Raw genomic sequence first — 71,298 nt, forward strand, 5'->3', positions numbered from 1 at the left:
CTGTTCACAGAGCGGGTCTGTTCTTCGTTTCAGGTCCCCGAACATACCTAAGGGCCAGGCCAGCGCACCACACAGAAAGTTGCAACAGCACCCCCAGTGGAGGTGATGCCAGAGCTGGAACAACCTCCAGAGAAGCCTCTGCCTCCACAGAGACAAAGGTGCAGACAGTAGAGATGCCGACTAATGCACAGCCTCAACAACTGCCAACCAGAGTGCTAAAACCACAGCATCAGCAGCCTCACAAACACAACTACACAGATATGAGCTACCTCCCTACTCTTCCTCCATCCACAGGACTGCTCTCCATTAACCTCAGGGAGCTTCTAGATGCCGGAAAAGGAGAAAGAAACACCACTGACGACCTGATGAACACCACTTTCGTCCAGCCAGAAAGAATCAATCACCACTCACAACAAATCACTGCCAAATCAACCAGAATGACATGGTGCAGCATCCATCAATGGAAGAAGCACATGCAGCCATGCCTACATTCAGATACAACCTCCAAATCCCCGCCAAGATCAAGAACCTCTAGAACCTACCACTTTCCCAAGGTGGCAGTAGTGCAAGACCTCCAGACCGCCCGGATCTCCATTTTCAAGGACTTGAAGTGGGGAGATGGGGGAGTAAGAACATTGTTGATGCATGCTGTTAATGTTGTAATCTTAATCATGAAGTAGTTTAGAGTTAGAATTGTTTATTGTTGCAACACTAAAGTTAAGTGCACAAGACTTATAGCAATGTAAGACCTGAAGCAAACTGTAAGTAAACTAATGTCATTCAACATCCAGGGAATAAAGACTTGGGGGGAGGTGTAATAGAATATTCTGGTACCTAAAGGGTTAATATGGAACTGAGTACTGTACTGCCCACACAGTAATCTAAGAAGGCACATGACCTAGAGCTAAGGGCAGTAGCAATATGTAAGGATGTAGTATGGGGTCCTCTCCATACATTTACTCTCTACTGTAAATATGTACATTGTTCCATATATTAATAATGACCACTTTGTAACTTCAACAAGGCTGCTTAACGGTGTCCAAGCAGTGCACATCACAGATAGCAATAACAGAATGGATCACCTACCAACAATGTATAACAATCATGACTGATATATAACATTCATAACTTCACCTCATTCTCACATGAGCTTTGCTGCAGAGGACTCAGATGAGGACTTCAGAATGGGAAGGTGTGGTGAGCAGAGAATTAGAGTGGTGTTTTAGTGGTATCACACTCAAATGAGTTGATCATGGACAGTCTGGCCAGAGAAGAGACGGTGTTGGTTGCCTTCTCACATCCTCCTCCTTGGTTGGTCACCAAATAGGTGGTAGCAAGGGCTGTTCCCTCATGATGGCAAAGTTGTGTACCATGCAGCAGGCCACCAAGAGTCTTAGCATACACTATGCAGGGCACTGCAGTGCTCCTCCAGAATAGTCCAGTCAGCAGAAGTGTTGGTTAAAGCATGCTAATGGTCCATTTGATCACATTTCACGTGGCAGCATGGCTTTCATCCCCATATGTGCATGAGTTGTGCACTGTAAGCATAAGCCCTATGGTAGTAGTTACCTTTTGGTTTGTTGTGGTGTTTCAAATTCAAATGGTACACTGGAATGTGCAGAATGATTGCTGCCAGGATTATGGACCTTGACCCACATGATGTATTATGGTCACAAACCAGCTGGACATTGAAGAATTGGTGTCACAGTCTGCCTACTCTGCACGCTTTCCAGTGCCAACGCCCAATTGATGATGGTGTCTGGTGCAGTCCACAGCAGAAATGTACACATTAGCCATGGATACCATTTTGGAACCAAAAGCAACACCTGCAACATTCAATCAACAGGTGCAACAGAGCCAAATTTTGCTGCCAAGGAATTTAGTCTCATGAACCCATGAATCTGATTAACTCCAATCACTTAAAGAATGCTTAAGATATAACTGAAATATCAGCATTAGAGAAGAGCATTGGGTGTCAATATGTATGGTTTCATAGGCATAGCCACAAAAACAGAACTCCAAGTAAGATTTGGCACTGCATTTGCCACAACCCATGCAGTTGCATTGCTAGACTGATCAATTTTTCATGCCAAATACATCTGGTAAAGGATGTAATTAGGTTGCAAACATTGGGCGAAATTTTATGGTCCTGTCGCAGCGGGGGTGGGGCTGGAAAATGCGGTGAGTCATTCAAAAGTCCATTGACTTTGGCAGCACCGGAAGACCTCGCTGGCAGCATGAGCCGCAAAATTTCACCCATTGCGTATATTTTATGGACCTACATCAAATTTGGTGTGATGCTTTCCATTGTCAATTTATTGCCAACATTTGTCATCAGGGAACACAGAAGAGTAATGGCTAGTGTTCATGAAACCATACTAATCAAGAGGAAAGGCAGACTTAGTGTTATTTTGCTCAATAATTATGGGGTCCCCTTGTTGCTGCTGAATTCTGGAAGTTTATTTGTGAGTGAAAGTGCTAGAACAACAGTACACTGAGCGTTTACAAATTATTCTGAAAAGAGTTCCAATTTCTGCAACATTGGGGTGCATTTATTGAATTAAAATTATAATATTTTAATTGAAATAATTCATTTTGTTGATGCAATTAGCCAATTTTGTACATCCAAAATAAGTATTTTACATCAGCTTCCTCGGCTTGTGACAATTATAGCTTGTCCTAAAACTAATTTAACATATGTTTATAGTCTCATCAAAAATGAGAATGGGTAGGCGAATGGAATTCATCAGAAAACTGTTTCATTGGTGGGCATAATGTAAAGAATAACATACTGTTGTGCTGTAAAATTCTATCATTTGATACAATCAGTTGGAGTAGTGATCAGAAAATAAGTTAGAACTAGAAGTAAAATCCATTTATATTTCATATCTATCTCCACAGCGTTTCTATCCAACATCTGTATAACTCTGATATTAAGCACTTCAGTCTTCTCAGATCAATTGCTTTTATCCATAGGATTACAAAGCATATACAACGCAGAACCAGGTCATTCAGCTCAACCAGTCTATGCTGGTGTTTATGCTCCACTCGAGCCTCCTCCCATCTTTCTTTCATCTAAATCTGCCATTGTCACCTTATATTTTCTTCTCCCTCTCATGCTTGTCTAGTTTCCTCTTAAATGCATCTGTACTATTTGCTTCAATCACTATGGCCAGGATTTTTCCAATGGCGGGTGGGCTGGGCGGGAATGGGCGTGGGGCCGATTGCCGTCCACGATTGACTCTGCACCACCATTTTACATGGGCTGGCCAATTAAGGTCCGCCCAGCATTATACGTGGTCAGTAGCGCTGAGCGCTACCTGTGCGGGCAGGGGGAGGAGGGAGAGTCAGGGCCAACACTCTATCGGCGTGCACGCGAAAGAGTGCAGCAATTTCCCTGAGGCACGGAGCTGAATCAGGGAGATTGAATGGATATGAAAATCAATGAAGAATACGTTTAAAAATTTAGTCAAACATGTCCCCTCGTGTGACTATCACATGAGTGGGGACATGTTTTTATAATTATGAAAATTAATTAATTAATTTAATAAAAGGTTCAGGAAACCTCATCCTGCCCATGGACGAGGTTTCCTGAAAAACGTGAAGGCCACTTGGGCTTTTTTCCTGCCCGCCAACCTTAACTTTGGATGGGCAGCGTTCTTAAGCACTTTATTTTTTTAATGGCCTTAATAGGCCATTGACATTTCAGCAGGCATACAGCCGACTCCGGCGTGTGCCTGCCAGACGAAATATCGCGATGGCACACGATGACATCGGGACACACGCCTGACATCATCATGCATCATTTTACGCGTCAGCGTGTCGGGCCTGCCCCCACACACCGACCAGAAAATTCTGCCCTTTGTGTGGTAGCAAGTTCCATATTCTCAGCACTCTGGGTAAATAAATTTATTTTGAATTCCCTAACAGATTTCTTGACTATCTTATACTGATGGCCTTTAGATGCCTTCCAGACCTTTGTGTTTTTTTGAATCTATTGCCAGCTGAGAAGAGAAGGTTTTCCACTATCCACCACCTTAAACATTCACTCCCTCCACCTGGTGGACAGCGGGAGCATTGTTTACCATCTACAAGATGCACTGCAGCAACTTGCCAAGTCTCCTTTGACAACACCTTCCAAACCTGCAACCTCTACCAACTAGAAGCATATGGGCAGCAGACACCTGAGAACACCACCACCTGCAAGTTCCTCTTCAAGTCACACACTATCTTGACTTTGAATTATATCACCATTGACCCATGCTGGGTCAAAAGCATGGAACTCCCTGTGCATGTACCTACACCACAAGGACTGCAGCAAGATAAGAAGACAGCTCATTACCACCTTCTCAAGGGCAGTTAGGGCAATAAATGCTGGCCTGTCTCACATCCCAAGAACTAATAAAAAGACAACTTTTTCTAAGGTTTTACAATTGCTGCTAAACACAGGGCAAGTGAGATCCAGGTTCCTGAGCCTCCAATTTTTCCTCCAATTGTGATGGAAATTATAGTTCTGTTCTGAAGCAACAGGCAAATCAATCAATCCATTTTTGGAGCAGCTACTTGGTTACAAAATTTCAAAAGGGGCCAGTGAGGACTGTAGTACTGAATATTTATATAGGTCATTGATATGCAGTGACATTTGGAAGATACTGCACATTTACAGTGCAAGGTATTACATCTGATTATAGCTCTGTTTCAGAAAATCAGCAATAGCTCTGAGTATTTTCACTTAAAAACAGATGTTATAATCAATTTCTACATCCAGTGAGCCATCTGCCGGCTGTGAACTCAAAATATATCATCTTGGACAGAATTGCAAACATTTTTGTTAGATATTTTACAGAGAGAAGATGTCAAATAGGCTAAAACTGTTAGTCAGCAATTCTGAAAAACACTGATTATTTCCTAACATTTTCCCAATCTTGTCCCTTTCTCTCCTTCTCTTCTGAAGGCACTAACTCTTAATTTGGTTCCAAGTGTTAACAGAAAGAAAAAAATTTTAAAAAATTTGCATTTATTTAGTACAATTCATTACCTCAAGACAGCCCAAAGTATTTTTTTAGCCAATGAAGAACTTTTGAAGTGTTGTAAAAAAACTTGGCAGCCAATTTCCAGAGCAAGTTCCCACAAACAGTAATGGATAACCAGTTGGTGGATTTTTAGTAATGTTGATTTAGGAATAAATATTGGCCAAGACGCTGCAAAAGCTCTCTTTCTCTTCTTCGAAGAGTGCCATAAAATGTTTATATCCACCTGATAGGGCAGATGGGTCTCAGTTTAACATTGCATTCGATAGGGCAGCCCTCCTTCAGTACCGCACTGAAGTATCAGCCTGGAGTGTGCTCAGTTCTCTGGAGTGCAACTTCCTGACTCAGAAGCAAGAGGGCTACCAACTGAGCCATGGTTGACATGTCACGCATTGGCAGCTCTCCAATATATAATCTTAGTGGCCACTCTCCATGGGTGTGCCTAAATTGTGTTTGCAAACTGGCTGTTCAGTTGAGGTAGCATCAAAGCCACGAATGATTGTGTCCTTATTTGATATCTACACCTGTACACTTTCTAGCAGCAGTAACCCAGCTCAGCTATTTTCTCTTTAAGAATATGAGTGAAATCTTATAATTTAAAACTGGTGTATCCATCAATAGTCCTACAACCCTCTGAGATCTCTGCATCCCTCCAATTCTGGCCTCTTGTGCTTTCCCAATTTTAATCTCTCCACCATTGGCGGCCTTGCCTTCAGCTTCCTTATACCACACACTCTGGAATTTTCTTCCCCTGACCGCCGCCTCTCCTCCACTAAAATGCTCTGTAAAACCTATCGCATTCCTGTCCTAATTTCTTATGTGGTTTGGTGTCAAATTTTATTTGTTAAGTTTCCTTGTGAAGTGCCTTGGGGTCTTTTACTGTGTTGAAGACACCATATAAATCAATGCTGTTATAAAAATGTTATATCTGATCTGTGACTTTCGTGTTTATTGCCTGCCTTAATTCACTGTTTTGAGGTTCAAAAAGATCAAAGTAGATTCTTGACTTGTCAAAGTTTTTCCTGATATACAGCATATCTTCCACACTGTACGAATCTTTTCTTGCTGCCCACACAGTCAGACTGTATCTGTATTAAAACAAAATTGCTCAATTAGAACAGACTCACAATACGGGCAGAGTTAGGCTGTCAATAAAACACATCAAAATAAAAAGGTATAGAACAGACTTGATAATAAGTTGCTTAACAAAAAAATTATTCATATTGAATCAATGTTGCAAGGATGCAATTATCTTTAACACCATTTTATATAGTGTTCTGTCTCTACCACCCTCTATGGGTTAAAATCAATATTCTGTTCTTTGTTTCCTCCTTCCCATCATATTTTCGAACAGGTTTAGAAGTTAACTAAAACGAAAGAAAAAAGTAAAATACTTGAAATCTGCCTCAGAGACATTTAGAATTTAGTTGACCTGAAGAGGTCTTTTACCTTTCTGACTGCTCCAGCAACCAATGCAGCTGTGGCCAGGATGGCCGAACCAGTGCTGCTCTAACTGGGAATGTTACTGGCTGGTAGAGTGTCCGACAAATTTGCTCCATCTCCTTCACCATCTCCCAGGTGTAGCCTGTACGCAAAGGTAAGTCTATTTTTAAAGATTCTATTCTTTGGTTTTCAATTATGTTTACTTTCCACAAGATAATTTGGGAAATGCAGCACAATTACAGAGTTCTAAGAAAAACACAATATGGCAACAGAAGTAGAGTCACAGTGTTCCTTAGCAGAGAAAAATGTCACACTGTAATTATGGTCTCTTTCCAGTAGTTGTGCTACAATACATCCATTGAAGTGGGGGGTATAATTATAGCATGACAGGTTTACAAAGGCAGTTTCCATTATAAATGTAGACAAAGGAATTTATAAATGTAAAAACTAATCGTGAGTGTGCACAGATGCAACACATTTAATAGATAGGTCATTCATCAATTTTTTATGGTCTTGCTAATCATAGAAGTTAGAGGGCACCTGGATACTGAAAACAGATAGCAGGATTTGTGGGTGGATTTACACATTTATCTCTGAATATTATTTGTATAATCATGTAATAATAGGTAAAGCTTTTAAGTTACTCAAAACACAACAACAGGACAGTACTGAAGAGATTCTAAAGCCTTCCCTCCTGCACCATCTTTCCAGCCACGCATTCATCTGCCTTATCTTCCTATTTCTTTACTCACTTGCACTGGGAGTAATCCAGAGGTTCTGCTTACTAATTTTCTACCTAGCTCCCTAAGTTCTGTCTGCAGGATCACATTCCCCCTTCCTACCTAAGTCATTGGTACCAACGTGAACCATGACCTCTGGCTGTTCACTCTCACTCAGAATTCTAACTGTCCTGCAGCCGCTCAGTGGCATTCTTGACCCTGGCACCAGGGAGGCAACCTACCATCCTGGAATTGCATCTACGGCTGCAGAAACGCCTGTCTGTTCCCTTAACTAACGAATCCCCTATCACTATTGCACTTCCTTTCTTCTTCCTCCCCTCCTGTACAGTCTTACTGACTGTCATGGTCAGCTCACAAAGGCCAATCCTCTCTATATACCTGGGTTGATGCTCGATAACTACTTCTGAGGAGGCTTCAAACCAATCCACATCCAACAACCTGCTCTGAAAACTCTACTCACTGTTTGACAGCTGTGACAAACTGCAACATAGCAGTTGAGGCAATCCACAACATTCTCATACAACCCCAAAATTCTAAAAAAAGTCAATTTGTCCTTTCTCACAACGTTAACAGGTCCTTTAAAAAATTCCCAGATCCAGAGCTAATCAGTTCTTCTTTGAGCCGTACCCTGGGTTGAATTTTACATACCCCCAGCAGACGTGTTTCCTGTGGGGGAGAGCGCAAATAAAATGGGTTGGGCACCATCCCACCACCTTACCACCCATCCTTGAGCTCTCCCCAACAATAAAGGGGGTGGGGGGTAGGGTGAGGGGGGAGAGGTGGCGGCGGGAGGATGCCAAAATTGACAACCCATTTGCCATATTTAATTAAGGGTCAATTAAACTTGTTTTTAAGCCAACTGATCCTGATAATACACTGCCCATGCCATAAAACGTTTGGCATTGGCAGGAGGACAAGCGCAGGAAGCTCGGTTTTTTAATTTAAATGTTTAAAGAGCAAGAAGGGCTTGCGGGTGCAGGGGGGAGGATGAGGAGTGGGAGTTGCTCTTCGGGGATTATCCTTTGCCAATTGCAGGGTGACCCCCCCCTTATGTCCAACCTCACTTTCATTCCTACCTGCTCCCTCCCTTAAATCCACAGCCTCTCCTCTACGTGGTCTACCTTAACCACCCCTGGCCCAAGACCCGGACTTATCTGCTCTGGGGATCCATGGGCCTTCATCTTCTTTTCCTTCTGCAATCCTGACAATGGCCAATGACGCCTTCTTGGCACTGCCAGGACTGTCAGAGCTGCCAGCCAATCAGATCCAATGAGGAGCATAAATCCAATTTGGCCCTCATAAGTCCGCTTGCAGCACTTTATGGCTGCAGGTTGGTTGGCGTGAAGCATGTCAGCTTCTCCACCCCCCTTATATGTGTACCAAATTCCATTGAAATCGGTCCATTACTTTTTGAGGTATATTGTATACAGTCAAGTAGCTTGAATTGGGAAATTTCCCAGTTTGGCGCACCCGCCTCGGCAAAAAGTGCCCCAAATGGCACAATATTTGCTCCAATTGGGTGGGTGCCTTTAGAGTTGGAGCCACTGGCCCTGGATGCAGATCGGAGGCAGCCACATGGGCTGCCAAGTGGCAAGGCAGGCTGTTTAAAAGGCCCACCTTGGTTCTCTGGGAATTTTTCCCAGTTGTTTTATTAAATATTCATCCCTTTAGCCCTCATCCCTTACATCCTCCACACACCACCCATGCCAACCCATGTCCCCACCCACCCCAATGGTCCCTCCTACCCTCTGTGCCAGCCCATGCTGCCATCCATTCCCAATGGCCCTCATACCCTCCATGTCAACTCATAGCACTTCCATGCCCATTCACCTAGTATATGCTCTGTACAGAACCAATGTATCCTGTGCCAACAATAGCATGTGTGGAAATTGTCAGGAAGATATAATAATTCTAATAACGTTATTGGAATTTATTGTGAAATAGTGGTATTTGTGTGTGTGTGTGTGTGTGTGTGTTTTTGTGTGAGAGAGACTTAATTGGGTTAAAGGCAGCTGTTCTGAAGACTTTAATGTAAACATGGGGGAGAATTTTCTCCCCGTCGGGGGGGGTTGCACGGGAGCGGGTGTGGGCGTGTGCACAACCAATTGCCGCCTGTGATCAGCTGGGCACCGCCATTTTACATGGGCGGGCCAATTAACCCTCCTGGCCCAAGACCCGGACTTATCTGCTCTGGGGATCCATGGGCCTTGATCTTCTTTTCCTTCTGCAGTCCTGACAGTGGCCACTGATGCCTTCCTGGCATTGCCGGCTGAGCGCTACTTGTGCGGGCAGTGGGTTTGCTGGACTCAGGGCCTGCGCTCTTTCGCGCATGCGCATGAAAGAGTGCAGAAATCTCCCTGAGGCACAGAGCTGCCTCAGTGAGATTACTTTAAGTTTTAAAAATTTTTTAAATTTTAATAAAGGGAAAAAAAAATTTTTAGGACATGTCCCCTTATGTGAAACTGCCACATGAGCTGGGACAGGTCTATGAATTTTATTAAAAATTTTTCAAACCTTTAAGAACCTTCATGAAACTACATCCCACCCATGGATGAGGTTTCATGAAAAATGCGAAGGCCGCCTGGGCTCTTCTCCTGCCCACCAACCTTAAGGTTGGACGGGCAGCTCAGTTTATTGTTTTAATTGATAATTAACTGACCTTAATAGGCCTTTGACAGTTCGGCGGGTGTGCAGTTGACTCGGGTGTGCGCCCACCGAATTGAAAATCTGAATGACGCACAGTGACGTCAGGATGCGTCATTTTACATCTCGGTGAGCGGGCTCCGCCCCTGCTCATCGAACTGAAGATTCTGCCCATAGTAAACATGGGGGATGTTTAGAATGTAAGGTGCAAAAGGACATTTGCATTTTTAAATAAACCAGACTAGATTGTTTTCAAAGGAGGGGTGAAACGTCATCTAGCCAGGTGTGTTTCTTTTTCCCAAAGATTACTGGTAAAATGGGCAACATGATAAATTTTTATGATCATGAAGGTAAAGCCCAAAGACATAATGAAACAATGGGAATTTGCATTCAAGGGGGAAATATGTATAAAGGAGCAAAGGCTGTGTGTAAAGGTAGGCATTTTAAGAACTAACAAGTGTGAAAAGCCTTCAGCATCTGTGCCTCAAGCTGCTGTTTTCAAAGAGCTGAAATTAAGAAAACTCACTTTGAATTCAACTGGTTCAGGGTATCATATTTCTTTGCCTGAGTCTTTTAAAAATATGTGCCTTACTGTTGCCGTAACGAAAGTATAACTGGGAGTCAGTTTAAGTAGGAGATTTAGAAGTTATCAAAGTAGTAATTTGTAGAGCTATGTATGTGTTTAAAGTCATTTCTTCTATTAATAAATGTTTAATCTAGTTTTATAAAAACCTATAAGGCTTGGTGGTCTTATTACCACGGAATTCAAGGCACACATCTCAAAATTTATACAAATTGCAAGTTGTGGCAGTTGTTTTAAGTTTCCCTTTGGGTGGGTGGGGGCATGGGTAAGGCCTTTTCAAGTTAGATCTTTCAAAAGGATCCATCATCCAGACTCAATCATGCAATGGAAGCAATATGTGTAAAACGAAGTAGATTGTTCAGGAAGGGACAGAGGCCAGGATGTTCCGCTCCCGGTTGGGGCAGTTGTCATGGCAGGTGCGAGAGCTAAATCTTGCGAGAAGACCCAAAACCGATATTACGCTGACGTAAAATGAAGAAGTGATTGTGCACTTCAGCAGTCAATGGCAGGCCGCATTTCACTTTGCCGAATGTTGCGGACATCACTAGCATAAATCAGCATATCATTATGACACCTGCTCATCGGAATCATCCCTCTATGCTGGATTAAGAGCCCACATTGGTGTGCAATTAGTGTGTTTCACAACAGGGTTTAAAAGGTGTGCAGCTGGCAATCCGCACTTCGCTCCTGATCCCAAGGTGAGTTTGCATACCTTGCATTGCGCAGCAGTTACTGGGGTGGTCAGTGCCAGGCTCCACAGGCTGCACCACATCAGGGGGGTCTCAAAGCAAGTCTCTACAGGTACCACAGCAGGGTTAAGGTGGGGGTGATTTTACTGTGCTGCAGGGCAAGGGCTCAACTGGGGAAGGGGACAGGCAAGACTAAGGGAAGGTGTTGCAGGACAGGGGCTCCATTGGAGACAATGAGCAGGGAAGTTTGCATTGAAACACATGACTCGGGGGGGGGGGGGGGGGGGTGCGCACGGCAGGAGGGAGGGCACAAAAGGGCCACCCAACTGAACTGATCGTTCCAAAATGTTATCAAAGGCACAGCCGAGGCAGGTTAGCAGCTGTTCAACTGACAATGCAAGGAATCAGTAAAGTGAAGCAATAATGCCCATTCACGCAACACTGATCCCTCAAAGCGGCAATGATTGTTCCCTTAGTTTTAGCCCCTTGTTTGCGGCCTTCAAATTTACCAGAGTATTATGGAACTGCAGAACCACCGGGTGACTGGACAAGCTTGAGAACCCCTTGGAAATGTGGTCATTCACCACTCACAGAGGAGAAGCCTCCAGACCTCCTAAATTAATCTCAGGTATTCACTGAACATTAACCCTCATGTTTAGAACAAACAGCACAGTCTTGGAGAGCAGGTAATGATGATGCTGGTGCATGTGCTGAAAGCAGAACATCCAGTTGCTTGGCCGAAGCTGCCACCAGTCAGTCATGTGGGCTGGGGGTTGTTGTTGTGAACGTTCATGCACACCCCGCTCTGGGCATTATTTCAGGGGTCAGTACTCCCTGACATGCATGAAAAGGCCTTGAGCCCACAATCAGACAGAAATGAATCTTTGGCAACAAATGCTGATTCTTGCATGTTTCTCATTGACACTGCAGTGAGGAGACCACCAAGAAGATGAAGCCTGGTGTTATTGCTGCCTGCATTATTGCTTATTGGCAGGAGAGAAGAATGAGAAGGAGGCGTTAGAGGCGCCTGGCTTGCCAAAGGGAGGAGTCAAACTCTCAAGACCAAGGGGCAGCAGGTCCCCCTCCAGGTGCAGAGGATGATCCTCAGAGACCATAATTTGTAGGCGCCTCGCTAGCCCCAGGGTGCATGTGTTATCTGCAGATGAGTGAGAACCAGTGTTGCAGACACCCCACATGTCAAGGGACCTGGTGACTCACATTTGCCACATTCTGCAGGATTTGGCGACACAGCTTCGGCCAAGCAGCTGGATGTTCTGCTTTCTGGAGAGCATCCATTGCCAGTGGCTGTTAAAGTAACTGCTGCACTCAACTTCTATGCCAGTGGTTCCTTCCAGGGGACCTCTGCGGCATCTCCCAAGCATCTACCCACAAATGCACTAAGGTGTCACAGGCGCCCTTTTGGCAAAGACTTTGTCCACTTCGACAGAGATCAAGCAAGCCAGGATGCAAGAGCACTGGGATTTGCACAGCATTCCAGTTTCCCACATGTGCAGGGTTCCAACGACTGCACTCACATGGCTATAAAAGCTCCCTGGCAACAGGCGGTCCAGTACACCAACCGAAAAGGCTACTACTCTTTCAATGAGCAGTTGGTGTGTGACCATAACAAACTTATCATGCAGGTGTGCGCCAGATTCCCAGGTAGTGTCCACGACTCGTACATCCTGAGTAGATCTCAGATCCCTGACATCTTCGAGGGACCACATTTGATGCAGGGTTGGCTCCTTGGGGACAAGAGTTACGTGTAAAGGACATGGCTGACGACTCCTGTGCAGCGGCCTCAGACTCCTGCACAGAGAAGGTACAACAAGGCTCATGCCACAACATGGACTTTGGTGGAACATACCTTGGGATCCTGAAAATACCATTCCAAACCTGGACAGGTCTGGTGGAGCGCTCCAGTACACTCCCCAGGGGGTCTCACGCGTCATTGTGGCTTGCTGCGCGCCACACAACCTGGCGCTACAAAGGGGGGAGGACTTGGCAGTTGACGAGATGGAGGAGCTGTATGTTTCCTCTGATGAGGTGGATCTTGAAGAGGATGATGGTGATGAGGTCTTGGAGCTGAGGATGCAGGTGAAGAGGCCACTGCAAGGGTCAGATGAGGTAGGTGTGCTCATGAGGCACTCAGTGCCAGCAGATTTCAGGAGGAGCATGACAAGATGCACTGAGGATCCTCCTGGACAATTTCCTCCATCATGAGCCAGCATACCTACTCCTCTAATTTCACCTATGGACTTCCAGATGACAGTGCATCGTTGCACAGAATGCTCACATAGCCCTGATAGTGAAGGATGAGCAAGCCTCGAGGGCATGTGTTGAAATGAGCTGCTACTTGGAAGAGAGCATTCTGGCATCTGACATCATAAAGTGCTGCCTTAATGTCCATCCAGAATCCAAGTCGCAACAGCACCTACAAGACGCAGGGACACTTGCACGATCCTCAGTGGCCTGATGCCTGCATGCCTTCAATCTGGCAAGGCTCCTCATGGAGATCCATCAGAACCAATGCAGCCACACATATTGTGCTACATCAATGGTGACACAGAAACATAAGACTCACTATCCTGACCTGGAAATATACTGTTCAGATTCATTGAGTCAAAATCCTGGAACTCCCTCCCTACACTGTGGGTGTACCTACACCATGTGGACTGGAGCGGCTCAAGAAGGCAGCTCATCACCACCTTCTCAAGAGCAATTAAGGATGGGCTATAAATGCTGGCCCAGCCAGCAATACCCACATCCTGTAAATGAATTAAAAAAAGAACACCCAGTCTCAATCGTTCAGAGCCAAGAACGTATATGACGGGACCCTACGAGGCTTGGGAACAATGTTTGTTCCACAAGCATATTTAACTTGAAGGTGCAGGCATTACTGATATGCAGCATTATGTTGAAACAGGACACTCACTGTGGTAAGATGGCAGCACATTGCACGAAGGGAGGCCCAGGATAGAGACAATTGCAATAAGTGGGTGCAGGAACCAAGGTATCACACATGATTGACAGTAACACAGCTCATCATAAGGAGGCATAGACAAGATGAGATATGAAATGATTGCAAGTCTATTTACATGTGTGAACATTACATATAGGTGGTTAACACCCATGCCAACATTGTGCTACTACAGCTTCTTTACTTTCCTTATCCTGCTGCTATGTCTTGGTGTTCCCCCAACATCCACAGTGAAGTTGGAGGTAGCCTGCTGACCGCTACGCCCTGTTGTCTGTGGTGGCCTTAGCGGCTGTCCTCTGGAGGGCCGGGAAAGGCATGTTGCCCACAGATGAATAATTAATGAGCTCCGATGCAGACGATTTGCCTCAAAAAGCCGCCATTATGGCCAGCAGGCAGAACACTGTTTTTCCTGCCAGCTAATGGATTTTGCGCATTTCAGGGAAAATTCCAGCCAGAGTTTAATCAAGGTATTAGGGACATTAACAACTAAGGCCATGTCAGGGATAGAAGTTCAAATTAAAGGCTCTATAGCTGAAAGCATGAAGCATTTATAATAAGATGGATGAATTAATGACACAAATAGAGATAAATGTGTTTGATTAGTAGCCAAAATTAAGAAATGGTTGCAAGGCGACCAAGGTTGGAAACCAAACACTCCAGTGTAGCGAACTTTTAGAAATGATAGGCAAAATGGAAAAAAAGGTGGGGTAATCCTAATAACAAAGCATGAGATAAAGACAATACAGGGAAAGGACCTTAGCCCAGAAAATCAGAACATACAAAATAACAAAGGGCAGAAATACTGCTTGAAATAGTTTATAGGTCTCTAACAGTAATCATAGTGTTGGACAGAGTATAGATCAAGAATTAGAGGAGCATTTAACAAGAATAATGCAATAATTGTGGAGGACTTTAATCTTCTTATAGACTGAGCAAACCAGATTGGAAAAAAGTAGCTTAGAGGACAAGTGCATGGAATGCATTCAAGGCAGTCTGAACAATTATTGAATTTGAAGTGATGTGGCTAAATCAAAACAGGGAAGGAGTGCAAATGTGGAGGAAGGGGGAAATGAACAAAGTCCATTTGGAAAATCAAAAGACAGAAAATGATATACGCCAAGGTCCAGTGATGGTCCATACTGAGATAAGGAGGAAGCTGCTGAGGCACCACATATGGAAGCTGGCAAGGCCAACTGGCATAAGCATTTAAAGTACAATAGAACAGCTTGTACAACAGAGATGAAGGGTCACAAATTAGAAGCAAGATAAACACCTGAATAAGTGGCCTCAGCAAACATGCACTTACTCTCACTGTTGCGCATAGGTGCAGATCAAGGTAGTCAAATGGTATATAAGCAAAGAGCATATATCCTTTTAAAGCTAGAGCGCTCTCTGGGTTCAAACTGCACTGATTCCCCCTTACCACCTGTCCGTAAGCAGAAGGTGTTTTGAAAAGAATAGGCGGTGATGTTTTTTCCCAATCCCTCATTGATTTTTGTGATACAATTTTACTAATAATCCATAGCAAACTTAAGTTAAGATTAACTCAAAAGGATAGTTTATATTTACATGCTCAAAATCGAAAAAAAGTGTTCGCCACTTCTGACTCCACAATAAAAAGGGCATGGAGAAGAGGAGCTTTACTGTATAAAAACCACAAAAAAATGAATATTAGTTCATGTGAGTTCCAGAGTCCAAAGTCAGAGTCCAGAGGGTGTTTCCTTCATGGTGGGGTTCCGTTCCAACGTGTTTCTGGCTGGTTCAACAATACAAAAATCCTTGAAACGAATGATGCTGCTGCACGATGGGTTTTTCTGTGTTAAGACCACTTGGCAGGCGTTAATCAGAGAATCAAGCTGGCTTTGTGGAGTTGAGACTGCTTACCCAGCCTGGCTGCTGGAATTCTGTTCAGTGGATGTTAAAACAGCATTCTGGCTGTGAATTCAAGAGATGTAATATTATACTGTCCAAAAGGCTGAAGGCTTGGGTCATGTGACCTTCTTTCTCCACAATGCTTCAAAAGGGTTGTTTATCCAGCATCTGGAATTGGCTTTAGTTTCAGGACTGATAATGTCTTGGTCATTAGTTGTTGAAAGGGGTGCCATCTATGTTGAGGGTCTGGTGTTTGAGAAGCCATTGTCTCAGCGGACCCCACTGACTTGGCTTATCAAATGCAAATGACATTCCCGTTGTTCCCTTTGAAATTGATCTGAACAGTCTCAGACGTGATGTGAATCTGTTAGTAGCTCTCTAGGGATAACAAGGTGTGACATTCCAGAAACTGAGAGAATAATTACTTTGTCCTTGAATCACCTGGGCTAGCTCTCAGACAGAGGGCCAACCCAGGGATCAGGTTACTTATAGCGGCCATCTTAATTTTCTTTGTTCAGTAGAAAAAAGGCAAATTTTAAAAAGAAATAGCAATAAGTATAAAGTTTTTAAAATATATAGTGATGGGTTTCTTTCCATGTCATAGGAACCCAAGAGAAGCAAGATAAACACATCAATAAGTGGCCTCAGCAAACATGCACTTACACTTACCATTGTGCATGGATGCAGATCAAGATAGTTGAAAAGTATATAAGTACAGAGCATATATCCTTTTAAAGCAGGAGCGCTCTCTGGATATCTGGAAGTCTACTTGCCTTAACAGTGAAGATTATAAGTCAGACTGACTTGAACAAGACTTTGTAGAGGGAACAGGTTGTATTAATTGCTTGCCATTAAAAGCAATACTGTCAAATCCAATACTGTCATTAGTCAATGTATATTAAAGCTTGGGCTTAAACCCACTTGGCCTGAATCATCTGGAAATTGTTGTTGTCAAACTAACAATCCTTTTATTGCGAGTATAACCACAGAAAATCTGCTAACTGTAAGTCCACTGGGAACTGGAGTATTAAAGCCTTTTGGTTGGTGGGATGGATGGTTAACAGTGATCACAAAACTTACACATAAATAATTATGATAAAATAGATTACATTTCAAAGAAACCAAATATGGAAACTGAGATCTCTCTGTAACTGAAAAACTATGGAACTTCTTAACTCCCTGTATTTATAAAATTTAAGATCTATCTTGACATTACCTAACCACTATTTCTTGATTTATCAAGTCTTCGTTCCTATTCCTTTCATAGTCAATTGTATCCCATTCTGTATGACTAACACATCAATAAGGTTTTGCAATGTAATAAAAGTATGGCCATTTTAGACAATGACAACTATATCCAAATAACAATCTGAAGCTAAATAGTCTGATATTTGACCAACGTTATCGAAATGACAGAGATGAACAATAATGATATCATACTCACAGTAGCTTTCAGTGAACTAATTTCTCTGAAAACCTAGCTTCATATTACATTCATGGCAGACATGTCCATATATAAGCAGATAAATGAAGTACATATGCTTGACAAATAAGTTATTATGCAAATTATTTTATACCATGTAGTATCCTTACCATTAATTCTTTGGTCAACCAACTCACTGGTTGTCCATCCCAGAGACAGTGTTACATCTGATAAGCATGAGGTCACTGTGTGTAAAAATTCATTTGCAATTATTGCAGTACTGCTTTCATTTGGTCCAGGAAGAATATCTGCATTGATCCACACTGGTCGTGTGAGAAGATCCTTCACTGATACTAACATTTTCATTGCAGGTTCCACAGCCGATAAACTGCCAATGACAAAGAATTTAATTTTACTACAAGTAATTTCACCTCACAGTATTGAGGTGAACTCTCACACAACACACACAACTTATGACTCTTTCTAGGAGATAAAATGGAGGAGGATGCACCTTCTTGCCGTAACAAAAGGAATCAAGCAACAATAAATCTGGAGAAATGTAGAAAAATTCTCCAACTGACCTCAGGACCTAGTCATACTACATTTTTTTATTTGTTCATGGGAGGTTGATGTCACTGGTGAAGCCAACATTTATTGCTATCCCTAACTGCCTTTCAGAAGGTGTTAGTGAGCAGCTGCAGTCCACGAAGTGCAGATACAGTCAGAGTACTATTAGGAAGGATGTTCTAGGATTTTGACCCAGTGACAAGTAAAGGAATAGAGATATGTTTCCAAGTCAGGACAAAGTGTGACTTGGAGGGGAACTTGCAGGTGGTGGTGTTCCCATGTACCTGATGCTCTTGTTCTTCTAGCTAGCAGAGGTAAGAGGTTTGGAAGATGCTGTCGAAGGAGCCTTGGTGAGCTGCTGCAGTGCATCTTGTAAATGATGCCCAAATCATGGTGTGGTGTTGGTGGAGGGACAGGACATTTAAGGTGTTGGATGGAGTGCCAATTAAATGGGCTCCTTTATCCTGGATGGTGTAGAGTTTCGAGTGTTGTTGGAGCTGCACTAAAGCAGAGAGGCTTTGGGAGTCATGGAGTGAGTAACTTGCCACAGAATTCCCAGTCTCTAATCTTCTCTTGTACTCACTGTATTTATATGGCTGGTCAAGTTCTTTCCGGTCAACAGTGATCCCTAGGACTTTGATGGTGGTAATGCCATTAAATGTCAAGCGGAAATGGTTAGATTCTCTCTTGTTGGAGGTGATCATCACCTGGTACAAATGTCACTTGCTGCTTATCAGACCAAGCCTGAATATTTTCCAGGTCTTGCTGTGTGCGAGCGCAGACTGCTTTGATATCTTCTCAGAGGAAGCACCTTAGCAATGGACATATGGGAGATGACAGCCACACTAGTAAGCAATGCCACTGGAGATCAGTTTCTTTTAAAAAGTTCATTCAAAATTAATTTTAGAGAAACTCAATTACACCATAAAACAAGGTCATATTTTAGTAAAGAAGCTGGCTATCACTAACTACAATGGGCAAATGCAGAAACAGCTTGTGTCTGTATTGCCCCAAACTTAGCCCTCTGCATTGCATTGATTTTCCTTTTCATTTATTGGTAAGTTTACTATCCTTTATAGAAAATAGGATTTAAAAGTGCCCTTTTTGGAAATCAGGGGGTGAACTTTTAGGTTGACGAGTGGGAATGGGGCCCACCTGCTGACGCATAAAATGACGTTGGGCGGGCACCCTGATGTTATCCCACGTCATTTACATTTTCAGGTCGGCGGGCATGGAACCAAATTGGCTGCGCACCCGTCGACCTGTCAATGGCTACTTAAGGCCCTTAATGAAGTAATTGAAGTAATCAATGGACCTGCCAGTCCAACCTTAAGGTTGATGGGCAGGCCAGGAGCCCAGGCGGGCTTCCAAAAAAACATGATACCTTATCCACGGGCAGGATTAGGTTTCATGAGGGTTTTAAAAATGTTTATGAAATTTTTAAATAAAAATCATTGTCATGTCCCAGCTCATGTGAAAGTGTCACGAGGGGACATGTCAATCATTTTTTTTCTCTCTATTTAGCACAGTTTTTAAAGATGAAGCAATCTCCCTGAGGCAGCACTTTGCCTCAGGGAGATCTGTGGGCTCTTTCACACACATGCAAAAGAGCGCAGAGACCTGCTCAGGGAATTCCCCCCCCACCACCCGCACAGGGAACGCACTGCGCTTCAGGGCGGATGGCACACTGGGGGGCTTTAATTGGCCCACCCACGTAAAATGGCGGCCGCCCCCAACCGAGCGCACCAATCAGGAACCCATCTGCTCATGCCCGCTCCTGCACAACCCCCCCGACTGGGGGAAAATGCTGCCCCAGATTTCCACAAATTATATTTGTTTCCACAAATCACAAAACAAGTGTTTTCAATATATACTGTTCAACATCATCTTGAGTAAATAAGGCCTAAGGCTGCCTTCTACTAAATTGGATGAAAGAGGGTTTGTTGCCAAAATCAATTATCTCTGAAAATTATAAAACATTTTAGTGGCTGTACCTTTTAAAATCCAGCTTGATCCCCTTGTCTGATTTGAGCACCTCATTCAACCAATTATGCAATGTGATGTCACTATCATTTTCAGGAGGATGAGCCATGATTGGCTGTCTTTTATGTGACCCCTGGCTCCCAACAAGAACATCTGCTTCAATCATATGTGCATCACCTGCGTATGAATTTAAAAATAATGCATCTTTTAAGCGTGGATGCAAAGTGCAAATCTCATTTATACATTTAAGTAACAGTCAGCCGCAGAGACCACTACAGCAATCTAGGATTCTAGTGTTATAAGGAAACCTCTAGACATCTTCCATTATTCTGTTTGGAGCAGTGAACCCAAGAGGTTTACTTTTGATATCAGGTACCCCAGCAATGGTATGAGAATGCTCGAAAAACTTGTAAGGTGTTTAAACTGTGAGCATTTATAATTAAGATTGAAACCTCTAGATGAGATTCCCGTCTATATCTCCACTGTATTCATTTTTTAAAAATATAAACACATCAACTACAGTATAATAAAAGCAAGATATTGCAAATGCTGGAAGTCTGAAATAAAAACAGGAAATGATGGAAATATTTAGGACAGGCAGCATCAGTGAAGAGAAAAACAGAGCTAATATTTCAGGTCGATAGCATCTTGAAAAGGTCATCAACCTTAACTCTATTTCTTTCTTCGTACATACTCCCTGACCTGCTGAGTATTTCCAGCATTTTCTGGTTTTATTTTAATCTACAGTATTGGTGGATTGGTTCTGGAGTTCTTTTGCCAGCTCAAATACTGTGGTGGATATTAACAGCCAGGAGGATACTTTGTGATGACAGAATTAGTACACATTTGTGAAGCTGAAGCTGGTTAAGATATATCAATCTGAAAATTGCAGTGCAATCAATCATTCAGTTATATTTAGTTAAAAACAAGTTGTAAGATCATTTGTAGGTACAACAGCATAAGTTTCCATTTGAGAGTTTTTAAAATTATAGTCCTTAGGAGCATTCTAGGTATTCAGAAAATCTTGATTTGTGTTCCGATTTATAACCAACATATTCATGAATACTCCAAACAAATGCCATATACGTTGCTGAGCACTCAAAATATTTATGTTGCTTTCCACCAACAAGGCATTACAGAAGGACAATGACACATTAATGTTGTAATAAATATACCTGAGTGTAAATGAAGGAGTGCACGTTTCTCCAGTGTTACTAATTAGGAGGATACATGACCAAGTATTACAAAAGATCACATAAAGGCTTGGTCAAATCACTATGCTATTAAAACTAGTATCCAAATCAACTGTATGTATCTAAACAGCAAGTTAGCGCAGCTGTATTGCTATGTATCTTAGAAATATTTTAGTTGCATTTTAAAACGCTGACAGCAAGTGTTTCCCAATTACAACAGTCTGAAAATAGCCATCAAAATAAAATTCCTAAATATAAAAAATTAAATTAGGACAAAAATATTTCTTTGAACTTTTGCCACTGATATTACAAGAGATTCACCTCTGAAAGTTAACGGTATCCTAAAATTGTTCTGCTTGAACCTTTTGCTGTTTTATGAAAAGACAGGATGGCGGTTCAATGCTTAGGTTTGACCAAAACAATTGTTCTTTAAGTCAACATTCCAATTTAAGTTTTATTTTTATTAATTTATCTACTCTCTGGCTTTCACCCATTCATATGGGTTACCATAGCTGTTACCAAGCCCAATCGCCAAACCATTTAGAAGATGCTATCCCTTGCTCAAAGGGTGCTGGAACCAACGTTGTCTTGCTGAGACTGGTGCAGCAAAGAATTCACACAGAACAGTACCCTTTTTTTCTGAAGCAAAAGAACTACTGTACACAAAAAATAGTTTTTCCTCGGTGTCTCTGATATTATCTTACTCTTCAATGCTTCTTCCAGTTGTGCTTTTCTGTTGGCGGCATGATACCACATGATTTCCACTGCATCGTTTGAACGGATTCTTCTCTGTTTAAGGAAGTACTCCACTGCACTTTCACTTCCACCTAACCAACAAAAGAGCTTTACTTTACCATATGATAAGGCAATTAGGAAGAAAATAACATTTGTGTTTTCCTTTCACGTCCTTATCTCATGAATGCTGAACTACAAGACATTTATATTTTAAAATTTACCTTTCACTCAAAAGTAAAACAAATAGTTCTGAAAAGGGAGGTGGTGAGTTCCTGGTAAACACCTGAGTTTGGAGAAGTGCCCATGAGACTTCAGGTTGCCATGGGGATCAGAGCTGAGAAGGGAAAGTCAAATAAAAACCCATTGAGGTGTTGAGCTGTAGTTTTCTAACACCTTTCTCAGAAGGCCACACTCAGAACAAAAGCTGCTACTGCAGAGAAGCAGAAAGAATTGCTTGTGTTAAAGACCAAGCAGGATGCTTTTAAGAGTTCAGTTTCTGTTCAAAAGGAAGGGAACTGAACAGACAAGGCTCTTGAAGAATTAAGGAACAGAGGTTTGTTGAGGTGTGCTATACTGATGATAACTGCATCTGGAAGACATAGTGAGTGTGGAGCAGTTGGTGATGGACACTCAAAGATTTAATCCAGTGTGGCGAGAAGTATTCAGCTTGGCAGGAGAGCTGGGAGAAGATTTTGATCTGCCCTCTGAAACTAGATGCGCGCCCAAAGCATAGGTTAAAGTTAATGAAGTTTATCTTTTTCTTTAGTTTGTATCTGTTGCCTATTAATTGTTTGATCTTAGTAAAAGTTTTAAAAAGTGAAATCTTGTCCTTTGTTCGTTTCTATTGTGGGAATTCCTTTCTTTTAACTGGTCTCTACAGGATCGTAGTACTCAGGCCCCCCAAAAATGCTACACATTAAAGTAATAAGAAAGGAGGGTGGGTTGAGAAGTTTTTTTTCCACAAAGGACACTTAAGACATTAGAATACCTTATCACAAGTGGCTACTGAGGCACAGCCTATAAAGTAACTTTTAAATAAAATTGAATAGGGGCTTAAAATATAAAAAATGTTTGGAGGCTAGGGAAATAGGATTAAAGTAAATAACCACAGTCAGAAAGAACAAAGGGTTTGTAACTGTATTGCGCCTTTCATGATCACAGTACATCCTAAAATGTGTTACAACCAATGAAGTACTCCTTGAAGTGCAGTCACTACTGTGGCAGCCAATTTGTGCACAGCAAGATCTCACAAATGGCAATATGCTAAAGACCAGATAATCAGTTTTTATAACGCTGATTGAGGGATAAATATTGGTCAGGGCAGCAGACAGAACTCTCCTCGAAAGAGTGCTGTGGGAACTTTCATGTCCACCTGACTGTGCTTCAAATGAAAAGTCATGACCTGAAACATTAATACTGTTTTTCTCTCCACTGAGTCTGCCAGATCTGATGAGTATTTGCAGCATTTTTTGCATTTATTTTACTGTAGATGGGGCCTCAGTTTGACTTTTCATCTAAAATACGGCACCTCCAACAGTGCAGTACTTCCTTAGTACTCCACTGGAGATGTTAGTGCTGTGAGATGCTGGTTACAGAACGGTATGTCTTGAGGTCTCCACAGTCTTCCATAGGTTGACTATAAGCCTTTATTAACTCCTAGAACTATTTACACATGTACAGTAAAGGGTACAGGCTAGGAACTGTCTCCATGGTCAAGTCTACACACGTCTCTGCTCAACACCACACAGATCCCTGGCTCTGGATCATGTGCCTTCCTGCATCACTGTATGAGCAGTACTGTATTCAGTCTTACATTAACTTTATATGTGCCAGACCTTTACACTAGTTAGCCTTGATTTCTGTGCGCAAGCCCGAAAGTGGGACTTGAAGTCACAGCATTCTGACTCAGAGGCAAGACAATTGAGTTACAGCTGACTTACAAGTTGAAGAGTAGGCATTGGCACAAGTGTGCTGTGCCCCTTCTGTGCTAGAATGTCTAAGAAATACAGGGAAGATGAACAGTGCTTAAAAAGATCTGCATTAATTAATAGAAACATAGAAAATAGGAGTAAGCCATTCAACTCCTTGAGCCTGCTCAGCCGTTCAATATGATCACAAATGATCCTCCAACTCAAAGCCATACTCCCGCTCTCGGCCCATATCCCTTGAAGCCTTTAGTGTCTGGAAATCAATTTCCTTCTTAAATATATTCAGTGACTTGGCCTCCACAGCCTTCTGTGGTAGAGAATTACACAGGTTCACCACCCTCTGAGTGAAGAAATTTCTCATCTCAGCCCTAAATGGTCTACCCTGTAACCTGAGACTGTGATCCCTTGTTCTAGACTCCCAGCCAGAGAAAACAGCATCCCTGCATCCAGTCTGTGCAGCCCTGTCAGAATCTTAAATGTTTCAATGAGATTCCCTCTCATTCTTCTAAATGCCAGTGAATACAGGCTTAGTTGACCCAATCTCTCCTCATACGACAATCCTGCCACCCCAGGAATCAGTCTGGTGAGCCTTTGCTGCACTCCCTCTATGGCAAGTATATCCTTTCTTAGGAAAGGAGACCAAAACTACACAAAATACTCCAGGTGTGGTCTCATCAAAGCCTTGCACAGCTGCAGTAAAGCAACGACATTAATTAATTCAGTGATGTGCAACAATGGTGATGAGCTGCAAAAGATGGACCATCTGCTCCACTGCCAGGTCCTGTCTGACTCCAGTAATACAACTGATGTTGCTAAATACAAAGGTAATGTCAAAACCCCATAGGCCAAGAAAAGCAAAGCAAGAACACAATTTGAATTCATATAGCTCCTTTAATGCAGTGTTATCAAATAAAAATTTCTCATCTAGCCACAAAAGATGATGTTACTTTCTCTCACCCTGGCCATTCCTCTGGTATGGACCTCATCTCTGCTTCCTTAAGTCCAAGGAACATACTTAAATAGATTTGGCAGACAACTAGTTTGGCCATCCACTGCCAGATCTGGCTGGACCACTTAAAAACATTTGGTCCTGCTGCCTTCTGCTAATGCTGCTCACTACTATCATCCTGGAATGCAAAGATAGCCTCCGGCTTCTTTTTTCTACTGCAAACCATATTCTTAAACCCCTCTCCTCCAACATGGACTCCTTTGTCACTAAGATTGAGACTATCCGATCAGCTTGGTCCCCATGGCCCACTCCTATTTCACATCTACATGCTGCCCCTTGGTGGCATCATCCAAAAGCACAGCATTAATTTTCAAGTTAGTCAGCTATACTTCACCGCCACCTCTGTTGACTCGACTGTTGCTAAATTAACAGACTGCTTATCTGACATCCAGTACTGGATGAGCAGAAATTTCCTCCAATATTGGAAGGAGTGAAGCCATTGTTTGAGCGTGCTCCAAACTCCATTCCCTAGCTACTGACTCCATTCCTCTCCCTGGCATCAGTCTGAGATTAAGCCAGTCTATTTGCAACATCGGTGCCACATTTGATCTCGAATTGAGCTTCCAACCTCATAATCATGCCATCACTAAGATTGCCTATTTCTACCTCTGTAACATGAGCTGACTTTGCCACCGTCTCAGCTAATCCGCTGCCAAAACCCTCATCCATCCCTGATGTTGTGATGATGCCACAGGACAGCATGTGGATGAGAAATAGGAAAAAGCCTAAAGAGATTCCTGGGGGACTCCAGAGGTCCAGGCAACAATGGTATGGGAGTGGCATGAGGAGTCATTGCACATGATTCTCAGGCTAGGCTAGGATAGGGTAAATGATATTGGGACCAGATGATGGCAGTCCCACACTGATGCTGGCAGAGAAGAGGCGCAGAGAAGAATGGTGTGGTCAACCACGTCAAAGACTGCACACAGGTTTAGTAAAAAGCTTGCTCCCCTACTTTGTCTTTCTCCATCTGCATCTCCCCCTCTCTATCTTCGCCGTCTGCCCCTCCATCATCTCGCCTTCCCCTCTCCCCTCCCCATTATCTCTCCCCTTAGCCCCTCCTGCTTTCTCTCTCCTCTCCCCATTACCTCTCCCCTTAGCCCCTCCTGCTTTCCCTCTCTTCATTACCTCTCCCCTTAGCCCATCCTGCTTTCCCTCTCCTCATTACCTCTCCCCTTAGCCCGTCCTGCTTTCCCTCTCCTCTCCCCTTACTCCCTCCTGCTCTCCCTCTCCTCTCCCCTTACTCCCTCTCCAACTCCCTATTTCCCCTTTCTCTCTGCTCTTTCCCTCTTCAGCTCCCCTTCTTCTCTCCCCTTTCCCTATTTCACCTCCTCCCCCCACCCCCCTTTCCCTCATTCACCTCCTTTTCCCCCTCCTACTCTCCCTCTCCATCTTCATGTCTCTCCTTTCCCTCTCTTCCCTCCTCCATCTCTCATCATACCCCTACTTCCACCACCGGCAGCAGCTAAAATAGATAATTAAGGAAGTTAGCTTGAACTGGTCTTGCTGTATATGTGCTCAGCTACTCCTTTTGTTTAGAACATATAAACTCAGACAGACATTCTCAGTGCAACCAGCAGTGTGTGACCTCAACAGAATGAGAGGGTTTGCTGAGCAGAGGGAGTTCAGTGAGGGAGAAGCTTCTTTGCTTTTCCCAACTTTTTCACTCTGGGGAAACTGGTCCTACTATAAAGGGAATGAGCCAACCATTTGGTGAGCATCTGCTAAGTGGTCAGGTTCTATTCTACTCCTAAGATTTAAAATAGTACAGGAATGTGAGATAAGATTAATAAATATATATTTAAAAATTGAATAAAATAAATAATTAAAGCACATACATATGTAAGGGCAAGTAGTGTGTCATGGCTGCAACATGTGGGAGCTCCTGGTTATGCAGGGCAAGCATTGTGAGTGTCTGAGGCTTTAGGTACAGCAGGTAATAAGGAAGGCCAATGGAATTTTGGCACTTATTGCTAAAGGAAGAGAGTATAAAAATAGGGAAGTGTTGTTGCAACTGTACAAGGTATTGGTGAGACTGCACCTGGAGTACTGTGCAGAGTTTTGGTCCCCTTACTTGAGGAAGCATGTAGTTGTGTTGGAGGCAGATCAGAGGAGGTTCACTAGATTGATTCCAGAGATGTGGGGCTTGTCTTATGAGGAGAGATTGAGCAGTTTAGGCCTATACTCGCTAGAGTTTAGAAGGATGAGAGGAGCCTCTAATTGAGGTATATAAGATGCTAAAGGGGATGGACAAAGTTGATGTGGAGCAGATGTTTCCCTTTGTGGGGCATTCTAGAATGAGAGGCCATAGCTTTAGGCTAACGAGTGGTCAATTTAAATCAGAGATGAGAAGGAATTACTTTTCCCAAAGGGTCGTGAATCCGTGGAATCCACTACCTCAGTGCAATGAATGCCAGGACGCTGAGTAAATTAAAGGAGGAGATAGACAGATTTTTAAATTAGTAATGGGTTGAAAGGTTATAGGGAGAGGGCAGGAAATTGGAGTTGAGGCCGAAATTAGATCAGTCATGATCGTATTGAATGGTGGGGCAGGTGCAAGGGGCTGAATTGCCTACTCCTGCTTCCAGTTCTTATGTTCTATGTTCTTGAGGAGCTTCGGCTCAGAGTCTTCAGGCTGGAGATGGAGCTGTGGACACTGCTCATCTGGGGGGGGCGGGGGGAATACCTGGACACTTTGTACCAGGAGGTGGTCACAATCATTAGGATAGGATCTTCTGATATGGAAGGTGCAATTGTCCACCAAGTTTGAGGTTCTTTCAGCCTGTTTGGCTGAGAGTGGGGAATGGGGGCTGAAGGGTGGATGAGCTGACTGACCATGGCACTGTGGTGCAGGAAGCCATTCAAGTGGGGAATCGCAAAAGAATGTAGTGATAGTAGGGAACAGTATAGTGAGGGGGATTGACACTGTTCTTTGCAGCAAAGAGCAGGAGTCCAGATGGCTACATTGCCTGCCCATTGCCAGGATTCAGGACATTTGATCAGAGCTGGAGAGGAACTTGCAGTGGGAGGGGGAGGATCCAGTGGTCATGGTCTATGTTGGTACCATATACATAGGCAGGATGAGGAAGGAGGTTCTACATAGTCGGTATGATAAGCTAGGTACCAAATTAAGTAGAACCGCAAAGGTAATAATTTCTGGATTACTGCCTGAGCAACATGCAAATTGGTATAGGACAAATAAGATTAGAGAAATGAATGCGTGGCTCAAAGACTGGTATGGGAGAAGTGGGTTCTGGTTCATGGAGCACTGGCACTATTACTGGGGAAAGTGGGATCTCTATCATTGGGACAATCCACACCTGAACCATGCTGGGGCTGGTGTCCTTGCAAGCCACATAACTAGGTTTTAAACTGAATAGTGGGGCAAGGGATTAAATTTGGGAAGATGTGGTAAACCAAAGAGCTGAGACAAGGCAAGAGAGAAAAGTACAATGGGAGATGATAAACAAGCTAGATGGGAAGGGGCAGAATGTACAAATCTAAGATTAAATCAGCAGATAAGGATTTATGCTACAAAAATAGTAAGGACAAAACTAAAGGCTCTATATTTAAACACACAGCATCTGAAACAAAGCAGATGAACTGATAACATACTTATTTCTATTTAAGTACGAATAGCCATTAGAGACAAGGCTACAATATGTCATCAATTGGAACCTGAATATTGAAAGGTATGTGACATGTCAGAAGGGCACAAAGTTAGGAAAAGGTGGAAGGGTGGCTGATAATTAATGATGGTATTAACACGTTAGAGCACAGACAGGTGGCAAGTCAGAAGATTGGAAAGAACATAAAGAATAGCAAAAAATGACGAAAAGATTAATAAGGAGGTAACAATTAGATACAAAAGAAAGATAGCTAGTAATAAAAAGACAGATAGTAAGAGTTTCTATAGGTATTTAATAAAAAAAGTTAACAAAGTGAGCATTTGTCTTACAGAAAGTGTGTCCTCCCACCCCCTCCCCCCTCCCAACCACTTCCCCTCTCCTCCTCCTCCCCTCCTCCGCCTCACCTCCCCCTCATCTGCCCCCCTCCTCCTCACCTCCCCCTCCTCTTCACCTGCCCCCCTCCTCCCCTCCTCTTCACCTGCCCCCCTCCTCCCCTCCTCCTCTTCACCTGCCCCCCTCCTCCCCTCCTCCTCTTCACCTGCCCCCCTCCTCCCCTCCTCCTCTTCACCTGCCCCCCTCCTCCCCTCCTCCTCTTCACCTGCCCCCCTCCTCCCCTCCTCCTCTTCACCTGCCCCCCTCCTCCCCTCCTCCTCTTCACCTGCCCCCCTCCTCCCCTCCTCCTCTTCACCTGCCCCCCTCCTCCCCTCCTCCTCTTCACCTGCCCCCCTCCTCCCCTCCTCCTCTTCACCTGCCCCCCTCCTCCCCTCCTCCTCTTCACCTGCCCCCCTCCTCCCCTCCTCCTCTTCACCTGCCCCCCTCCTCCCCTCCTCCTCTTCACCTGCCCCCCTCCTCCCCTCCTCCTCTTCACCTGCCCCCCTCCTCCCCTCCTCCTCTTCACCTGCCCCCCTCCTCCCCTTCACCTGCCCCCCTACTCCCCTTCACCTGCCCCCCTCCTCCCCTCCTCCTCTTCACCTGCCCCCCTCCTCCTCTCCTCCTCTTCACCTGCCCCCCTCCTCCTCTCCTCCTCTTCACCTGCCCCCCTCCTCCCCTCCACCTGCCCCCCTCCTCTTCACCTGCCCCCCTCCTCCCCTCCTCCTCTTCACCTGCCCCCCTCCTCCCCTCCTCCTCTTCACCTGCCCTCCTCCTCCCCTCCTCCTCTTCACCTGCCCCCCTCCTCCCCTCCTCCTCTTCACCTGCCCCCCTCCTCCCCTCCTCCTGCCCCCCTCCTCCCCTCCTCCTCTTCACCTGCCCCCCTCCTCCCCTCCTCCTCTTCACCTGCCCCCCTCCTCCCCTCCTCCTCTTCACCTGCCCCCCTCCTCCCCTCCTCCTCTTCACCTGCCCCCCTCCTCCCCTCCTCTTCACCTGCCCCCCTCCTCCCCTCCTCCTCTTCACCTGCCCCCCTCCTCCCCTCCTCCTCTTCACCTGCCCCCCTCCTCCCCTCCTCCTCTTCACCTGCCCCCCTCCTCCCCTCCTCCTCTTCACCTGCCCCCCTCCTCCCCTCCTCCTCTTCACCTGCCCCCCTCCTCCCCTCCACCTGCCCCCCTCCTCTTCACCTGCCCCCCTCCTCCCCTCCTCCTCTTCACCTGCCCCCCTCCTGCCCTCCTCTTCACCTGCCCCCCTCCACCCCTCCTCCTCTTCACCTGCCACCCTCCTCCCCTCCTCCTGCCCCCCTCCTCCCCTCCTCCTCTTCACCTGCCCCCCTCCTCCCCTCCTCCTCTTCACCTGCCCTCCTCCTCCCCTCCTCCTCTTCACCTGCCCCCCTCCTCCCCTCCTCCTCTTCACCTGCCCCCCTCCTCCCCTCCTCCTCTTCACCTGCCCCCCTCCTCCCCTCCTCCTCTTCACCTGCCCCCCTCCTCCCCTCCTCCTCTTCACCTGCCCCCCTCCTCCCCTCCTCCTCTTCACCTGCCCCCTCCTCCCCCCCTCCTCTTCACCTGCCCCCTCCTCCCCCCCTCCTCTTCACCTGCCCCCCTCCTCCCCCCCTCCTCTTCACCTGCCCCCCTCCTCCCCTCCTCTTCACCTGCCCCCCTCCTCCCCTCCTCTTCACCTGCCCCCCTCCTCCCCTCCTCTTCACCTGCCCCCCTCCTCCCCTCCTCCTCTTCACCTGCCCCCCTCCTCCCCTCCTCCTCTTCACCTGCCCCCCTCCTCCTCTTCACCTGCCCCCCTCCTCCCCTTCACCTGCCCCCCTCCTCCCCTTCACCTGCCCCCCTCCTCCCCTTCACCTGCCCCCCTCCTCCCCTTCACCTGCCCCCCTCCTCCCCTTCACCTGCCCCCCTCCTCCCCTTCACCTGCCCCCCTCCTCCCCTTCACCTGCCCCCCTCCTCCCCTTCACCTGCCCCCCTCCTCCCCTTCACCTGCCCCCCTCCTCCCCTTCACCTGCCCCCCTCCTCCCCTTCACCTGCCCCCCTCCTCCCCTTCACCTGCCCCCCTCCTCCCCTTCACCTGCACCCCTCCTCCCCTTCACCTGCACCCCTCCTCCTCTTCACCTGCCCCCCTCCTCCCCTCCTCCTCTTCACCTGCCCCCTCCTCCTCTTCACCTGCCCCCCTCCTCCCCTCCTCTTCACCTGCCCCCCCTCCTCCCCTCCTCCTCTTCACCTGCCCCCCTCCTCCCCTCCTCTTCACCTGCCCCCCTCCTCCCCTCCTCTTCACCTGCCCCCCTCCTCCCCTCCTCTTCACCTGCCCCCCTCCTCCCCTTCACCTGCCCCCCTCCTCCCCTTCACCTGCCCCCCTCCTCCCCTTCACCTGCCCCCCTCCTCCCCTTCACCTGCCCCCCTCCTCCCCTTCACCTGCCCCCCTCCTCCCCTTCACCTGCCCCCCTCCTCCCCTTCACCTGCCCCCCTCCTCCCCTTCACCTGCCCCCCTCCTCCCCTTCACCTGCCCCCCTCCTCCCCTTCACCTGCCCCCCTCCTCCCCTTCACCTGCCCCCCTCCTCCCCTTCACCTGCCCCCCTCCTCCCCTTCACCTGCCCCCCTCCTCCTCTTCACCTGCCCCCCTCCTCCCCTTCACCTGCCCCCCTCCTCCTCTTCACCTGCCCCCTCCTCCCCTCCTCTTCACCTGCCCCCTCCTCCCCTCCTCTTCACCTGCCCCCTCCTCCCCTCCTCCTCTTCACCTGCCCGCCTCCTCCCCTCCTCCTCTTCACCTGCCCCCCTCCTCCCCTCCTCCTCTTCACCTGCCCCCCTCCTCCCCTCCTCCTCTTCACCTGCTCCCCTCCTCCTCTTCACCTGCCCCCCTCCTCCCCTCCTCTTCACCTGCCTCCCTCCTCCCCTCCTCCTCTTCACCTGCCTCCCTCCGCCCCTCCTCCTCTTCACCTGCCCCCCTCCTCCTCTTCACCTGCCCCCCTCCTCCCCTCCCCCTCTTCACCTGCCCCCCTCCTCCCCTCCCCCTCTTCACCTGCCCCCCTCCTCCCCTCCCCCTCTTCACCTGCCCCCCTCCTCCCCTCCCCCTCTTCACCTGCCCCCCTCCTCCCCTCCCCCTCTTCACCTGCCCCCCTCCTCCCCTCCTCCTCTTCACCTGCCCCCCTCCTCCCCTCCTCCTCTTCACCTGCCCCCCTCCTCCCCTCCTCTTCACCTGCCCACCTCCTCCCCTCCTCTTCACCTGCCCCCTCCTCCCCTCCTCTTCACCTGCCCCCCTCCTCCCCTTGACCTGCCCCCTCCTCCTCTTCACCTGCCCCCCTCCTCCCCTCCTCCTCTTCACCTGCCCCCCTCCTCCCCTCCTCCTCTTCACCTGCCCTCCTCCTCCCCTCCTCCTCTTCACCTGCCCCCCTCCTCCCCTCCCCCTCTTCACCTGCCCCCCTCCTCCCCTCCTCCTCTTCACCTGCCCCCCTCCTCCCCTCCCCCTCTTCACCTGCCCCCCTCCTCCCCTCCTCCTCTTCACCTGCCCCCCTCCTCCCCTCCTCCTCTTCTCCTGCCCCCCTCCTCCCCTCCTCCTCTTCACCTGCCCCCCTCCTCCCCTCCTCCTCTTCACCTGCCCCCCTCCTCCCCTCCTCCTCTTCACCTGCCCCCCTCCTCCCCTCCTCCTCATCACCTGCCCCCCTCCTGCCCTCCTCCTCTTCACCTGCCCCCCTCCTGCCCTCCTCCTCTTCACCTGCCCCCCTCCTCCCCTCCTCCTCTTCACCTGCCCCCCTCCTCCCCTCCTCCCCTACTCCTCTTCACCTGCCTCCCTCCTCCCCTACTCCTCTTCACCTGCCCCCCTCCTCCCCTACTCCTCTTCACCTGCCCCCTCCTCCCCCCCTCCGCTTCACGTGCCCCCTCCACCTCCTCTCCCCCTCCCCTCCCTCTCCCCCTCCTCTCCCCTCCCTCCCCCCTCCCCTCTTCTCCCCCCTCTTCTCCCCCATCCCCGCTCCCCCTCTCCCCCCTCAACTCCCCTCCCCTCCTCCCTCCCCTCCCCCTCCCCTACCCTCCCCTCCTCCTCTCCCCCTCCCTCTCCCCCTCTCCCCTCCTCCCCTCCCCCTCTCCACTACCCTCCCCTCCCCCCTCCTCCTCCTCTCCCCTACCCTCCCCTCCCCCTCCCCCTCCTCCTCTCCCCTACCCTCCCCTCACCCTCTTCTCCCCTACCCTCCCCTCCCCCTCCTCTTCTCCCCTACGCTCCCCTCCCCCTCCTCTTCTCCCCTACGCTCCTCCTCCTCCTCTCCCCTCCCTCTTCCCCCCACCCACCTCCTCCTCTGCCCCTCCTCCTCCTCTCCCCTCCCCCCTCCCCCTCCTCTCCCCTCCCTCCCCTCCTCTCCCCCATCCCCGCTCCCCCTCTCCCCCCTCAACTCCTCCTCCCCCTCCTCCTCTCCCCCTCCTCCTCCTCTCCCCCCTCCTCCTCCTCTTCTCCTCTCCCCCCTCCTCCTCCTCTTCTCCTCTCCCCCCTCCTCCTCCTCTTCTCCCCCCCCTCCTCCTCCTCTCCTCCTCTCCCCCCTCCTCCTCCTCTCCTCCTCTCCCCCCTCCTCCTCCTCTCCTCCTCTCCCCCCTCCTCCTCCTCTCCTCCTCTCCCCCCTCCTCCTCCTCTCCTCCTCTCCCCCCTCCTCCTCCTCTCCTCCTCTCCCCCCTCCTCCTCCTCTCCTCCTCTCCCCCCTCCTCCTCCTCTCCTCCTCTCCCCCTCCTCCTCCTCTCCTCCTCTCCCCCCTCCTCCTCCTCTCCTCCTCTCCCCCCTCCTCCTCCTCTCCTCCTCTCCCCCCTCCTCCTCCTCTCCTCCTCTCCCCCCTCCTCCTCCTCTCCTCCTCTCCCCCCTCCTCCTCCTCTCCTCCTCTCCCCCCTCCTCCTCCTCTCCTCTCCCCCCTCCTCCTCCTCCTCTCCTCTCCCCCCTCCTCCTCCTCCTCTCCTCTCCCCCCTCCTCCTCCTCCTCTCCTCTCCCCCCTCCTCCTCCTCCTCTCCTCTCCCTCCTCCTCTCCCTCCTCCTCTCCCTCCTCCTCTCCCCCTCCTCCTCTCCCTCCCTCCCCCTCCTCCTCTCCTTCCCCCCTCCTCCTCCTCTCCTTCCCCCCTCCTCCTCCTCTCCTTCCCCCCTCCTCCTCCTCTCCTTCCCCCCTCCTCCTCTCCTTCCCCCTCCTCTCCTCTCCTCCTCTCCCCCTCTCCCCTCCCCACTCCTCTCCCCCCTCCCCCTCCTCCTCTCCCTCCCCCTCCCCCTCCCCCTCCCCCTCCTCCTCTCCCTCCCCCTCCCCCTCCCCCTCCCCCTCCTCCTCTCCCTCCCCCTCCCTCCCCCTCTCCCTCCCCCTCCTCCTCCCCCTCTCCCTCCCCCTCCTCCTCTCTCTCCCCCTCCTCCTCTCTCTCCCCCTCCTCCTCTCTCTCCCCCTCCTCCTCTCTCTCCCCCTCCTCCTCTCCCTCCCCCTCCTCCTCTCCCTCCCCCTCCTCCTCTCCCTCCCCCTCCTCCTCTCTCTCCCCCTCCTCCTCTCTCTCCCCCTCCTCCTCTCTCCCCCTCCTCCTCTCTCCCCCCTCCTCCTCTATCCCCCCTCCTCCTCTCTCTCCCCCTCCTCCTCTCTCTCCCCCTCCTCCTCCTACTTTCCCCCTCCTCCTCCTCCTACTTTCCCCCGTGCTCCTCTCCCCCCTCCTCTCTTCTCCCCTTCCTCTCCTCTCCCCCCTCCTCCTCTTCTCTTCTCCCCTCCCCCCTCCCCCTCCTCTCCTCTCCCCACTCCTCTCCCCTCCCCCCTCCTCCTTCTCTCCCCCTCCCCCCTCCTCCTCTCCCCCTCCCCCCTCCTCCTCCTCTCCCCCTCTCCCAGCTCCCCCTCCTCTCCCCCTCTCCCAGCTCCCCCTCCTCTCCCCCTCCTCTCCCCCCTCCCATCTCGCCCTCCTCTCCCCCCTCCCATCTCCCCCTCCTCTCCCATCTCCCATCTCCCCCTCCTCTCCCATCTCCCATCTCCCCCTCCTCTCCCATCTCCCATCTCCCCCTCCTCTCCCATCTCCCATCTCCCCCTCCTCTCCCATCTCCCATCTCCCCCTCCTCTCCCCCTCTCCCATCTCCCCCTCCTCTCCCCCTCTCCCATCTCCCCCTCCTCTCCCCCTCTCCCATCTCCCCTCTCCCCCTCCTCTCCCCCTCTCCCATCTCCCCTCTCCCCCTCCTCTCCCCCTCTCCCCTCTCCCCCTCCTCTCCCCCTCTCCCATCTCCCCTCTCCCCCTCCTCTCCCCCTCTCCCCCTCCTCTCCCCCTCTCCCATCTCCCCCTCCATCTCCCCCCTCCCATCTCCCCCCTCCCCCTCCTCTCCCCCTCTCCCCCTCCTCTCCCCCTCTCCCATCTCCCCCTCCATCTCCCCCTCTCCCATCTCCCCCCTCCCATCTCCCCCTCCTCTCCCCCTCTCCCATCTCTCCCATCTCCCCCTCCTCTCCCCCTCTCCCATCTCCCCCTCCTCTCCCCCTCTCTCATCATCCTCTTCTCTCCCATCTCCCCCTCCTCCCTCTCCCCCTCTCCCATCTCCCCCTCCTCTCCCCTTTCCCCCTCCTCTCCTCCCCCTCCTCCTCTCCCCCCTCCCCTCTCCTCTCCCTCCTCCTCTCCCTCCCTCCTCCTCCTCTCCCTCCCTCCTCCTCCTCTCCCTCCCTCCTCTCCTTCCCCCCTCCCCCTCCCTCCCCCGTCCTCCTCTCCTCTCCCCCTCCTCCTCTCCTCTCCCCCTCCTCCTCTCCTCTCCTCTCCCCCTCCTCTCCTCTCCCCTCCTCTCCTCTCCCCCTCCTCCTCCTCCCTCCCCCCTCCTCCTCCTCCCTCCCCCCTCCTCCTCCTCCTCTCCCTCCCCCTCCTCCTCTCCCTCCCCCTCCTCCTCTCCCTCCCCCTCCTCCTCCTCCTCTCTCCCCCTCCCCCTCTCCCTCCCCCTCCTCCTCTCCCTCCCCCTCTCCCTCCCCCTCCTCCTCTCCCTCCCCCTCTCCCTCCCCCTCTCCCTCCCCCTCCTCTCCCTCCCCCTCTCCCTCCCCCTCCTCCTCTCCCTCCCCCTCTCCCTCCCCCTCCTCCTCTCCCTCCCCCTCCTCCTCTCCCTCCCCCTCTCCCTCCCCCTCCTCCTCTCCCTCCCCCTCCTCCTCTCCCTCCCCCTCCTCCTCTCTCTCCCCCTCCTCCTCTCTCTCCCCCTCCTCCTCCTACTTTCCCCCTCCTCCTCCTACTTTCCCCCGTGCTCCTCTCCCCCCTCCTCTCTTCTCCCCCTCCTCTCCTCTCCCCCCTCCTCCTCTTCTCCTCTCCCCTCCCCTCCTCTCCCCACTCCTCTCCCCCTCCCCCCTCCTCCTCTCCCCCTCCCCCCTCCTCCTCTCCCCCTCCCCCCTCCTCCTCTCCCCTCCCCCTCCTCTCCCCCTCCCCCCTCCTCCTCCTCTCCCCGCTCCCCCTCCTCTCCCCCCCTCCCATCTCCCCCCCTCCCATCTCCCCCTCCTCTCCCCCCCTCCCATCTCCCCCTCCTCTCCCCCCCTCCCATCTCCCCCTCCCATCTCCCCCCTCCTCTCCCCCTCTCCCATCTCCCCCTCCTCTCCCCCTCTCCCCTCTCCCCCTCCTCTCCCATCTCCCCCCCCTCCTCTCCTCCCCTCCTCCTCTCCCCCCTCCTCCTCCTCCTCTCCCCCCTCCTCCTCCTCCTCCTCTCCCTCCTCCTCCTCCTCTCCTCACCTCTCCCCTCCCCCCTCCTTTGCTCTCCTCTCCCCCTCCTCCTCCTCTCCCCCTCCTCCTCTCCCCACTTCTCCCCACCCCCCTCCTCCTCTCCTCTCCCCTCCCCCTCCTCTCCTCTCCCCTCCCCCTCCCCTCCTTTCCTCTCCCCTCCCCCCTCCTCCTCCTCCTCCTCTCCTCCCCCTCCCCCCCCCTCCTCCTCTCCCCCCTCCTCCTCCTCTCCCCCGCCCCCCTCCTCTCCTGCCCTTCCCCCTCCTCCTCCCCTCCCCCTCCCCTCCTACCCCTCCTCCTCCTCCCCCCTCCTCTCCCCCTCCCACCTCCCCCTCCTCTCCTCCTCTCCTCCCCCTCCTCCTCTCCCCCACCCCCCTCCTCCCCCTCCTCCTCTCCTCTCCCCTCCCCCTCCTCCTCTACTCTCCCCTCCTCCTCCTCTACTCTCTCCTCCCCTCCTCCTCCTCTCCTCTCCCCCTCCTCCTCCTCTCCTCTCCTCCCCCTCCTCCTCTCCTCTCCTCCCCCTCCTCCTCTCCTCTCTCCTCCCCCTCCTCCTCTCCTCTCTCCTCCCCCTCCTCCTCCTCCTCTCCCCCTCCTCTACTCTCCCCTCCTCCTCCTCTCCCCTCCCCCTCTCCCCTCTCCCCTCCCCCTCCTCCTCTCCTCTGCCCCTCCTCCTCCTCTCCCCCTCCTCCTCTACTCTCCCCCTCCTCCTCTCCCCTCCCCCTCTCCCCTCCCCTCCTCCCCCCTCCCATCTCCCCCTCCCCCTCCTCTCCCCATCCTCCTCCTCTTCCTCTCCCTCCCCTCCCCCCCCTCCCCTCCTCCCCTCCCATCTCCCCCTCCCCCCTCCCATCTCCCCATCCTCCCCTCCCATCTCCCCATCCTCCTCCTCTTCCTCTCCCTCCCCTCCCCCTCCTCTCCCCTCCTCCTCCTACACTCCCCTCCCCTCCTCTCTCCTCTCCCCTCTTCCGCCTCCCCTCACGGAGACCACAGGATTCGTTTGGGCCATCGGGCCCTCCTGACCTTTAAAAACACAACCTCCGGCGGCGGAGCTGAGCTTCGACTGGTAATTTAAAATATAAAACAAAGCCTAATAAAAAAAAAACTCCCCTCAATGCACAGCGGCATTTGGCATTTGGCATCATCTTTTGGCAGAGACTAACCGACACTTACCCCGCTGGTGACCCTCCATCATTGGCCGTCCCGAGTGGGGAGAGAGTGACGGAGGCCGCGCTGAGGGAATTGGTCTCTCCCCGGAACCGAGGGCAGAACAATGCGGACGCTGGAGAACCGATATAAAAGCAAGTGCTGGAAATACGCAGCCGGTCCGGCAGTATCTGCGGAAGATTTCTTTTTGGCAAAGATATACTTTATTCATAAAATATCTTCAAGAACATTCCAAACCATTTCAAAATCACCATCGCAAAAGTACAATCAGGTTCAACTTTTACAACATGTATCACCAGGTACATCAGCACAAACAATGAATATTACAATCATTTGCTCTACACCGTTCCCAGCCCCCTCGGTGCACTGTGGCAGAAAGGTCTTAGTCAGCGACCCTTCCCCATTGCGCCTTTGCGGCGGCTGCCCCAAGCTTTAGTGCGTCCCTCAGTACGTAGTCCTGGACTTTGGACTGTGCCAGTCTGCAACACTCGGTCGGGGACAACTCTTTGCACTGGAAGACCAACAAGTTTCGGGCAGACCAAAGAGCGTCTTTCGCCAAGTTGATGATCTTTCAGCTGCAGTTGATGTTTGTCTCGGTGTGTGTCCCTGGGAACAGCCCGTACAGCACAGAGTCCTCTGTCACAGAACTGCTCGGGATGAACCTCGACAGAAACCGCTGCATCTCTCTCCAGACCTTCTTTGCAAAGGCACAATCTACAAGGAGGTGAACAACGGTCTCGTCCCCACCACAGCCACCTCGAGGACAACGTGCTGAGGGGGTGAGACTCCTGGCGTGTAGGAAGGATCTGACGGGGAGGGCCTTTCTCACCACCAACCAAGCTACGTCTTGGTGCTTGTTGGAAAGTTCTGGCGATGAGGCATTCTTCCAGACCCATCCTTCACAACACCAGGGACAGGTAGAACCTCAGCACGTAATGACACTTGGTGTTTGCATACTGAGGGTCTAACCACCGCTTGATGCAGCCACACACAAAGGTGGCCATCGGTATGAGGGCGATGTTGGGCACATTTTTTCCCCCTTTATCTAGAGGCTTGTACATCGCATCCCTGCAGACACGATCCATTTTCGACCTCCAGATAAAGTGAAAGATGGCTCAGGTAATCGCCATTGTGCAGGAGTGTGGGATGGGCCAGACCGCGCCACATATAGCAACAGCAAGGGTGCCTCACACCTGATGACCAGGTTCTTACCCGCAATGGAGAGGGAGCATCGCTCCCACATGCCCAGTTTCCTTTTCACCATAGACACTCGCTCCTTCCAGTTTCTAACGCATGCCCTGGTCCCTCCTAACCATATCCCCAGCACCTTCAGGTCGTCAGCCCTGACGATGAAGAGGACAAAGGATTGGTCAGCCCATTTCCCGAAGAACATGGCCTCGGTCTTCCCACAATTTACCTTGGCTCCCGAGGCCAATTCGAACTGGTCGCAGATGTGGATCAGTCTGCGCACCGACAGCGGAAATGAGAAGAAGACGACGACATCGTCCATGTACAGGGAGGCTTTGATCTGAATGCCTCTACTGCCTGGGATCGTAACTCCTCTTATGCCCGGATCCTTCCTAATAGATTCAGCAAAGGGTTCTATGCAACACACGAAAAGAACAGGCGAGAGAGAACAGCCCTGCCTGACTCCAGATTTAATTGGAAAGCTATCTGATTCCCACCCATTGATTGAGACTGCGCTACTGATGTTAGTGTAGAGCAGTTGGATCCAATTGCGAATTCCCTCCCCAAACCCCATTTTGGAGAGCACATCCACCATGTGGGTGTGCGATATTCTGTCAAAGGCCTTCTCCTGATCCAGGCTGATGAGGCAGGTATCCACACCCCTGTCCTGTACATAGGCAATCGTATCCCTGAGCAGCACGAGGCTGTCAGAGATCTTCCTGCCCGGCACAGTGCAGGTCTGGTCGGGGTGGATCACCAATTCCACAGCGGATTTGACCCGATTGGCGATGACCTTGGACAGAATCTTATAGTCCACATTCAACAGTGAAATGGGTCGCCATTTTCTAATTTCTTTCCTTTCCCCCTTGTGCTTGGAGATGAGGGTGATAATGCCTTTCCTCATGGATTCTGACATACTGCCAGCCAGGGACATACTCTCGTACACTTCTAGCAGGTCTGAGCCGATCCAGTCCCACAGAGCCGAATACAATTCCACCGGCAAGCCGTTGCTTCCGGGAGTTTTACTCTTCTCGAAGGACTCAAGGGCCTAGGTCAGTTCGTCAGGAGTTAGCAGTTTGTCCAGGCTCTCCTGTGTACTGTCATCTAAGACCTCCGTGATAGAGGGCAGGAAGGAGTGGGAGGTCATGCTGTCTGTGGGCTTCATGTCATACAATCCGACATAAAAGGATTTGCTGATCCTCAAAATGTTGGACTGTGATGACTTTACTGAGCCGTCATCTTCCTTCAGGCTGCTGATCACAGTATCTGCGGAAGATTGACTCTGTTTCTCTCTGCGCAGATACTGCCGGACTAGCTGCGCTTTTCCTGCACTTTCCCTTTTTATTTTTCTACCATGGCATGGGAGAGCTTTTCGCCGCACTGATTGGTTGGTCTTTCAGCTATCTGATTGGCCATTTGGCCAGGATGCTCCAATTGGCTAATCAGGGGCCACAGGGAGGCACTCAGTTTGAATGGAATTTCCTGTTCAGAGGAATTCACTTGATTTAAACGAAATCGCCTTTTACAGAATTGCATAGAAATCACTCCCGGGGATCAGCAATTTTGATTTGAAAACAAAATGTTTGAAAGAATTGGCAGTCATGGTGCTGGTGGTGGAAACTTTTGGAGACCACCACACAAAATAATTTTATAAGACTTAAAGAGATGGAGCAGGAAAAGGAGGGGGGTGGGGGGATGGGAAGAGAGTGGGAAAGGAGAGAAAGAGAGTGGGAAAGGGGAGAGAGATAGTGGGAAGGGGTGGGGGTTGAGTGCTATGACCACAGCCAGCATTAATTGCTGCACAGACCAAATCCCAGAGGGAAACTTGGCTTACAGGCCACAAGCTGTTTGTTTTTGTATTCCGAAAATGAGAAGAAGACACACCAATCTCAGCAGTAAGAGGTCCAGTAACACTTTTGGGATTTTAAAAATTAAAAGTAAAAGTTTTATTAACAAAAATAAAAGAAAACTTAAGCACACAAGATTACAGTTACACAATTAAGGTTACTCTTACAAAACATTCCCCCCAAATCTCTCTCCTTGGTCAAACCCACAAGCAAATACCTGCCAGGCAACACTCCCTTATTGATGTCTACTATGGAATCCAGTAATATTACACAAGACAAACTGCTGTAGCTTCAATAAAGGCGTACCACATGACCTTTATCCTCTTCCACTCTGCGGTGGAATCCACTTCAGAATAAAACTGCTTGCTGTATCACAGAATCACAGAGTCACAGAATCACACAGTGCAGAAGAGGCCCATCGAGTCTGCACCAACATGTGAGAAGCACCAGACCTACCTACCTAATCCTATTTACCAGCACTTGGCCCATAGCCTTGAATGCTATGACGTGCCAAGTGCTCATCCAGGTACTTTTTAAAGGATGTGAGGCAACCTGCCTCCACCACCCTCCCAGGCAGTGCATTCCAGACCGTCACCACCCTCTGGGTAAAAAAGGTTTTCCTCACATCCCCCCTAAACCTCCTGCCCCTCATCTTGAACTTGTGTCCCCTCGTGACTGATCCTTCAACTAAGGGGAATAGCTGCTCCCTGTCCACCCTGTCCATGCACCTCATACTCTTGTACACCTCGATCAGGTTGCCCCTCAATCTTCTCTGCTCCAAAGAAAACAACTCAAGTCTATCCAACCTCTCTTCATAATGTTCCATCTCAGGCAACATCCTGGTGAATCTCCTCTGCACCCCATCCAGTGCAATCGCGTCCTTCCTATTATGTAGTGACCAGAACTGCACACAGTACTCCAGCTGCGGCCTCACCAAGGTTCTATACACTCCAACATGTCCTCCCTACTTTTGTAATCTACGCCTCAATAAAGGCAGGTGTCCCATATGCCTTTCTCACCACCCCACTAACATGCCCCTCTGCCTTCAGAGATCTATAGACAAAAACGCCAAGGTCCCTTTGTTCCTCAGAACTACCTAGTGTCAAGCCATTCATTGAATACTTCTGTGTCAAATTACTCCTTCCTAAGTGTATGGCCTCACATTTTTCAGGGTTAAATTCCATCTGCCACTTATCTGTCCATTTGACCATCCCATCTATATCTTCCTGTAGCCCAAGACAGTCAACTTCACTGTTAACCATCCAGCCAATCTTTGTGTCATCCGCAAACTTACTAAACCAACCCCCACCCCCCCCCCCCCACCGCCCACCCTCCCCCCCCCCCCCCCCCCATGCCCACCCACCCACCCACATAGCCATCTATGTCATTTATATGGTACGCCACTGGACACTGGTTTCCAGTCACTAAAGCAGCCTTCTGTCATCACGCTCTGTCTCCTCCAACTAAGCCAATTTTGAATCCACCTTATCAAATTAACCTGGATCCCATGTGCATTTGCCTTCTTTATAAGTCTCCCATGTGGGACCTTGTCAAAGGCTTTGCTGAAATTCATATAAACTACATCAACTGCACTACCCTCATCTACACACCTGGTCACCTCCTCAAAAAATTCAAGCCCAAGACTTTTCTGGCTTGACTGGATGGCTGATTCAAACTGCATCTTCTCCCAGTGCAGAGCTCCAGCTATAGCTCAATAGCTCAAACAGCTCCAGCTATCTTCAACTAACTCCATAGATCCAGCTCAACAGCAACTCCAAAATACCATTTTTTCCTCTTTCATTTTAGTTCAATTATTCTCACACCTCCTTGAAACTCAAACCCTTCCACATATAAGATCTTTCATGTTTCCATCTTGTGTTTGCTTTCAAGTCAATAAAATATATCCCCATTACCATTTACCTATGAAACTCCTGCAAGATGCAGACCTATTCCTGGTCACCTCTGACTCCCCTTAGATATTCAAACAAACTCTCAACTTATCTAAAAATGCAAATGTTAGATCTAACCTATTTACTTGCACCTCAAACTTAACATCTCTATCCCTTTTATGTTTCCAACCCCTCAGACAATCCCTTGCTACCTTAATTAAACCTCACACACATACACACAGACACCCAGCATTTTTACAGAATAACACAGTATTCCCCAAAATATTTTTAATAACATCCATTTTCTCAGAGGGAGTGGGGAAGGGGGGTGAGAGACAGGGTTGGAAAGGTGGGGAGAGAGAGTGGGAAAGGGGAGAGAGAGAGAGAGTGGAAAAGAGGGATGAGAGAGAGAGAGAATGGGAAAGCGGGGGTGAGAGACGGAGTGGGAAATGGGGTGTGAGAGATGGAGTGGGAAATGGGGGAGAGCGAGTCAGAAAAGGGAGAGAAAGAGACAATGGGAAAGGGGAGAGAAAGAATAGGAATGAGGAGAGAGAGAGCATGGGAAAAGTGAAGAGGGAGAGAGAGGGAATTGGGGAGAGGCAGAGTGAGAAAAGGAAGGAGAGAAAGAGTGGGAAAAGGGGAGAGTGAGTGTTGGAAAAGGAGGAAGAGAAAGCGGGAAAGGGGTAAAGACAGAGAGGAAAAGGGGGCACTAAAAGAGTGGGAAAGGGGAAGAGAGTGGGTAAAGGGGGAGAGGCAGTATGAAACGGGGAAGAGAGAGTGGGAAAGGGGCAGAGAGTGGAAAAAGTGGGGGGAGAGAGAGTGGGAAAGGGGGGAGAGAGAGACAGTGGGAAAAGGGGGTGAGAGAGAATGGGAGAGTGGAGAGAGAGACTTAGAGTGAGAAAGGGAAGAGAAAGAGGATGGGAAAGGGAAGAGACAGTGGAAAAGGGGGGAGAGCGATAGGGTGAAAAAGGGGGGAGAGAGTGGTAAATGGGAGAAAGAGAGAGAGAGTGGGAAGGGGAAGAGAGAGTAGGTAGCAGGGAAGAGAGAGTGGTAAAGGGGGTAGAGAGATTGTGTGGGAAAGAGTGAGAGTGTGGGAAGGGGTGAAAGAGTGGAAAAAGTGGGGAGAGAGAGTAGGAAAGGAGGGAGAGAGAAAGAGAAGGAAAGAGGGGAGAGAGTGGGAAAGAAGGAGGAGAGAGTGGGAAAGGAGGGAGAGAGAGACAGTAGGAAAGGGGAGCTGAGAGGGTATGGAAAAAGGAGAGAGAGACATACAGTGTGAAAGGGGAGAGAAAGAAAATGTGAAAAGAAAGAGAGTGCAAAAGGGGAAAGAGAGAGAGAGTGGGAAAGGGGAGAGAGAGGGTGGGAAAGGAGGGAGAGAGAAAGAGTGGGAAAGGAGGGAGAGAGAGAGTGGGAAAGGGGGATATAGGGATTGGGCAAAGGGGAGAAAGAGTGGGAAATGGGGGGAGACAGTGCGAAAGTGGGAGAATGAAAGAAAGTGGGGAAGGGGTAGAGAGAGTGAAAGGGAAAAGAGTGGGAAAGGAGGAGAGAGACAATGGGGGGGGAGACAGAGTGGGAAATGGGGGAAGAGAGAGAATGGAAAGGGGGAGAGAGAGAGATTGTGGGAAAGGGGACAGAGAGAGTGGGAACTGGGATAAATGGGGTGGGCAAGGGGGAGAGAGAGAGTGGGAAATGGGGGGAAAGAGAGTTGGAAAGGAGTTAGAGAGAGAAAAAGAAAGTGGGAAAGGATGAAGTAAGAGAGTGGGAAAGGGGGAGAGGGTGGGGAAAAGGGGACAGAGGGAGAGAATGGTAAGGGAGGGAGAGCGAGACAGGAGGAAAGAGGGGAGTGGGAGGTGGGGAAGATGGAGGAGAGAGTAAGAAAGGGTAGAGAGAGACACAGTGGGAAAGGGGGTGAGAGTGTGGGAAAGGGGAGAGAAAGAGACAGAGTGTGAAAGGGGAGTGAAAGATAATGGGAAAGAGAAGAGACAGAGAAAGAGTGGGAAAGGGAAGGGACAGAGAGAGAGTGGGAAAGTGGGGGGAGAGAGAGCGTGTGGGAAAGGGAAGGAGAGAAATAGTGGGAAAGGTGGAGACAAAGAGGGAAATAAGGAAAATGCGCAGATAGGGGGCAAGAGAGAGAGGTAATGGGGATAGAGAAAGAGAGAGAGTGGGAAAGGGGGAGTGTAGAGCAGGAAAGGGGGGAGAGAGAATGGGAAAGAGGGAGGAGAGAGTGGCAAAGGGGATGGGGAGAGAGACAATAGGAAGGGGGAGGTGAGAGAATGTGGGAAAGGAGAGTGAGAGAAAATGGGAAAGGGAGGAGAGAGGAAGAGGGAAAGGGGATAGAGAGAGTGGGAAAGGTGGGAGAGAGAGTGGGAAAGTGGAAAGAGCAAGAGAATGGGAAAGGGGGAGATTAAGAGTGGGAAGGGGTAGAGAGAGTGGGAAAGGGGAGAGAAAGTGAGAGAGTGGGAAAGGGGGGGTAAGCGAGAGAAAGGGAAAGGGGGAAGTGAGAGAGGGAACGGGGGATAGATGGGGTGGGCAATGTGGAGAGAGACAGTGGGAAAGTGGATAGAGCAAGAGAATGGGAAAGGGGGAGAATAAGAGTGGAAAGGGGGGATAGATGTGGTGGACAATGGGGTGAGAGAGTGGGAAATGGGGGAGAGACAGGGGAAAGGGAGAAAAGTGAGTGGGAAAGGGGTTAGAGAAAGAAAGTGGGAGAGTAGGAAAGGGTGGAGTGCAAGAGTGGGAAAAGGGGGCGAGAGAGAGAAACAGAAAGAGGGGAGAGAGACTGGAAAAGAGGGAGGAGAGAGTGGGAACAGGGGAGAGAGAATGGTAAAGGAGGGAAAGCGAAACAGAAGGAAAGAGGGGAGAAAGAGGTGGGAAAGATGGAGGAAAGAGTGGGAAGGGGGGAGAGAGAGACAGTGGGAAAGGGGGCAAGAGAATGTGGAAAAGGGGAGAGAGAAATAATGGGAAAGGGAAGAGAGAGAGAATGGGAAAGGGGGAGAATAAGAGTGGGAAGGGGGGATAGATGTGGTGGACAAGGGGGTGAGAGAGTGGGAAATGGGGGAGAGACAGGGGAAATGGAGAAAAGTGAGTGGGAAAGGGGTTAGAGAGAGAGTAGGAAAGGGTGGAGTGCAAGAGTGGGAAAAGGAAGCGAGGGAGAGAAACAGAAAGTGGGGAGAGAGACTGGAAAAGAGGGAGGAGAGAGTGGGAACAGGGGAGAGAGAGGGAGGAGGGAGGGAGGGAGAGCGAGACAGAAGGAAAGAGGGGAGAAAGAGGTGGGAAAGATGGAGGAAAGAGTGGGAAGGGGGGGAGAGAGAGAGATAGTGGGAAAGGGGGCAAGAGAATGTGGAAAAGGGGAGAGAGAAATAATGGGAAAGGGAAGAGAGAGAGAATGGGAAAGGAGAGAGAGAAAGAGTGGGAAAGGGGGAGAGCAATAGGGTAGGAAAGGGGGAGAGTGAGAGTGGGAAGGGGGAGAGAGTGGGAAATGGGGGAGAGAGTGGGAAATGGGGGAGAGTGTGGGAAATGGGGGAGAGAGAGTGGGAAGGGAGAGAGAGCAAGAGAGAGTAAGGGGGAGAGAGCGAGAGAGTGGGAAAGGTGGAAGAAAGAGAGGGAAACGGAGAGTGAGTGGGAAAGGAGGAGAGTAGGAGAGTGGGAAAGGGGGAGAGAGAGAGTGGGAAAGGAAGGAGAGAGTGGGAAAGTGGGATAGAGGGAGAGAGGGATTGGGAAATGTGGGGAGAGACAGTGGGAAAGTGGGAGAGAGAAACAAAGTAGGAAAGGTGGGAGAGAGAGTGGGGAAGGGGGAGAGAGAATGTAATAAAGGCTAGAGAGAGAGTGGTAATGGGGGGAGTGAGAGAGTGAGAAATGGGGAGACAGGGAGTGTGGGAAAGGGGGAGAGTGTGGGAAAAGAGAGAGAGAGAGTGGGAAGCGAGTTGAGAGAGTGGGAAAGGGGAGAGAGTAGAAAAAGGGGGGAGAGGAGGTGGGAAAGGAGGGAGGGAGGAAAGAGGGGAGAGTGTGGGAAAGAGGAGGGAGAGAGTGGGAAAGGGGGAGGAAAGAGAGACAGTAGGAAAGGGGGGGCAAGAGAGACTTAGGTGTATAAAATTATGAGGGGCATAGATAGGGTAGACAGGAAGGAACCTTTCCCCTTGGTGGAGGGATCAATAACCAGGGGGCGTAGATTTAAGTTAAGGGGCAGGTGGTTTATAGGTGATATGAGGAAGAATTTTTTCACCCAGAGGTTGGTGGGAATCTGGAACTCACTGCCTGAAAGGGTGGTAGAAGCATAAACCCTCATAACATTTAAGAGGTATTTTGATGTGCACTTGCGATGTCACGGCATACAAAGCTATGGGCCTAGTGCTGAAAAATGGGATTAGAATAGTTAGGTACTTGTTTGACCAGTGCAAACTCGATGGGCCGAAGGGCATTTTTCTATGCTGTAAACCTCTATGACTCTATGACTCTATGACTAGAAAAGTGGAGAGGGAAGCATAGAGAGTGAAAGCGGAGATAAAGAAAATGGAAAAGGGAAGAGAGAGAGAGTGTGGGAAAGGGGAGAGATGGAGAGAGAGAGTGGGAACAGTTGGAGAGGGAGGGTGTGAAAGGGGGGTGAATGAGAGTGGGAAGGTGAGAGAGAGAGAGAGGGTGGGAAAGGGATGAGAGAGAGAGAGAGAGAGTGGGAAAGGGGAGACCAAGAGAAAGTGTGGGAAACAGGATACGGTGAGAGAGTGGGAAAGTGGGAGAGAGTGGGAAAAGGGAGAGAGAGTGGAAATGGAGGGAGAGAGATTGAGAAGGAAAGAGGAGAGAGTGAGTGGGAAAGAGGGAGGAGAGAGTGGGAAGAGGGAGAGTGGGAGTGGGAAGGGGAGAGAGAAAGTGGGAAAGGAAGGAGAAATAGTGTGAAAGGAGGATAGAGAAAGAAAGTGGGAAGAAGGGAAAGTGGAGAAATGGGGGAGAGAGAGCAGGAAAGGCAGAAGAGAAACAGTGGGAAAGGAAGGAGAGAGAGTGGGAAAGGCAAATAGATGGGATGGGAAAGGGGGGGTAGGGAGAGAGAGAGTGGGAAATAGGGGGAGAGGCAGTGGAGAAAGGGAGAAAAGATGGTGGGAAAGGGCTTAGAGAAAGAAAAAGGGAGTGGGAAAGGGGGAGAGTGTGGGAAAGGGGGAAGAAAGGGAATGGCAAAGGAGGGAGAGTGAGAGAGAAGGAAATGGGAGAAACAGAGTGGGAAAGAGGCAGAAGAAAGTGGGGGAAAGGGAGGAGAAAGGGAGAGACCGTGGTAAAGCAGGCGGGAGGTGGGGTTTGTGAGAGGGAGGGCAGAATTTTCCCAAATTTGCAGTAAGTCTGGTAGCAGGTGGGCAAAATAACATTCATCCGCTGATGGCAATGGCAGCTTTTCACATCCCGAGACCACCACATTACTAATGCATTCCCAGGAAGCATGCTGTTTCCATGGCAGGAGGGCTCTCATTCACCCGCCCGCCATCACCCCACCATTACATCACAGTAGCTGCCATGTTTCAACATAGCTGCCAACACGGTGCTCATTGCTACCAGCTCACCAATGCTGCCCGGAGACATGGCCAGCAAAAGAAAAAAGACTGCAGCCCCCCACTTCAATGGCGGGTCCCTCGAGTGACTGCTGGATGCCGTGGAGGCCCGTCGGGATGTGCTCTACCCCCGGTCTGGCTGCAGGATGGGCAGCAACGTGACCAATCCAGCTTGGGAGGTGGTGGCAGCAGTGGTCAGTGCCAACGCCCTTCAGAAGAGGACGGCCACCCAGTGCCGCAAGAGGGTGAATGATCTCCTCTGTTCCACCAGGGTAAGTCACTTTTCTCATTACTCTCAACGCACACACTCACAAACCCATCACACATCCACAGGGCCCTCACTCACTCCCAGTTCAAGGGACATCACTATTCACTCTCTCACACTCACCGTCATTGCCCCTGGACACCCCCCACCCGGCATCAATCGCCTTCAAGGCTTGCCTCCAGACACCACCCCCCCCAGCAATAGTCGACTCCATGGCAGGGCAGCACTTCACCCTGGCCCCCCCGGTGCCCCTGAAGCCTGCAAGGGAACAGGCGACCCAGGCGAGCTGTGGAAAACGATACTGTTCACTCACCTCAGTTCCCCCAAAGTGAAGGCTGCCAAGTGCAGGTCGCCTGTGTGCTATTGTGAAACACATCAACCTGCTTTTCTGCACAGAATGGGAAAGGGAAGATAGAGAGAGTAGGAGAGGGGGGGGAGAATGAGTGGGAAAGGGGAAGAAAGAGAGACAAGGTGGGAAAGGGGAAGAAAGAGAGAGTAGGAGAGGGGGGGGAGAATGAGTGGGAAGGGGAAGAAAGAGAGACAAGGTGGGAAAGGGGAAGAAAGAGAGAGTAGGAGAGGGGGGGGAGAATGAGTGGGAAAGGGGAAGAAAGAGAGACAAGGTGGGAAAGGGGAAGAAAGAGAGAGTAGGAGAGGGGGGGGAGAATGAGTGGGAAGGGGAAGAAAGAGAGAATGGGAACGGGGTGACTAAGAGTAAGAGTGGGAAAGGGGGAGAGAGTGAGAAAAGGGGGAAGAGGCATTGGGACAGTGGGGAGAGAGAGAGTGGGAAAAAGGGAGAGAGCGGGAAAAGGGGGGAGAGGGATTGAGAAGGAAAGAGGGGAGAAAGTGTGGGAAAGAGGGAAGAGAGAGTGGGAAAGGGGAGAGAGTGGGAAAGGGAGAGAGAGAGTTGGAAAGGGGAGGCAAGAGAGAGAGTGTGTGAAAGGGGAGTGATGGAGAAAGTGGGAAAGGGGTGAGTGAGAGTGGCAAGGAGGAGAGGGAGAGAGAGCGGGAAACAGGGAGGAAGAGAGTGTGGCAAAGGGAGAGATAGAGAGATTGAGAAAGGGGAGAGAGTGAGAGAGATGGGAAAGGTGGGGAGAGAGAATGTGGGAAAGGAAGGAGAGAGATTGGGAAAGGTGGATTGAGAAAGAAAGTGGGGAAAGGGGAGAGAGAGTGGAGAAGGGGGAGAAAGAGACTGGGAAAGGAAGGAGAGAGAGTGGGAAAGGGGGATAGAGGGAATGGGCAAATGGGGGAGAGACAGTGGAAATAGGAGGAAAGAGACTGGGAAAGGGGGAAGTAAGAAAGTGGGAAAGGGGGAGAGAGTTTGAAAAGGGGGTGAGTGAGAGAAAAGGAAAGACGGAAAGAGACTAGAAAGGAGGGAAGAGACAGTGGGAGAGGTGGGGAGAGAGTGGGGATGGTAAAGGAAAGTGAGTGAAAAGGAAGGAAAGAGGGGAGTGAATGGGAAAGAGGGAGGAGAGAGTGGGAAAGGGTGGTGAGAGAGTGGGAAAGGGTAGAGAGAGACATAGAGTGTGAAAGGGGAGGGAAAGAGGATGGAAAAGGGAAGAGACAAAGAGTGGGAAGGGGAGAGAGTGAGAATGGGAGAGACAGTGGGAAAGAGGAAGAGAGAGAGTGAGAAAGGGAGAGAGAGTGGGAAAGGGGGAGAGGGAGGGTGGGAAGTGGGGGGAGGGAGGGTGGGAAGGGGGAGAGAGAGAGAGTGGGAAAGGGTGGGGAGAGAGAGTGTGGCAAAAAGAGGTAGAGAGAGAGGGAAAGAGTGGGGAGAGAGTGAGAGTGGGAAAGGAGAGAGAGAGTGGGGAAGGGGAGAGAGAGAGTTTGGTGAAGGGGAAAGAGAGAGTGGGAAAGCAGGGAACCAGAGATGTAAAGGGGCGAGAGACAGTGTGGTAAATAGGAGAGACAGAGAGTGGCAAAGGGGGAGACAGAATGGAAAAGGGAGGTGAAAGGGAGAATGGGAAAGGTGGAAAGAGACAATGAAAGGGTGGAGGGCGAGAGAGTAGGAAAGAGGGGAGAGAGAAAGAGAATGGGAGGGGGGAGAGAGAGTCAGAAAGGGGAGAGAGGGAGAATGGGAAAGGGGAGAGAGAGAGAATGGGAAAGGGGAGCGAGGGACAGTATGGGAAAGGGGGAGCGAGCGAGAGTGGAAAAAGGGAGAGAGAGTCAGAAAGGAAGGAAGAGAGAGTAGGAAAGGGGAGAGATTCAGAGTGGGAAAGGGGAGAGAGTGGGAAATGGTGGGGACAGCAAGAGTGGTAAAAGGGGGAGAATGAGAGAGTTGTAAGGGGGGGAGAGTGGTATTTGGTGGAGAGAGAGTCGGAAAGGGAGGACTGAGAGAATTGTAAATGAGAAAGAAAGAGTGGCAAAGGGGGAACAAAGAGTGGGAAAGGGGCAAAGCAGTGGGAAAGGTAGGAGAAAGAGAGAGTGGGAAAGGGGAGAGAGAGAGGGAGTGGAAAAAGGGGGAGAGAGGGAGAGGGTAGGGAAGCGGGTGAGAGAGAGAGTCGGAAAGGAGGGGAGAGAGAGAGTAGGAAAGGAGCAAGAGAGTCAGAGTGGAAAAGGATAGAGGGAGAGATAGAGCGAGGTGGGGGAAGAGACAAAGGGAGTGGGAAAGGGGAGAGCGCGGGAAAGGTGCAAGAGAGAGAGTGAGTAAGGGGAGACAGGGGGATTGGGGAAGGGGAGAGAGAGAGAAAGTCGGAAAGGAGGGGAGAGAGAGAGTAGGAAAGTGAGGAGAGTAAAAGTGGGAAAGGGGAGAGAGTCATTGAGTGGGAAAGGGGAGAGGGAGGGTGGGAAAGGGAGAGAGAGTGGTGGGGGGGAGAGAAAGGGAGTGGGAAAGGGGAGAGAGCAGGAAAGGGGCAAGAGAGAGAGTGGGTAAGGGGAAACAGGGAAAGTGGGGAAGGAGAGAGAGAGAATTGGAAATGGGGGGAGAGAGAGATTATGGGAAAGGGGGGAGAGAGAGATTGTGGGAAAGGGGAGAGAAAGGGAGAGAGTGGGAAAGGGGAAAGAGAGTGTGGGAAACAGGGGATAGAGTGGGAAAGGGGAGAGAGAGAGTCGGAAAGGAGTGGAGAGAGAGTAGGAAAGCAGGGAGAGAGTCAGAGTTGGAAAAGGGGAGAGAGAAAAAGTGGGAAGAGGAGACTGAGAGAACGGGAAGGGAGAAAAAGAGTGGGAAAGAGAATGGGAAAGGGGAGAGAGGGAGAGAGTGGGGAAGAGGAGAGAGTGAAAGGGGGAAAAGGGGGAGAGACAGAGCATGGGAAAGGGGGTGAGAGTGGAAAGGGGAGGGAAAAAGAGTGGGAAAGCTGGGGAGAGAGAGTGGGTAAGTGGTCGCGAGAGAGAGTCGGAAAAGAGGGGAGAGAGAGTGTAGGAAAGGTGGGAGAGAGCCAGAATGGGAAAGGGGAGAGGAAGAGAGTGGGAAATGGGAGTAGTGAGCATGGGAAAGGGGGAGAGGGGGAGAGAGTGGAAAAGTGGAGAGAGTCAGAAAGGAGGCTAGGAAAGAGGGGAGAGAGTCAGAGTGGGAAAGGGAAGAGGGAGTCAAAGAGTGGGAAAGGGGTGAGGGAGACAGAGAAAGCAGAAGGGGGGAGAGATAGCGTGAGAAAGGGAGAGAGAGTCAGAAAGGAGGTGAGAGAGAGTAGGAAAGGGGAGAGAGAGAGAGAGAGAATGGGGGGAGTGGTGAAGGGGAGAGCATTGGAAAGTGGGCAGAGAGCAAGAGAGTGCGAAAGGATGGGGAGAGAAAAAGTGGTAAAGGGTAAAGCATGAGAGAATGGGAAAGTTGGGGGAGAAAGGGGGAAAAGGGGGAGAGAGAGTGGCAGAGGGGGAGAGAGAGAGTGGAGAAGGGGTCAGGGAGAGAGTGGGAAAGGTGAGAGAGTGGGAAAGGGGGATGAGAGAGAGTTGGAAAGAGGGGTGTAAGAGAATGGGAAAAGGGGGAGAGAAATAATGGGAAGGTGGAGGGAGAGAGAGAGTTGGAAAGGGAGGAAAGATAGTGAGTGGGAAAGTAGGGAGACCAGGAAAGTGGGAAAGCTGGCGTGAGAGATAATGGGAAAGGAGGAGAGAGACAAAGAGTGAAAGGAGTGAGAGAGACAGAGTGGGAAAAGGGGTGAGTGAGAGATGGTACCAATGCTGGCCAAGCTTGAAAAGGCATAGCTGCTAGACTGGGTCTACAGCAGGTGGTGAGGAACCAACAAGAGGGAAGAACATACTTAACCTCAGCCTCATCAACCTGCCTGCTGCAGATTCATCTGTTCTTGACAGTGTCAGTAGGACTGATCATCACACTGTCCTTGTGGACATGAAGTCCCTTCTCACATTGAGGATACCCTCCATTGTGTTGTGTGGCACTACCACTGTGCTAATTGGGATAGATTTTGAACAGATCTAACAACTCAAGACTGGGCGACCATGAGGCGATGTGGGCCATCCGCAGCAGCAGAATTGTACTTGAACACAATATGTAACCTCATGGCCCAGTATATCCCCCCCTCTATCATTACCATCAAGCCAGGGATCAACCCTAGTTCAATGAAGAGTGCAGGAGACCATGTCAGGAACAGCACCAGCCATACCTAAAAATGTGGTGAAAACATAGAATTATTTGCATGCCAAACAGCATAAGAAGCAAGTGATAGACAGCTAAGCGATTCCACAACCAACGGATCAGATCTAAGCTAAGAAATAGGGATCTGCAAAAATAGCCAGCACTGCCCGCTTTTCACAATTTCAATTTACAATTGGGTGACACTAAAAAAAAAGTTATAAAGGGTCCCAAACCAGATAAATCACATGAACAAAAATCGTAATGAAGGATGGTAAAGAAACGTAGTTGTGAAGTTGTTGTCATTATCAATACAAAGTTTATTCCTATAAATCAAACGAACATCAGTGTTGAAAACAATTCCTGTGTCTATGCCATGTCTTCTCTCACGGTGTGCTTTGAGAAATCCCTTTGCACTTGTCTTGGCATTTTTTCATGCAGCAGTAAGTGTTAATTGATCGATATCCAAATGGGGAGAAAGCTACAACAATTATAACAACATGCGCATCAAGAGTACAAATGTCAGTGAATGCAATTTATATTTCCAAAACAATTAGTGAAACGTTAATTACCAAATAAATATATGTAGACTGTGGTGCCAATTATAAAACAATTTATATGTGCCCTGAATGTGGCAGGAGGAGGACACAGTTACTTAACCTAATGTTTTAACCAATGACTTTATATTTTTGTGTTCGTTTTCCCCTGCCAATTTTACAGTCTGGTTCGAAAGTTACATGCACGCTGGGATAGGCCAGAAAAAGTTTCTGCGAGCATCCTGATTGGCGAAGAAGTTTCACAGGGGCAGGTTTGGTCGAGCAGGGCAAATTCAGGAAGTTCCCAGGCAACTTTAATTGGAAGCATTTTGGGTTTTTTAATTTAAAAAATACTTACTGGACAGTTTAATGACAGAAAGAATAATAACAGTTCAATGGAACTGTTTCACTTTCCCTCCTAACACCACCATCAAAGCAATGAGTGATTGACATGAAAAGCTTGTTCAGGTAAGGCTTTGCAACAAGAACAAGGATTTACCACTTTGTTTTATGGGTTCAGAACCCTGTACTAAAGCGGAAAATCTACACTCACTGTGTATGGTGGAGTGGGGATCATCTTTCATTACTATGGCTCTCTTTGCATTTAAAGTAATCTTTGAGTCCCATATTCTGCATTTGTCTGATCGCTGAATATTATGTGACTGACTGACTACATAGCCAAGATAAGGCAGTTCTGGAGATCTGTTCAGGCACCTAAGTCCATTCCTGAAACTTTTGTTGGTCAGTTTGTTACTGACATGTTTCCACTAAGTACATTTGTAAAAGCTTAACTTAGCCTGGCACTAATATGCTGTTAACTGGTGCATCTCTTAAACATTTTCCAGTACTGTATTTAGGAAAGGTCATAGACCTGAAGCCACTCTGTTTCTCCCTGCCCAGATGTTTCCAGACCTGAGTATTTGCAGCATTTTCTGTTTTCTAAAAATATTCAGAATTGCAGCATCTATTTTGAACTTGTGTTTTTTTTGGTGTTGGCTCTGGTGTTTTTAATGGGGGAAGATAGCTCCAAGAGGGACAATACATTGCACTGATCTGCTCGTACTTTGTTCATTCAGTAAATGATGAAGCCTATTATCAGAGGATTCACCAGGGGCACTTGCTTGGTGACAGCTCCTCAGCCCCAGCCCCTGACTGCAGGATTCGCGCTGTGTATTTAAATGCACCCTTCCAGAGGCTGCTCCAAACCCCACAACCTAGTAGCCTGGGGAAGCAGGTCAGAATCACCCCCTTCCCTCTGCTCCTGCATTTTCTTTAGAATGTATCCTTTATTTCATGTCACCTCTCCTCATTCTTCTGACCAAAGTGTATCATTTCGAACTTCTCTACATTAAATTTCATCTGCCATGTGTCTGCCCATTTCACCAGCTTGTTCATGTCCTCTTGAAGTCTATCGCGATCATCCTCACAGTTCACAATACTTCCAAGTATTGCATCATCTTCAGATTTTGAAATTGTGCCCTGTACACCAGGTCTAGGTTATAAATATGAATCAAGAAAAGCCTCTCGATATACCATCCCCCAGTCAGAACTAAGTAAAGCTTTCTGTAATTCATGGTTTTAATAGGCTTGAACTAAATAATTAAACTGCTGCATAATGAAATTCTAACTATGCTAAAGACTAATGATTCAAAATACCACATGGTTCAAAGTAAAATGCCTACCAGCACTAATATTTTTCACTTAAAAAGTATAGTTTTACTGACGTTTGGGGACTCAAATGATTAATACATAGGAAAACAACGTAATGGTAGATTTAGAAATTATATGGCCAACACATTTTCCTAAGAGCTCCAGCACCCTCAAAATTTGGCACCGCACCCATATTTGTGACACTTTACTTCTCCTAGATGTCTGTGCTTTCATGTCTTTATTTCCAATTTATTGAATTGTCTGCATTTCATTGATATTCCCTTGCCTTCTTCCATTACTGAAATTGTTTGATTTACAAAACCACCTGAAGTGTCCTGTCTTTCTGCATCGGAAACCCCCTCTGCTGGGCAATCTTGCCTTCTATGCTGCTTCTTTGTGCCACAGCGTAAATGTCTCAAGATGGTTTTGGTGGGCTTTTGAGTGGGTGTGGTTGCTACTCTTTGGCCTACCCAACTAACAGGGCCATCCAAAGCCTCGGTGTCTTGACGGGTTATAGCACACTTTCACTCCCTGAGTTCAGCCTGCCTGGCATATTGAAACACTCGTCTTTTGTCTATAAAAAAGCTGACAGCTTTCAGTCATGGACTGCAATGACATTGTAGTCACAGACAAGTTCATCTTTCAATGCACCATGCCCACAAGAATTGGCTAGACGATATAGGTTGGTAAGAAATAATTCAACGATTCCCCTGGTCTTTGGGATCTCTGAATCATGCTCACTTGATGATGAGGTTCTGTTTCAGATTGAAATATGCATCAAATGCTTTTAAGACAGTTTTGAAGTCTGCGGAGGTCTTTTTTACCCACTGTCTCAAGAAAACATCATTGGCAACAGGCCCAATGGTGTATAGGAATGAACTAACCTGGTTCTTCTGCTCTTTGGCATGCAAACCCAATGCTGCTCAATACTTTAGGAAGTGTTTCTTCCACAACTCCCAATGTTGGCCTCTCTGTGCACCCTTGAGGCTTTCGAACAGCTGCAGAAGGGGCAGTGGGCTGGTAGGGTTGGAAGGTGCTGTTGAAGGAGCTTTGGTGACTTGCTGCAGTGCATCTTGTAGATGGTACACAGTCTATCACTATCATTCTCACAGTTCACAATACACTGTGCTTCAGTGGTGGTGGGGGTAAATGTGAGTGTGGTGGATAGGGTGTCAATCAAGCAGGCTGCTTTGTCCTGGATGGTGTCCAGCTTCCTGAGTGTTATTGGAGCTGCACTCATCCAGGCAAGTGGAGAGTATACCATCACACTCCTCAATTGTGCCATGCACCTGGTGGTTGGATTTTGGGGAGTCACAAGGTCAGTTATCAGCCACAGAGTTAGCAGCCTGTGACCTGCTTTTTCATCATACGTGCTCACAATCTATATGTCTTTATGCAGGAGAAGATGGCCCACAACAGGAGGGAGACAAGACATTGGCGGGTGGGGGGAGCATTGGAATACCTGAGCTCAGGCCCCTCGCTCAATTTGAGCAGCAGGCTGCTGAAGCTGGCAGGGGAGGACAGAGACCTCACTTGCACCATCCAACAGCCCAGAGGCATACATCTCGGTAGGTCATATATCTAACTTAGGCTCAGGTTCACACTCTGGTGGTCACTTCACAGACACATGTCCAAAATAGGCGGAGGCAGTGATAGCCGAGGTCTCTGGCACTCAGAGGACTACTGGAGAAGAGGCCCCTGCTAATTCTGAGTCAGATGATGAGTCTCTGGGAGCAGCCATGGGAAAGATGCCGGTGCATCAAAGAGATGCAGGGAAACATCAAGCAGAGGTGTGAGAGGCTCTCAAAACAGCAGCACGAGTGACCAGAGGAGTGTTCGCATGTTCTCTGATGTCATGGCTGCAGCATGCGAGTGCATGGAAGTCTCATCCAGCAGAACACCTAGTGAGAGGGACAGTGTTAAAAGGGGGCTGTGTATGTATGTGAGTATCGGTGCGTGAGTCTCTGTGTGTGTGTGTGTGAGAGACTGAGATAGTAAGGATGTGTATTGGTGTCTGAAATAGCAAGGATGTGTTTGTGTGTGTATCGGCGTACTGAGTCAAATTGGCCAGGTGTTCTGAGCCAACACACCTCACTCAATCAGCGATACTGCTACAGATTAACTGGTCATTTATCCAATTGGTTTTTAATGGGATCTTACTGTGCAGCACACGGCTCCTATCTTTTTCTATGAAAACAGTGATTGCATTCCAAAATAATTAATTGTATCTGACACATTTTGAAAGGCAATATAAAACCATAGCTACCCACCGTGGCCGTTCAACCTGCCCCACATTTACTGCTTATCCACTCCACGCCTTCAGCTCACTCAGTACATCTGATTCACAACCAGGGCAAGACACACATTTAATGTGCGCATTACAGCCGAATGTACAATAGAATGGGACTCTAATGACACTGTACATCCAGCATGACACATCATTTCATTAATATCCTCATCACATTGAGTAGGTTAGGAGTCAACGGTGAGACAATCACAGTCAATCTCAGGAAATTAAGACATATCCTATCTCTCTCACGCTCGCTCCCCTCTCCCACTCTATATTTGCTCATTCATTCTCACCCCTTTCCCACTCTGTCTCTCTCACTTTCCCCTTTCCCACTCTGTCTTTCTCGCTCTAACCCCTTTAACTCCTATAAAATTAACCCCGTGTGGTAACCTCCAAAAATTTCCACCATCAGCACCATTAGCAATGAATTATTTGCAAACATTTCGGTGTTTAAATCAAAATCGGTGATTTTTTTTTCAGAACAATTTCCATGCTCTTCAATAAAGGGCAATTTCTTTTTAGCCAAGTGAATTTTCATAAACAGGAAATTGCGTTCCACCGCGCGCAAAAAAGCGTGTTCAAACTGAGCACCTCTCTGTAAAGTTTGAGATCCAAGGTACTTACTAAGAGAATAAAGCCACAAGATTTCACGGTTTTTGAACAAACAAAATAAACTTTACTCTACACAGTCAGAAAAATAAAGCAATTTACAATATCTATCTTATAGACTAATCTATATATAGACTATATCTTATACACTAAGATTCAGAATCAGCATGAGGTACATGTGAATTAACAGGCAAACATTGGTCAAACACCACATTGCACAATAAATGGCAGATGTGACTAAGACAGATCCCACAGATTTCTCAGCAACCCACCCAGATGTCAGTAAATACGGAGTTAACCAATCTCGCTGAAACTCTGCCTCCCATATAAGAGATTGCAAGTCTTCACTCTTCTCTTTCGCAGATCTAATATTGGAAAATCCTCCAAAAGTTGCTCCAACTTTGACTATCCAAATATCTGCTCACCTCACATGGTTTCAATCTCGTCTCCCGAGATTCCGTTCTCCTGGATTCACAAGTCTGTACTCCAGAACCAACTCACAAGCACATCTTCAGCCACACAGAGTACCACTGCTCCAAAGGGTTACTGTTGCCCACAGCATGGAGTTACCATCTTTCCACTGGCTAGTCCAGTATTTATTGTCCATCCCTAGTTCATCTTGAGAAGGTGGTGGTGAGCTGCCTTCTTGAACCACTGTAGACCCTGTGGTGTAGGTACACCCATATTGCATAGTGCTGTTAGGGAGGGAGTTGCAGGATTTTGACCCAGCATAATGAAGGAACGGCGATATATTTCCAAGTCAGGATGGTGACTGGCTTGGAGGGGAAGTGCCCGACTGCCAAAATAGCATTGGTGAGCTTCTGCAGTGCATCTGGTAGATGGTACACACTACTGCCATTGTTTATCAGTGATGGGGAGAGTGAATGTTTGTGGAAGGGATATCAAACAAGCAGGCTGCTTTGTCCTGGATGGTGTCAAGCTTCCTGAGTGTTGTTGGAGCTGCACTCATCCAGGCAAGCAGAGAGTATTCCAGCATACTGCTGACTTGTCTTGTAGATGGTGGACAGGCTTTGGGGAATCAGGTGGTGACTTACTTGCCACAGGATTCTGAGCCTCTGACCTGCTCTTGTAGCCACAGTATTTATTTGGCTAGTCCTGTTCAGTTTCTGGTCAATGGTAACCCCCAGGATGTTGATAATGGGGGATTCAGGGATGGTAATGCCATTGAACATCAAGGGGCAATGGTTAGATTCTCTCTTGTTGGAGATGGTCATTGCCTGGCACTTGCATGATGCAAATGTTATTTGCCACTTGCCAATCCTAGACATTGTCCAGGTCTTGCTGCATTTGGACAGGGACTGCTTCAGTACCTGAGGAGTCATGAATGGTGCTGAACATTGTGCAATCAGCAGCGAACAATCCCACATATGACCTTATGATGGAAGGTCATTGATGAAACAACTGAAGATGATTGGGCCTAAAACACTACCCTGAGGAATCCCTGTAGTAGTGTCCTGGAACTGAGATGACTGACCTCCAACAATCACAGCCATCTTCCTTTGTACTAGGTATGACTCTATTACTCTATACCCTAAGCCAAAGATCCTGCAAGCTTTTTCATCAGCTTTCTCAATGTGTCTTGCGATCTTCAAAGACTTATTTAAGAGCTTTGAAAGCTGCCTTGTGTCTTCCAACCCCTTTGAAATTGTACCAATTAGTTTATACTGCCTCATTCTTCTGACCAAAATACATAAAATTTAATGCAGAGAAGTGTAATGTTATCTGCTGTGTGTCTGGCAATTTCACTGTTGTTATGATCCCAGCTGATATTACTACTGGACAAGCCAGATCCCAGGGTGAAACCCGGCTTGATGGATCCTAACTTTTATTTTTTGTTCAGATAAGTGGAAAGTGGCTACTGAACAGAGTCACAGGAGTCAGCTGATGAACTTTTAACAAAAGAATAAAACTTTTATTGAGCAGGAAAACATGAACTATATTACAATACTCCTTCACTCACAACTATACCTTTACAGATATATATAAATTTGGGAGGATAACACAAGCTACAAAAGCTGATACTCTCATGATCACAGTAAGTACACAGTCTATGCAAACCAATAAGTGGCCTGTGGTCAGACACACCACACTCTGAAATCAAGTGACAGATGCCACTCCAAACAGATGCTATGGATCCCTCATCAACTCTCCCCAGGCATGTCACATCAGGAGCCAATTGGTCCCACTGAACTCAGCCTTTCACATGAGGGTTTCCAGTCCCCACTTTCAAAGAACTCGCTTTGGAAACTTCTCCCAAACCGACGCCTTCTACCAGGGTCCACCTCCAGGGTTTCAAACTCTCCTTCCAAGTTCCTCTCCCCTGGATCGCCGTGGACTCACTCTCAAAGGCTCAGCCATGCCAACAGAACATCACTGTTTCACTTGCCCATAGTGAAGAGTTCGAGACCTTCAGCTATCTTCTTCAATCTTCTGGTTTCTCTCAAGCCCATATTGTTTAAATCTGTGTCCTGTAGCTTTCTACCTTTAAGCTTGGAGCCTTTCTCTGCTCTTCATTCAACATCATTTAACAGGGCCTTTTCCAGATTCCTGCCCATTCCTTTTGACTAGAAGGTCTCCTCGGGACCCCTCTTCTATTCTTTGGGAAACCTGCTTCCTGCAGCTCCATCCTTCCTGCTTCCAACTGAAACCAAACTGCTTTCAGTTTGTGTGTGAGAGAGAAGGGCTTTCCACTCTGGATCCCTGTTGCTAGGCAACAGCAGAGGTTTTTTTTCTACTTGGTTTTAACTTCTCGAAACCACTACCCTTCTTGGTATTCAACTTTCCACTTAAAGGGTCATAAAACTCAAAAATGCAGGCATTTTTTAAAGTGAAATAAAAGCTCATGTTTTATCCTTTCAAACCACAAATAAAAATTAAACTTAAAGATATACCTCATTCCTAACACATCCAAATACACATACAACTTACTTAAAACTATCTCTAGTTCCTAACACTATTTTATTTACATCCTCCTAAAGTCTGCAACCATCCTTCTCAACTTGCACCACAACTGTTCCATCACCCACGCTCACCGACATATATGGGCTCCTGGTGCAGCAACACGGATTTTAAAATTGATGGAAGTTTTAAAATTGATGGAAGTTATGTTCAAATTCTTCTAAGACCCCTCATCTTCCTAACTTGGAGCCTCCTCCAGCCCCATAGCCGTCTGAGATCTTGGATTCATCCAGTTCTGGGCTCTTGATCGTTCCCAATTTTAACCACTCCACGATTAGCATACATGCCTTCAACTGCTTGGGCACCGCTCCCTAAAACCTCTCTCTTTAACTAAACTTTTGGCCACCTACCCAAGTATACACATTTGGATAGGGTCAAATTTTGTCTGAGATCACATGAAAATTTTTCATGGAAAATTTTTACTACACTACAGGTGCTAAATAAATACAAGTTGTGCATTAAGAAACATGCCAGTAATGATGTAAAACAAAAATAAAAATAGCTGGAAAAACTCAGCAGGTTTGACAGCATCTGCGGAGAGGAATACAGTTAGTGTTTCAAATCCTATGACTTCATTAGAACAGAGGAAATATAGAAATGAGGTGAAATATAAGCTGGTAGAGGGGGGTGGGACAGGTAGAGCTGGACAGAGGGCCAGTGATAGGTGGAGGCAAAGAGATTGCCAAAGATGTCATAGACAAAAGGACAAAGGGGTGCTGACGGTGGTGATATTAGCTAAGGAATGTGCTAATGGCGACATTAAGGGTAGAAAGCAGGACGAGCAAGGGACAGATAGCCCTAGTGGGGTGGGGTAGGGGAAAGGGATTGAAATGGGCTAAAAGGTGGAGATAAAACAATGGATAGAAATACATTTAAAAATAATGGAAATAGTTGGGAAAAGAAAAATATATTTAAAAAACATAAATTATTGGAAAAAAGGGGGATCGGAAAGGGGGTGGGGATGATCTGAAGTTGTTGAACTTCATGTTAAGTCCGGCAGGCTGTAAAGTGCCTGATTGGAAAATGAGGCGCTGTTCCTCCAGTTTGCGTTGAGCTTCACTGGAACATTGCAGCAGGCCAAGGATGGACATGTGGGCATGAGAGCAGGATGAAGTTTTGAAATGGCAAACGACAGGGAGGTCAGGGTAATGCTCGTGGACAGACCAAAGGTGTTCCGCAAAGTGGTCACCCAGTCTGCGTTTGGTCTCTCCAATGTAGAGGAGACTGCATTGGGAGCAGCGAATGCAGTAGACTAAATTGAGGGAAGTGCAAGTGAAATGCTGCTTCGCTTGAAAGGAGTGTTTGGGCCCTTGGACTGTGAGGAGGGGAGAATTAAAGGGGCAGGTGAAGCACCTTCTGCGGTTGCATAGGAAGGTGCTGTGGGAGGGGTTTGAGGTGTATGGGGTGATGGAGGAGTGGACCATAGTATCCTGGAGGGAACGACCCCTGCGGAATGCCGCCGGGGTGGGGGGGTGGTTAAGGGAAGATGTGTTTGGTGGTGGCATCGTGCTGGATTTGGTGGAGGATGATCCTTTGAATGCGGAGGCTGGTGGGGTGAAATGAGGACAAGGGGGACCCTGTCATGGCTCTGGGAGCGAAAGGACGGTGTGAAGGTGGATGCGTGGGAGATGGGCCAGACACAGTTGAGGGCTGTCAACCACCATGAGCGGAAAGTCTCAGTTAGGGAAGACATGTCAGAGGAACTGTTTTGGAAAGTGGCATCATCAGAACAGGTGCAACGGAGGCAAAGGAACTGCGAGAATGGGATGGAGACCTTACAGGAAGCGGGGTGTGAGGAACTGTAGTCGAGGTAGCTGTGGGAGTTGGTAGGCTTGTAATGAACATTGGACGGTCTATCATCAGAAATTGAGACAGAGAGGTCAAGGAAGGGAAGTGTCAGTGATAGGCCATGTGAAAATGATGGAGGAGTGGTTTGCCTCCACCTATCACTGGCCCTCTATCCAGCTCTACCTGCCCCACCCCCCTCAACCAGCTTATATTTCACCTCATTTCTATATTTCCTCAGTTCTGATGAAGAGTCATACGGACTCAAAACGTTAACTGTATTCCTCTCCGCAGATGCATCAGACTGCTGAGTTTTTCCAGCTATTTTTGTTTCAGATTTCCAGCATCTGCAGTATTTTGCTTTTATACCAGTAATGATATAATTTGGTTTGATATACTAAATCTTGCTGCAGTAGAAATACTACAGGGGGTAAGTCATTAGCTGATGATGCTAAGAAAAAGTTTATGATCCCTTAAGTGGCTTTTGTTTTGGCGAATGCTGACACAGGAGCAACGATGGAAATGAGGTTCAGTTGTCTTTCAAATTGACCTGAAGGTTATAAAGGATGTTATAAAAGGTAAAGGTTCAACTTTTTCTTAGCAGCATTCATACTGGCATATTGATTACACTAACTTGAATACCGGCGCTTGTCAAATTTAAACCAAAAGCGGAATTTGCATAAATTTCATCTCCACTGAAGCTGCAAGATTCAAATTTGTAAAAATGCATCAGCAGCTAATGACTTGCCCCCTGTAGTATTTCTACTGCAGCAAGATTTAGTATATCAAACCAAATATCATTACTGGCATGGTTCTTATTGCACAACTTGTATTTATTTAGCACCTGTAGTGTAATAAAAATTTTCCATAAGAAATTTTCATGTGTGATCTCAGACAAAATTTGACCCTATCCAAATGAGTATATTTGGGCAGGTGGCCAGAAGTTTATTCAAAGAGAGAGGTTTTTGGGAGGAATGCCCAAGCAGTTGCAGGCATGTCTGCTAATGGTGGAGCTTTTATTGAATGTGGCTTAACTAGTGCAGTTTTTAAAAAAATTTCAGTCATCTCAATCTGTATCAGTTGTTTGTCAAATCTAAAGTTTTCTTTCCTCAATGAGCTAGAGTTTGAGAACTCAGTTTTAAGATAGGGGATTTCTTTCCTCTATTAAAATATCAACTCTTCATATTGGTAGCTAACGGGAAACAAAGTGCCAATGACTGCCAAAAGGCTCCAAATGACAAAAAGAAAACAGCAGATATGAAGTCAATTACTTTGTGAAGTCAAAAATAAGTTTAACTATTTGTAAAAGGAAGTTAATAAACAAAAAAGGACTGAAAAAATTAACGTTTTGCGGAATGAACTGCCGTCTGCTTGTAGAATGAGGTTCATTTTATCCACAAAACAGGTTTGCAAGATCAACTGATCACTACTACATTATAAAACTACCTAAACTACCTATAAAACTGTGGCCACCATCACAGATGCCAGTCTTCGGCAATTCAATTCACTCCATGTGATATAAGAAATGAAGGTACTAGATACCGCAAAAGCTATGGGCCCTGACAACATTCGGACAATAGTACTGAAGACTTCTGCTCCAGAACTTGCCGCACCCCTAGCCAAGCTGTTCCAAGCTGCTACAACACTAGCATCTATCCAGCTATGTGGAAAACTGCCCAGGTATGTCGTGTTCACAAAAAGCAGGACAAATCCAACCCAGCCAATTACCGCCCCATCAGTCTACTCTGATCATCAAAGTGATGGAAGGTGTCATCAGCATGCCATCAAGCAGAACTTACTCAGCAATAACCTGCTCACTGATGCTCAGTTTGGGTTTTGCCAGAACCACTTATCTCCAGGCCTCATCACAGCTTTGGTCCAAACATGGACAATACAGCTGAACTCCAGAGCGGAGGTGAGAGAGACTGCCCTTGACAGCAAGGCAGCATTTGACAGAGTGTGGCATCAAGGAGCCCTAGCAAAACTGGAATCAATGGGAATCAAAGAGAAAACTTTCCATTGCTTACAGTCATACCTAGCACAAAGGAAGATACCTGTTGGATGCAATCATCTCAGTTCCAGGGCATCACTGCAGAAGTTCGTCAGGGTAGTGTTCTAGGCCCAACCAGCTTCAGCTGCTTCATCAATGACCTTCCTTCCATCATAAAGTCAGAAGTAGGAATGTTCACTGATAATTGCCTACGTTCAGCACCAATCACAACTCCTCAGATAATGAAGCAGTCTGAGTCCATATGCAGCAAGACCTGGACAACATTCAGGCTTGGACTAATAAATGGCAAGTGACATTCATGGCACACAAGTGCCAGACAATGACCATTTCCAACAAGAGAGAATCTAATCATCTCCCCTTGATATCCAATGCCATTACCATCGCTAATCCCCCACTATCAACACCTTGGGGGTTACCATTGACTAGAAACTGAACTGGACCAGTCAGATAAGTACTGTGCGTACAAGAGCAGGTCAGAGGCTGGGAATTCTGCACCCTTCCCTAAGCCTGTCCACCATCTGAAATGCTCTCCACTTGCCTGCATGAGTGCTGCTCCAACAATTTTTAAGCTGGATGCCATCCAGGACAAAGCAGCCCACTTGATTGGCACCCCATCAACCACTGACGCTCATGGGCAGTGGTGTGCACCATCTATAAGATGCACTGCAACAACTCACCAAGGCTCCTTTGACAGCACCTTCCAAACCCATGACTTCTACCACTTAGTAGGACAAGGGCAGCAGGTGCATGGGAACACCACAGACTGCAAGTTCCCCAAATCTCACTCCATCTTGACTTGAAACTATATTGCCGTTGCTTAATTAAAACTTCGAAAATTTTAATTAAATGTGAAAAAAAGTCATCTCATTTTGTGGCTTTTGCAAATCTTAGTAATACACAACCATATCTATAGCTAGCTTTTATCATTTACAGATGTTTGAAACATGAGACCAGGCCTATTCTAGAACGTAAAATGCATGCACACAAAACCAATAATGCAATGGAATTTACAAACAAGTCTGATCCCCAAACATTTTACAGCAAGCCTCCCCCAGCTTAATCTGCTCACTGCTATGGGTAGTCACATCTTCAGGACTTCCCTTATTCTGCTTCTCATCCATTTGACTACTATAAAAGCTGACAAATGAATTAGATCACCTTAATTTTTTAGTGATTTATTTTCCATCATAAATATACATGGGTACATATAAATAAAAATATGCAGGAAATTAATGATTTATCATTTTACAAAACGTCACTGGGTCAAAATCCTGGAACTCCCTTCCTAACAATGCACATGGGTCGCAGCGGTTCAAGGTGGCAGCTCAACTCCACCTTCTCAAGGGCAATAAATGCTGGTCTTGCCAGTGATGCCGACATCCCTGAACAATTAAAAAACTATTGAACAGCTCCATCTATAAAGGGAAGATGCTTTTGTCCCTCTCGTCAGAAAATGTCTTTAAAAAGGATTTTTTTTAAATGCATAACACCGCACAAGATTTATGTGCAGATTGCAATATAATTGTATCATTCAGATATTAATGTTTCAGCCTTTTCATTTACATACTGTTTTCCATTGCATAAGAAATGTTGAATAAAATATAACTAGAAACACCTTTAGTAGCTCACCGTAATTGGTTTCTGGATCCCAGGTCTTCTTTACTTACAAAATGACAGACTACCAATGACTAAAATACTCTGGACCTTTCATTTATTTATGCAGAAGGGGCAAGGTGCAATGGATTCCTTTGGAGCACATGTATTCCACAATCTCTGGTAGCAGTGTATGCTCTTTTTTAAATTGCACTTCCAGGCAGATTATTTATACAGACAGTATTCAAAGGACTGAAAAAAATCCAAATTATTCTCCAAATAGACCAAATCCACCAGCACGAATGTATGCAAAACATGTTCCCATAGAATTCCCTTGAATCACGTCTACTTATAAAAACTTACAAGTAATGAACAAAACACTATAAAAGAATTCAAAATGGATATCTTTAAGAAGCTTAGAAAACTAACATTAGGTGGCCTACAGATAAAACTTTGATAGCATATACTCAGTTAATATGTTGCAATAAGTTATAATGGATTGAATCATGACCTGCAGCAAATAGGCAATTTTGAAGTGAATCGATTTTTGATGCTTAATTAAAGCTCTTAGAAAATTTTAATTAAATGTGAAAAAAAGTCATCTCATTTTGTGGCTTTTGCAAATCTTAGTAATACACAACCATATCTATAGCTAGCTTTTATCATTTACAGATGTTTGAAACATGAGACCAGGCCTATTCTAGAACGTAAAATGCATGCACACAAAACCAATAATGCAATGGAATTTACAAACAAGTCTGATCCCCAAACATTTTACAGCAAGCCTCCCCCAGCTTAATCTGCTCACTGCTATGGGTAGTCACATCTTCAGGACTTCCCTTATTCTGCTTCTCATCCATTTGACTACTATAAAAGCTGACAAATGAATTAGATCACCTTAATTTTTTAGTGATTTATTTTCCATCATAAATATACATGGGTACATATAAATAAAAATATGCAGGAAATTAATGATTTATCATTTTACAAAACGTCACTGGGTCAAAATCCTGGAACTCCCTTCCTAACAATGCACATGGGTCGCAGCGGTTCAAGGTGGCAGCTCAACTCCACCTTCTCAAGGGCAATAAATGCTGGTCTTGCCAGTGATGCCGACATCCCTGAACAATTAAAAAACTATTGAACAGCTCCATCTATAAAGGGAAGATGCTTTTGTCCCTCTCGTCAGAAAATGTCTTTAAAAAGGATTTTTTTTAAATGCATAACACCGCACAAGATTTATGTGCAGATTGCAATATAATTGTATCATTCAGATATTAATGTTTCAGCCTTTTCATTTACATACTGTTTTCCATTGCATAAGAAATGTTGAATAAAATATAACTAGAAACACCTTTAGTAGCTCACCGTAATTGGTTTCTGGATCCCAGGTCTTCTTTACTTACAAAATGACAGACTACCAATGACTAAAATACTCTGGACCTTTCATTTATTTATGCAGAAGGGGCAAGGTGCAATGGATTCCTTTGGAGCACATGTATTCCACAATCTCTGGTAGAAGTGTATGTTCTTTTTTAAATTGCACTTCCAGGCAGATTATTTATACAGGCAGTATTCAAAGGACTGAAAAAAATCCAAATTATTCTCCAAATAGACCAAATCCACCAGCACGAATGTATGCAAAACATGTTCCCATAGAATTCCCTTGAATCACGTCTACTTATAAAAACTTACAAGTAATGAACAAAACACTATAAAAGAATTCAAAATGGATATCTTTAAGAAGCTTAGAAAACTAACATTAGGTGGCCTACAGATAAAACTTTGATAGCATATACTCAGTTAATATGTTGCAATAAGTTATAATGGATTGAATCATGACCTGCAGCAAATAGGCAATTTTGAAGTGAATCGATTTTTGATGCTTAATTAAAGCTCTTAGAAAATTTTAATTAAATGTGAAAAAAAGTCATCTCATTTTGTGGCTTTTGCAAATCTTAGTAATACACAACCATATCTATAGCTAGCTTTTATCATTTACAGATGTTTGAAACATGAGACCAGGCCTATTCTAGAATGTAAAATGCATGCACACAAAACCAATAATGCAATGGAATTTAAAAACAAGTCTGATCACCAAACATTTTACAGCAAGCCTCCCCCAGCTTAATCTGCCCACTGCTATGGGTAGTCACATCTTCAGGACTTCCCTCTATTCTGCTTCTCATCCATTTGACTACTATAAAAGCTGGCAACAAATGAATTAGATCACCTTAATTTTTTAGTGATTTATTTTCCATCATAAATATACATGGGTACATATAAATAAAAATATGCAGGAAATTAATGATTTATCATTTTACAAAATGCAGATCAACATGTTTTAAAACTCAGCATTTAAGGGCACTCTAATTTGATTTTGTTTACAGAAAAAAAGTTACCTGATGCACCCGTTATGCGGAGCACATTTTATTACTTTAACCTTTCAAGCACATAGCATTGAAGAGGTTTGAATGGCAAGTGCAGACACATCTTTCCCTGTGCATTGGCAGTAAAAAGCAAAACATTATATTTTCAAAGACAGGTATTAGTGATTCTACAGACATTTAACTGAATATAAAACCTACAATAAGAAATTATACATTTTAACACTTTTCAGAGACTCAAAGGAGTATAGGTCCACAAGTCCTATGGTAGGGAAATTGCACATTTCTAACATTAGTTAAATACCAATACAGACTCAAGAATACAGCGACTGTACCTAAAAGTCTATGTATTGCCTGTTTTTTATTAACTGTTCATAAACCTTAATGTTAAACTGATTTAACATACCACAAATGTTCTCAAATTGATTAAATTCTATTTGAAACTATAACTTTTGCCCCCATTTTATAAAACTAATAAAAAAAGTACGAAAGATAAATATGCTTGAAATACTTTCAATTGATTCAAGCAATCTTGAAAGTTTAAGCCGCAGTCATAAAGTCACTGTATGTTACTGCATATTCAGAGAGTGTATATCTTTCATAAACAAATCTATGAAAAATTTCCATTTGTTATAAAAAAGTTAGTCAATATACATAAAGGTCATTAACATAATTCTTTTTGCAGGTTCATATCCTCACATTGGAATGTCAGACACATGAAATATACCAAAGCAGAATGTGATTTGGTTCAGAACTCCTGTTATGGCTCACTGGATGGATCATACTTCAAGTGGGACACTTAACTATTTTAAAGAAATACTAGTTAGGAGATTTTTATACCTAAGCTGTTACCAGAGGTCAACATTATTTTATGCTTTACTGGGCTGAAGGCGGCTCCAACTTGAAGTAATTGACACCATTTCCTAGATGACAATTGATAGCTTGGCCTCATGCATCGCTTTATTCTCTCCATAAAAATGGTGCCAACTGTAGTAGAACTTGGCCATTTCACACACATGAAGTGCACAGCCTAAAGTGCTTTTTAAACTCTGCAACATTTCCAACCACCACAAGATATTGTGTACAAAACATGCATGTGCTAGTGTTCCTCACTTTTCTTCTAGATTTAATACATTAACATCTCTGAAACATCTTTCAATCGCCAACTCTCTTGGGAAATAGCTCCAAAATTCTGAGTGCTTTACATTACTATTCACAAATATCAGCTCAAAATAAATTGCTGTAAAAGTCTTTAGAACAAAAATGACTTGTTTCTCTTCCTTTCTTATTCAGCCATCTTTGGACCCATAGCATTTGGGAACCATTAAAGATCACAGAATCCGTGCATAATGACTCAAATTTCATCTGTAGCCGAGTTGTTTTCAGCACATCATACGCTGTCTCCCTCAGTTACAACCCAGAACATTTTTAATTAAATATAATCAGTTGTTAAGATATGCTAAGTACTGCTATACCATCTTTTAACTTATTACTCAGCCTATCTCCAACACTGGACTTAAAAAAAAATTGAATGACCTGACTTTTTGAACTTGAACTGCAATCCAGCCACTGACCCAGGTTTGCGGTACTGCAAGTAACATCCACAATGAGACATCAAATTTTGGAGTTCCATATAACTTACAGCAAGCAGATTTCATGTCGAGATTCTGAGTGAGGATACAAATGAATTCTGAATGGGAACTCACTCATTTTGTCAAAGAATGAAACCTAACTTCAGAAGGGAGACTGACCCGCAACCAAGTGTGCATGTTAGCACAGCACCTGTGTGAAAAGATTAGCTCGTAATATGGATCATTGTATCCTTTAGTGAAATCACGGAGGCAGATAAACATTTTGGAAAGCTTCAATTTTTTTTGTTACTTCTTTCCAGGGACGAAGGAAAATTCTGTCCTAAAGGAATCCATCAAATTCATACTTTCCTTTGTCCTCAGATGAGACTTTCCAGAACGAAGAATAATAATTCCATCTCTAGAGGACCACTGCTAGCATAAGAGCTCCCACTGTGGATTACTGGGATTAAAGCACTATCCAGGTCATTCATGTAATGTTGTGGAAGAAGTTGGCCCCTTGATCCTGCTTGATACTCGACCTGCAATACACAGATAAATACAAGAGCATCAAATATCCTAAAATCTGTAGAAACCCCATACCCTAAAAATCTGTTATTTTTAAATTTGCATCATTGATTTCTCTAGCTAGTTCTAGAAAATTCACTTAGGTTACTATGCCAGCAAATGTTTCAGAACCTCAATACAAACTATTTAAATCTCGCACAACCAAGAAAATCAGCTTAACAAAATTCCTAAAGTGGGTGACACTTAAGGTACAGGCAGCAGTCAAGTCCTGTTCACCCATCACCCATGTTCACTAACCTACACTGGCTCCTGGCCCAGTAACACCACCTATTTAAAACTCATGTTTGAAAATGGAAACTAAAATAATTTAAGCAGTCCATGAATGGTATTGAATTAGCTATGAATGAAGTTGGGACAGGTCTATAGATCCAATGGAACATGAGGAAGTTTGCTTAAACTATACAGTGCTACCATGAGACCAAACATAAAGGTAA

General features: G+C 47.4%; 2 protein-coding genes across 2 annotated transcripts in view; both read right to left on the reverse strand.

Moving 5' to 3' along the window:
• Positions 1-4,595: 4,595 nt before the first annotated feature.
• fam151b (family with sequence similarity 151 member B) lies at positions 4,596-37,950 on the reverse strand. The gene is made up of 6 exons (XM_041186804.1): positions 37,639-37,950; positions 21,851-21,973; positions 19,965-20,130; positions 17,574-17,791; positions 6,480-6,615; positions 4,596-6,118 (listed from the first exon to the last, which is right to left on the reverse strand). Exons 1-6 carry the CDS (start codon positions 37,841-37,843, stop codon positions 5,953-5,955), a joined length of 1,014 nt encoding a protein of 337 aa, XP_041042738.1. The 5' UTR covers positions 37,844-37,950; the 3' UTR covers positions 4,596-5,952.
• A 30,605-nt stretch (positions 37,951-68,555) lies between these two features.
• zfyve16 (zinc finger, FYVE domain containing 16) overlaps positions 68,556-71,298 on the reverse strand; it is a 72,875-nt gene continuing 70,132 nt past the window's right edge. Inside the window, exon 15 of the mRNA XM_041186257.1 lies at positions 68,556-70,818. Coding sequence (XP_041042191.1) covers positions 70,657-70,818 — 162 coding nt within the window. The 3' untranslated portion in view covers positions 68,556-70,656. The remainder of the gene's footprint in view (positions 70,819-71,298) is intronic.

The sequence above is a fragment of the Carcharodon carcharias genome, chromosome 4 (genome assembly GCF_017639515.1).
Source record: "Carcharodon carcharias isolate sCarCar2 chromosome 4, sCarCar2.pri, whole genome shotgun sequence".
Lineage (NCBI taxonomy): Eukaryota > Metazoa > Chordata > Chondrichthyes > Lamniformes > Lamnidae > Carcharodon > Carcharodon carcharias.

Excerpts from the sequence above, each read along its gene's own strand:
- fam151b (XM_041186804.1), bottom strand. The coding sequence starts at position 37,843 with ATGAATAAAGTATATCTTTGCCAAAAAGAAATCTTCCGCAGATACTGC. Across the intron at positions 20,131-21,850 it reads ACTGGAAGAAGCATTGAAGA|GTGATGCACATATGATTGAA; the intron begins GTAAGATAATAT and ends ATTCATACGCAG. Across the intron at positions 6,616-17,573 it reads GGTTGACCAAAGAATTAATG|GCTACACCTGGGAGATGGTG; the intron begins GTAAGGATACTA and ends CTTTGCGTACAG.